Raw genomic sequence first — 72,089 nt, forward strand, 5'->3', positions numbered from 1 at the left:
TTTAAAAGCTAATGAGGAATATTGAGTACTATGGCCCCATGCTGAGAATGGTTAGCATCTCCACAAGTTCTTGAGATTGGCACCCTTGGTAATGTTGTTGGAATTGAGGGCAATGATGATGTGAAGCAGGGCATTATCTCTCCACAATACCCTCCCCTCTAATCTTCACCATCAGATTCCTCTCCCACCTTAATCTCTCACAGGGAGCTCCACTTCAATCAATCCCTCTCCAACTCAATTTCTGACCCGTCTTCCTCCAAGTGACATGCATTGTCTCTGGGTTCTCCTCAAATTGTTGGCAGACCAGTTCTCTACTGAACGATTTTTACCACCCTTTTCAAAAGGACGAACATAGGTATTGGCCAAGGTCTGAGGAAAAGAGTAACATTTGAGACAGTTTCTGTCCCTCATTAAGAATCAGTTCTGTGTATCTCACCGGTTTCAATAAGCCCCAATCTTTCTCAGAATAAATCTCTAGAGCATTATTCCCCAATAGGGTTTTTACAAATACATTAAGGACAAAAGGGTTACTTGGGAGAGAATAGGGCCCCTGAAATAACTGCAAGGCGGCCTTTGTGTGGAACCACAGGAAATGGGGGAGATACTAAATTAATATTTTGCATCAGTATGTACTGTGGAAAAGGATATGGAAGATATAGACGATAGGGAAATAGATGATGACATTTTGCAAAATGTCCAGATTACAGAGGAGGAAGTGCTCGATTCTTGAAATGGTTAAAAGGTGGATAAATCCCCAGGACCTGATCAGGTGTACCCGAGAACTTTGTGGGAAGCTTGAGAAGTGATTGCTGGTCTCTTGCTGAGATATTTGTATCATCAATAGTCACAGGTGAGGTGCCGGAAAGAAGGGCGGTAAGGACAAGCCAGGGAACTATAGACCAGTGGACCTGACCTCAGTGGTGGGCAAGTTGTTGGAGGGAATCTTGAGGGACAGGATGGACATGTATTTGGAAAGGCAAGGACTGATTAGGGATAGTCAACATGTCTTTGTGCTTGGGAAATCATGCCTCACAAACTTGATTGAGATTTTTGAAGAAGTAACAAAGAAGATTGATGAGGGCAGAGCAGTAGATGTGATCTATATGGACTTCAGTAAGGCGTTTGACAAGGTTCCCCATGGGAGACTGATTAGCAAGGTTAGATCTCATGGAATAAAGGGAGAACTAGCCATTTGGATACAGAACTGGCTCAAAGGTAGAAGACAGAGGGTGATGGTGGAGGGTTGTTTTTCAGACTGGAGGCCTGCGACCAGTGGAGTGCCACAAGGATCGGTGCTGGGCCCGCTACTTTTTGTCATTTACATAAATGATTTGGATGCGAGCATAACAGGTACAGTTAGTAAGTTTGCAGATGACACCAAAATTGGAGGTGTAGTGGACAGCGAAGAGGGTTACCTCAGATTACAGCAGGATCTGGACCAGATGGGCCAATGGGCTGAGAAGTGACAGATGGAGTTTAATTTAGATAAATGTGAGGTGCTGCATTTTGGGAAAGCAAATGCTGGTAAGACTTATACACTTAATGGCAAGGTCCTAGGGAGTGTTGCTGAACAAAGACGTTGAAGTGCAGGTTCATAGCTCCTTGAAAGTGGAGTCGCAGGTAGATAGGAAAGTGAAGAAGGCGTTTGGTATGCTTTCCTTTGTTGGTCAGAGTATTGAGTACAGGAGTTGGGAGGTCATGTTACGGCTGTACAGGACATTGGTTAGGCCACTGTTGGAATATTGTGAGCAATTCTGATCTCCTTCCTATCGGAAAGATGTTGTGAAACTTGAAAGGGTTCAGAAAAGATTTACAAAGATGTTGCCAAGGTTGGAGGATCTGAGCTATAGGGAGAGACTGAACTGGCTGGGGTTGTTTTCCCTGGAGCGTCGGAGGCTGAGGGGTGACCTTAGAGGTTTCCAAAATTATGAGGGGCATGGATAGGATAAATAGACAAAGTCTTTTCCCCGGGATCGGGGAGTCCAGAACTAGAGGGCATAGGTTTAGGGTGAGAGGGGAAAGATATAAAAGAGACTTAAGGGGCAACTTTTTGACGCAGAGTGTGGTACGTGTATGGAATGAGCTGCCAGAGGATGTGGTGGTGGCTGGTACAAATGCAACATTTAAGAGGCATGTGGATGGGTATATGAATAGGAAGGGTTTGGAGGGATATGGGCCGGGTGCTGACATGGGGGAAACTAGATTGGGTTGGGATATCTGGTCGGTGTGGACAGGTTGGACTGAAGGGTCTGTTTCCATGCTGTACATCTCTTTTACTCTATGACTCTATAATTACCCCCAAATCCTCAGTCAGTGCAAGAGGAAGAATTTTACACTAACCTTTCAAACCTCCCCATCTTCTGCCTGATCCAAATGCTGATGGTGTTTTCAGAGCTTTGTTTTCTCTTTGTAAAGTCCAGCTGTTTTGATGATCTCTCTGATCACATTCACTCGCAGACAGATCAGCCAGAGACATGGTCAGTGCAGTGACCTAGCCTTCCCTGTGTTTCATGACACAGCCGTGTGTCTCAGTTGAAGCCTGTTTACAAACCAGTTGTGATGTCAGAACTCTCTCTGTGATGTACACAGTGAGGTCACACTTGTTCTGTGAGGTCACACTTTGACCTGTCCAGTTCAAGTGGCCTCACTGCGATCAAACAGGGAGTAAGCCGGGGAGGACCGAAACCCTCACTTTTCTCAGGTTACAATGTGTTCATATTCCAGAATATACAAAGCAGTTCTAGACATAGACATTAGGGTGTACGGGTGATGCTCAATGACACGGAGTCAGAGACACACAGATACAGATTGAGACTGCCCAGGAGATGTCTCAGAGCTGACTCTGAGACACACACGACATGTACGGCAGCAAATGGGGGTGAATCACATTCTTTGTTCCCTGCAGTGTACTGGGCATGCTCAGTGTAGAAACAGCTGACTGATGATGGAGCAGTTTGAAGGGGGATGGAGGGGTGAGGCCAGGGAGGGTATGGGTCTGAGCCCACTATACAGAGAGGTGTGGGTTTCACTCCTTGTCTGTCATATCCTCTTGCTTCACTGTCTACATCAGTCTGCAGCCTTGTCCACTGTGGCATTTCAAAATATCATCCATATAATTCCAAATGGTCTTCAGGGTTCACACCTCTACCACTCATTTTGGCTGTGCTTTCCAGCTCTTTCTCTTATCCTCCAGCCATTTAGTTGTTGACACGCTACTCCTCTTCAACTAAAGGGTTCCGTTTCCTTCACTTAAATCTATGCCCCGATCCTTAATCATCCATGGGAAATGTTCTCTTCCTGTATACCCTCCACCCATCATAGTTTTATACATCTCAGTCGTCTCCGCTTTAATGAAAACAATCCCAGTCTGTCCAAACTCTCTTCAGAACTAAAACTCCCCAAGCCCAGGGAACGTCCTGGTCAATCTCCTCTGCACCCTCTCCAACGCACTCACATCCCTTCTAGAATGTACAGAACTCTGTTGGCCAATATTTCAAGTGAGTTTGAGAACGGTCATGTCGAACTTTAGACATCGCTGGTAGTATCATGGACAGTTCTAGAGTGTTCTGTTCTGGATGGAATTCGATGGGTCAGAATGTTGAGCTTTACACAAAACACACTTAATTCTTATATCACAATTAAAATGCAAACAATGAAAAAAAACACAACTTGAACCTGTTGGAATACAGAACAAAATAATATATTATTTATTTCTACCAATCAACTGTTCCAATACAGCCACATCCTATAAACAGACCCATAGTAAAGGCAAATTCAGCAAAACAGATTTCCCTCACTTACTATCTCCTCCAATCCAAAAGATAGGAACACCAAAACAAACAATCTCACAGCAGAGAAAGAGAGTTCAAGCTTTTTTTCCTACAGCAGATAGAGGTGACAGCTGTGACTAACAGCTTCAACACCAAATAGTGCTGCTTTCAGTTACTGAAAGCAGCACTGAGCCCCTGGATCGGTGAGAGCCGGACTCCACTTCCTCATGCTGCTTTGGTCGTAATTTAAGAAAACCCAAAGTTATTTACTCTGCTTTCCATGGAACATACACCTTGGTACCAGGTTGATAACATCCCTCATCAAGGGAAACAGAACACATCCTCCTTAAAGGGACAAGGTATCAGTCTGCTCTCCTTGGAGTCAGTGATACCGACACAGTGGGGTCAGTGACACAGTAACTATTAGATGAGAAATGCACAGCCCCATCCCAGCAGTTTCAGCAGAATGAACCCTGTCTTAGATTAGATTCCCCTACAGTGCGGAAACAGGCCCTTTTGCCCAACCAGTCCACACCGACCCTCCGAAAAGTAACCCACCCAGACCCATTTCTCTCTGACTAATGCACCTAATATTATGGGCACTTTAGCATGCCCAATCCACCTGACCCGCTCATCTTTGGACTGTGGGAGGAAACTGGAGCACCCGGAGGAAACCCACGCAGATACAGGGAGAATGTGCAAACTTCACACAGTCACCCGAGGCTGGAATCGAACCTGGGGCCCTGATGCTGTGAGGCAGCAGTGCTAACCACTGAGCCACTGTGCTGCCCCAAGGCACGAGATTGTCCATCCTTATTCATTTACCACCTTCCAATTTTACTGAAGAGCTCTGGTAAATTTGTAATCAAGTTTCACAGGAAAAGGAGGAGGCCATTCAGCCCCCAGATCCTGTTCCAATCCCTCAATAAGATCGGGGTTGATCTGTGGCCACACTCCATTTGTCTGCCTTGACCCCATAATAAAAATCATTGCTTATGTCAAATATAAAATTTAACAATTGAATTGGTATTGACTGCAGTTTGAGGTACAGAGTGCCAAACCCTACCAACTCTTCCCATCTCCAAGTTCTCTTTCTTTCCTCAGTCCCCAGCCATCCTCCTGCATCTGGAGCGTGTCCCAGCGGCAAAATAAAACGGTGTGGTCCTCGCTGTCGCGATGGTCAGCCATCCCTCTTCCGTCACCAGCATCAGCTCCCCACCATTAGATAATATCCTCCAGTGTAAATAAAAACCCTTGGAGCTAAGTGAGAGGGGGAGGGGGTGGAATATAAAATAAAATTGGTAACGGTCACCCGGCCCCGCTTACCGGCAAGATGTCTCACTGTGGGGAGGGGACCAGGCTCAATCCTCTCCCCCTCAGCCCCCAATGTCCACCATCATTACCTTCAGGAACAGGACTTTACTGACACACTCCACTCTCCCTCCATCCCCCAATAACCACCATCGTTACCTTGGGAAGAGGGAGTTTATTGACACAGTCCGCTCTCCCTCTGACCCTTTTCCTTTCTGGGTGGGACCGCCGCCATTTTAGCTCCAGGCCCCGCCCCCTCCCCCGCCGCGCGCGAGCTGGCGGTTAACGGCCGCCTCGTGCCCCGAGTGACCGTTAGCAGCTGCTTCAGAAGATAAACTCTTTAAAGAGAAACAACCCTTTCAGGAGAGAAAACAGAAACACAAAAGGGCCGACTTTGGTGTCGCCAAACAAAATAATACGTTTTAGAATGAAAAATACTCCTTCCCACAGGCAGGGAGGTGAAATCAAGTCCCGCATCAAGTCCCAAAGCGCGATCTTCCGAATGACGGCCGCCCCCGGACCACAAACGTTGTCTCAGCTTTAGCTCTCTCTGGGCAGATACTGCCAGACCTGAAGCACAAAGGGACTTGTTAGTCCGTGGTCAGGATTCTCTTCATGTTAAAATGTAGCTTCAGTTAGCAGTTAGGAAAGTAAATGCAATGTTAGGGCTTGTTTGAGAAGGTTAGAATAGGGACGTGTTGCTCAGGTAGTGTAAGGTATTTGGAATATTGTGAGCAGTTTTTGGTCCCGTATCTAAGAAAGGATTCTTTTTATTTCAAAAATACAATTTATTCATGAAAAATATATACATATCCATAGTTACTAAAGAAGTTTGATTCTTTACAATAGCAAGTAAAGAAAACAAGACAAACATTGAAGTTGGACTCTATCCAATAAACAAACAAAAGGCATCTCTTACTTGTATAAGATTATTTCTATTTTTGAGGTACCCAAAGGGTCTGATAACTTAATGGACCTGCACTTGCCTTCAGCAGAAAGACCTCAAACAGTGGTCCTTCCCCAAAGTGTCTTGATAGCAGCAGCCCCAAGCTTTCGTGCATCCCTCAGCACGTAGTCCTGGACCTTGGAACGTGCTAGTCTGCAACACTCGATGGGGGTCACCTCCTTGTTTTGGAAGACCAACAAGTTTTGGGCAGAACAAAGAGCATCTTTGGCCATGTTGATGGTCCTCCAGGCACAGCCAATGTTTGTCTCAGTGTGTATCACAGAATCCTAGAACGTAGAGTTCTGCTTCACGGAGCTGCTTGAGATGAACCTCAACAAAAACCACTGTATCTTTCTGCAGAATTCCTTTGCAAAGGTACATTCCAGAAGAGGATGTGACACAGTCTCTACTCAGTCTGCAGCAGCTTCAAGGGCAGAGTGTGGTGGCACACACAGTCTAGGAAGACAAGAGGATCTTGCAGGTAGTGCCCTTCCCACCACCAGCCAAGCAATGCCTTGGTGTTTGTTGGAAAGTTCTGCTGATGAGGCATTTTGCCAAGTTACTTTTGACAGTCTGCTCAGGGAACCATGTTACAGGATCTACCCTCTCCTTTTGAGAAAGTCTGTAGCCTTAAAACATGTCCATAAACATTTCGACTAAAATGTAATGTTGAATTATAGAACACATTTGCTGCACACTAGAAAATAGACAGGCAGGGAAGGTAAGGCAATTAAGAATATTTATCTTGGCATCAGTGAATCTGTGTAAACAGGACACAGAGTGATAACATTCATGGCTGTTCCCTTGTGAAATTAGGAACACTGTTTGATTCTGACCTCTAAATGAAACTCGGTATCAATTAACTTCTCTCCTGAATTATTGTCCTTCACTGTTATCTTTCTAGTTAAGAACATGCAGTGTTTTTGTAAACTTGATTTGAATAAAGGAAGCCTGTTTGTGACAGTACAGCAGCGTAGCCTGCTGGGCTGTAGGGGAGCTGATATCCTACTCTCCTTAGTTATTAAGAACCTAGTTAGCCTGGCTTAAAGATATCAGTGTTACGTTGTAACAGTGATGCTATTGGTCATTAAAGGGGATGACTAAAATTAAACTAAACTGTCTGAAAGAGGTTTTTTTAATTCCAGACTTCCAAAAAGTACGATCTCTGGGACGAAACAAGAGAGGCTTACAGGTTGAGTCCACAAGGGGTTCCCTGGGCCATCTCAAATCTGTACTTTATCAATTTGGCGCTGCAAGCAGGGTTCCAACAAGGGACACGTTTCAGTGAAACTGGAAAAGAGGAGCTTTACCTAAGGGTCGGGCTCACAAGGTAAGATTATGTCTTGATTGCTCTTTGTGTGCTGTTTCCCCATTTCACTCTCACGGTACCCTGACTGAATTCTAAATGAGATAGTTTAACTAGAAGCAGAAAATTATGGGGTTAGAGGCCGCTGTGTTTTGTGGGGTTAGAGACCCCTGTAGTGATTGGGGTTCGAGTCCCCTGTAGATCAGTAGTTTTGTGAAGGTCTAAAGTAAATAAGATAAATATGGTGCAACCCTAGATAAGATGGAAGACAGATGTCCCCTAACAAAAATAATAAGTTTGTATCCTAACTATGAGAAACAATTAAGGAGAATATCGACCACAGCTGCTCAACAGAATAGACTTGGGGAAAAAAGAAAGGAAACTAAGCAGAAAGAAGCCATATCAGTGTGGAAAAAGGTAGCTCAGGAAAAATGGGAAAAATCCATGCAATCATCATGGAGACCAAACTTTATTAAAAAGGGAATAAGTCCATTAACTGAGGAAGGATCTGAACTAAATTGGATAGAACTAAAATGTACATATGAAGCACATGATTTAGAAGCAGAATTGGAATTGGCGAGGGAGAAAATAAAAAAAAATAAAAAGGTTAAGCAAAGAATCACAGTCGAAGCTGAAATGTCAGGGGCCCAAAGAAAAGGGAAACGGCTGAATAAACGACAGATTGCAGCTGCAGCCGCGCAGGACTAGACGGACGATAAAGACTGTTCCTTATATCCCATCTCTCCCAAAGACCCATTACAAAAAAATTCTGATGCATCCACGAATGAGTGATGGGACTCAGATTCAGAGGAGGAAATATTGTACGCCTCCCGTCCAGTCAGCTGATCTCCTCTGATTGCCCACCGGGGACCTCCTCAAACCTCACCCACAGTACGGCCAAGGTGAACATTCTTCATAAAAAAATGTTGCCTGAACCCCACACCCCACTCACACTCTGAGGACCAATGTACCAAGGCCCATGCCCTTCCCCCAATGAATCATTGTCCCTGTGTGTTTTAGGAGTGTTACAACTGCACTGATAAGTGAACTTAAGGCCACTGATTCTGATCAAATCTAACTGCTGCTTTTAAAACCAGTTCATACTCTTTAACCAGAAAGAAAACAATGTACTGCTGAAAGAACCAAAATTTTGCTAGTTTTTCAAAAAAAAAGTATTTTAGTTTGACTTTAAAACAACCAGAAGTGCAAATTAGATACAAACTAATGCAATTTAAAATTCTGATTAGAAGGATTAGGCCATCGTACAGGTTGGCAATTACAACTCTGCCTCCTAATTAGTATTTACAGACAGCCTATGGCATTCTACTGGGACCACATTTAATTCATTCAAGATGAAAGTACATGTGGCTGCTACACGATTATTTTAAAACTGCACCCAAATTCTCCCCGCCATTCATACAATGGTAGCGGCTGCCCCTAATATAACTTCACATCAAAATGTAGAAGTCTGTACATCCCATTCTGTGGTATCCTTGCTTACCTCTAAACGTACTCAACACCTCACTGTGGCTCGACTCTGTCGCTATGAGATTTCAATACTTCAGAATCCACTTCTCTCCTTTAGAGACTGCTTCAAAATTTACCCCGGTACATTCCTGCAGGAAGAGCCTCTTGAACTGCCTGATCCTCCCCATGATTGTGTTCTCATAAATGAACTTGTTATTAAACCATGTCCTGACGTTATGGATCAGGCTCTTGTTAACCTTGACCTTACACTTTATGTCGATGGTTCTTCTTCTACTTCTCCAAAGGACAAACGCATGTCAGGATATGCGATCGTCACTTTGTCCTAAACAATCAAAGCTTATTCTGTCGACCCACCCTGTTCCGCCTAACAAGCTGAACTCTTTGCTTTCACCCATGCCTGTACACTTACTAAAGGAAAGTCAGCTAATATCTAGACTGATTCCCACTACGCTTTGGATGTGCCCATGATTTTGGTCAACTCTAGCAGCAGCGCAGCTTCCTTGCCTCATCAGGAACTCCTATCCTCAATGCTGTCTGTTTTGCTAATCCCCTCAGTGCTATTCAACTTCCCTCTCAGCAATTATCAAATGTTTTGTTCACTCAAAAAGTAATAGAGATGTACAGCAGGGAAACAGACCCTTTGGTCCAACTCGTCCATGCCAAACAGACATCCCAACCCAATCCAGTCTCACTTGTTGCACCCGGTCCATATCCCTCTAAACCCTTCGTATTCATATACTCATCCAAATGCCTTTTAAGTGTTGCAATTGTACCAGCCTCCACCACATCCTCTGGCAGCTCATTCCACACACGTACCACCCTCTGCATGAATAGGTTGCCCCTTAGGTCTCTTTTATATCTTTCCCCTCTCACTCTAAACCTCTGTCCTCTAGTTCTGGACTCCCCAACCCCAGGGAAAGACCTTTGTCTATTTATCCTATCCATACCCTTCATAATTTTATACACCTCTATAAGGTCACCCCTCAGCCTCCGATGCTCCAGGGAAAATAGCCCCAGCCTATTCAGCCTCTCCCTAAAGCTCAAACTTTCCAGCCCTGGCAACATCCTTGTAAATCTTTTCTGAACCCTTTCTACATCCTTCCAGTAGGAAGGAGACCAGAATTGCACGCAATATTCCAAAAATGGCCTAACCAATGTCCTGTACAGCCACAACATGACCTCCCAACTCCTGTACTCAATACTCTGACCAATAAAGGAAAGCATACCAAACGCCTTCTTCACCACTCCTCTGGTCCTTCCGATGTCACCCAAAGCAACAACTCTGCTAAGCAGCTAAGAAAGCAGCTTTTGAGCAAAAAGACATGCTTACTCAAATGGCAAATACTCTTCTGACACCCTGACCATGCCTGACCTAGAGCAAATATGGACCCATCAGGGGGACACCTCTGATGAGGAGAAACAAAGATGGATAGACCATGGTTGTTATGTTACAATAAGCTTTGGGTTATGCCGGTAGGACAGACATGTCTGCCCAACACGATTTTGCCTATTCTAGTTGATTATGTTCATACACGCACGCATATAGGTAAGGAAGGAATGGTGGACAGAATTCTCCAAATTTGGTGGAATCCCCACCTGCAAGAAAAAGCAAAACAAGCAGCTGCAAATTGCTTAATTTGTTAAAAGCATAATCCCGGGAAAGGAGTAAAGTGTCCACCAGATGAAACTCCCTTGCCAAGTGCACCTTTTGATACTATCCAGTTAGATTTTGTAGAGTTACCAAGATGTCATTGTTATAAATATTGCTCAGTGATAATCAATGTATTTAGTAAATGGATTGAAGCTTATCCCTGTACTGACTGCACAGCAACAACTACTTGTAAAATTCTACTAAGGGAAATCATACTCTGATTTGGAATACCAGAAACAGTCTCTTCCAACAATGGTCCCCACTTCTGTGCGGAGCTAGCCAAGGCACAGTGTAAGAGTTTGAATATGAATAAAAAGATCCATTTTGCCAACCACCCCCAAGCAGCGGGAATTGTAGAAAGAGCCAATGGTACCTTAAAAGGCCAGGTACGAAAATTGGTAGAAGAAAGCTGATTGGAGGCAGATGTTCGCATGTAAAGGGACGGCTGGAAATGGGAAGCCTTCAGAAATGAGATAACAAGAATCCAGAGAAAGTATATTCCTATCAGGGTGGAAGGGAAGGCTGGTAAGTATAGGGAATGCTGGATGACTAAAGAAATTGAGGGTTTGGTTAAGAAAAAAGAAGGAGGCATATGTCAGGTATAGACAGAATAGATTGAGTGAATCCTTAGAAGAGTACAAAGAAAGTAGGAGTATACTTAAGAGGCAAATCAAGAGAACAAAATGGGGACATTAGATGGCTTTGACAAATAGAAGTAAGGAGAATTCAAAGGGTTTTTACAAATATATTAAGGACAAAAGGGTAACTAGGGAGAGAATAGGGCCCCTCAAAGATCAGCAAGGCGGCCTCTGTGTGGAGCCACAGAAAATGGGGGAGATACTAAATGAATATTTTGCATCAGTATTTACTGTGGAAGAGGATATGGAAGATATCGACTGTAGGGAAATAGATGGTGACATCTTGCAAAATGACCAGATTACAGAGGAGGAAGTGCTGGATGTCTTAAACGGTTAAAAGTGGATAAATCCCCAGGACCTGATCAGGTGTATCCGAGAACTCTGGGAAGCTCGAGAAGTGATTGCTGGGCCTCTTGCTGAGATATTTGTATCATCGATAGTCACAGGTTAGGTGCCGGAAGACTGGAGGTTGGCAAACGTAGTGCCACTGTTTAAGAAGGGTGGTAAAGACAAGCCAGGGAACTATAAACCGGTGAGCCTGACCTCGGTGGTGGGCAACTTGTTGGAGGGAATCTTGAAGGACAGGATTTACATGTATTTGGAAAGGCAAGGACTGATTCGGGATAGTCAACATGGCTTTGTGCGTGGGAAATCATGTCTCACAAACTTGATTGAGATTTTTGAAGAAGTAACAAAGAAGATTGATGAGGGCAGAGCAGTAGATGTGATCTATATGGTCTTCAGTAAGACGTTCAACAAGGTTCCCCATGGGAGACTGATTGGCAAGGTTAGATCTCATGGAATACAGGGAGAACTAGCCACTTGGATACAGAACTCGTTCAAAGGTAGAAGACAGAGGCTGGTGGTGGGGGGTTGTTTTTCAGACTGGAGGCCTGCAACCAGTGGAGTGCCACAAGGATCAGTGCTGGGCCCTCTACTTTTTGTCATTTACATAAATGATTTGGATGCGAGCATAACAGGTACAGTTAGTAAGTTTGCAGATGACACCAAAATTGGAGGTGTAGTGGACAGCGAAGAGGGTTAGCTCAGATTACAACAGGATCTGGACCAGATGGGCCAATGGGCTGAGAAGTGGTAGATGGAGTTTAATTCAGATAAATGCGAGGTGCTGCATTTTGGGAAAGCAAATCTTAGCAGGACTTATACACTTAATGGTAAGATCCTAGGGAGTGTTGCTGAACAAAGAGACCTTGGAGTGCAGGTTCATAGCTCCTTGAAAGTGGAGTCGCAGGTAGATAGGATAGTGAAGAAGGCATTTGGTATGCTTTCCTTTATTGGTCAGAGTATTGAGTACAGGGGTTGGGAGGTCATGTTGTGGCTGTACAGGACATTGGATAGGCCACTGTTGGAATATTGCGTGCAATTCTGGTCTCCTTCCTATTGGAAAGATGTTGTGAAACTTGAAAGGGTTCAGAAAAGATTTACAAGGATGTTGCCAGGGTTGGAGGATCTGAGCTACAGGGAGAGGCTGAACAGGCTGGGGCTGTTTTCCCTGGAGTGTCGGAAGCTGAGGGGTGACCTTATAGAGGTTTACAAAATTATGAGGGGCATGGATAGGATAAATAGACAAAGCCTTTCCCTGAGGCCGAGGAGTCCAGAACTAGAGGGCATAGGTTTAGGGTGAGAGGGGAAAGATACAAAAGAGACCTAAGGGGCAACGTTTTCATGCAGAGGGTGGTACGTGTATGGAATGAGCTGCCAGAGCATGTGGTGGAGGCTGGTGCAATTGCAACATTTACGAGGCATTTGGATGGGTATATGAATAGGAAGTGTTTGAAGGGATATGGGCTGGGTGCTGGCAGGTGGGACTAGATTGGGTTGGCATATCTGTTCGGTATGGATGGGTTGGACCAAATGGTCTGTTTCCATGCTTGACATCTCTATGACTCTAAACCGGTCTTAATTAGCTGCAAGTATTCCCATTTACCCTTTTAAATATGCTAACCATTATACAGAAAAAGATGGGATTCTTAGCGGCTGAACTGATATGTGGAAAACCTTTGAGGACTTGCTGGTCTGCACCATTAACTGCCCAACACCCTATTGATGTGCATGCCATGACAGAAGAGATGCACAGGTACCTGATTAAGCTAACCAAAGCATTGTAGTCTTATCATCAACAAGTCAAAGAAGCCTATCAGACACCAGGGAAGAAAGAAGAAAAAGCCCCAACGTTTAAAGACATTAACCCTTGTTACTACCTACTACTGAAAGACTTCAATCATGAAAAATTGGGCCTCTACTGGAAAGATCCTTACGAAATTCTTCTGACAACTGAAACTACAGTAAAGGTAGAAGGACGTTCAACATGGGCGACGAAGGACATTGCAAGCTTGTATCTTCTTCACAGTCCTAGTATTAGTACTGATATAGGCATCTGATGAAAACCCAACCCAAGTACATGCGCCCAGCTGTAACCAATCCATCTGTGATATCTCAGACCGGCTAAACTCCAGTGTAACTGTATAAGTGAAACCTGTACTAAAACCATGGGAAGTTATGAATGCAGCCACCCAGCTGAAACTCATTTAAACTACTCACATTGTGTAAGTAAATATCACTCTTGACCTTATTGTCACCCTCACAACACTTCTATGCCAATCATCATGAGATGGCATAATTCCATAACCTCATCCGCTCTGTCAACCAAAAACTGTTACTTGAAATGTTTGTCTATTCCACTCAAACTGAACTGTACAGATTGCAATATTGAGCACACAGTACCAAAATGAGACTGACCATCTACATCTTCTTAATGGAATCCTCTCCTATCCAACCTAACGCCACCGACAGCAATACCTTTACACGTTTCCTGTATTCAGTAGCTACAGTAATTGACAAGACAAGCTGGAAAGATGAACCAAGACCAAAAATACTATGCACTCCAAATCCTCCTCCTGTTACTAATGGTTTCTTTATTTAAGCTAAGCCTCCTGATCCATGTGTTATCTACTCACTCTTCTATCATTCTGATGTACAGTGTGTAAATAGGACTCATCCACTTATGCAGTCCCTCATTTGTGATGGAAACACCCATTCGGTAGAAGAAGCATATCACTGTATAAAGTGTACAAACCTAAAGGATTCAATATTAACGTTGGTCTGCTGTTAAAATGGTGCACTGAAAGACCTTCTGGTACCCTCAATATGGGGTAAGTGAAACAAAAACTATGTAAAAATATTATCAAAGACACTGATCATACCCCTGTTCTCCATCCGTTAATACCCTTGGACAACTGAACATAACATTTGGTAGCACTCACTGTTTATAAGATTCAGCTCTCGCTCTGAGTGGACTCCTCATTCACTCACAGAAGCGCACCCTTGGAACTCCTTTTAGCCTTCATTGACTATGTGAAAACAAAGCCTACTCATATTTACCCAATGACTGGTACGGAAGTTGTGCCGTAGTACACACGTTACCACATTTTACTCTCCACCATGAAATGTCTGAAATAGATGATGAATGGAACACCCACCAACATGTGAATCAGTACGGAATAAAAAGTAAAGGACAAACAAAACTTACACAAATTCTTCCATCAACAAGCCTGGTGGTCCAGGTTGCTGGGAGGTCTTATTCCTGGCTGGTGTGTTGAGGTGGCCCTAGATCAGGTAAATGACCTGGCATATGACATAGAAAAACTTGCCAACTCGACTGCCCATGCTCTGAAGCTGGTGAACAAAGAGTTACAGGAGATCCGGATGATGATGCTTCAGAATCAGCTCGTGCTAGATTTCCTCCTTGCTAAAGGAGGTGCTTGTTCAGTCATTGGCCCGCAACATGGCACCGACTTCGATGATTTCTCAAAAAACATTTGGACAACACAGATATTATCAATAAATCGGGTCAAGACACAGGGAAGGTATCTGCCCCACCGTTATCTGTTTCATGTGGATGGAGTGTTAGTTGCTGGCTATGGTCGCTATATGGGTGGATCATATGGGAAATATTGATAGTCCTTTATCTCATCTTAGGAATATACATTGTCTGAAGCGGACCTTATATTGTTTTTTGCCTAAGCCAAAGAGGAATCTGGTTAATCGACCCTTGCCTACCCCAGTACCTCCATGCCCAAACTTCCATGCTGAAATCTAGTATCTATCAGGTGCTGCTCCTCTGGATGATGACTCGCCAGATGAAGCACTTGACTTACTAAGACTACAAATTGACTGAATGGACTAATTATACTTGTATAAGCTATGCAGTTGTCATGAAATAACCAAAGGAGGAAAGGTAACTTTAATCAGCATGTTTAATGAGTTTGAGATTATACAAATTATGCTAAATACATTCTACAATTTAACATAAAGCAATTATACAAATGGACAAAATGTTTTTAAAAATTAACAGAAATGTATGATGAATTGAACATACATGCATTAAACAAAGGTACTTCATTCCTAGGAATTTGTAACTGAATGTTACAAGGCTGTTCCATTTTTCGTCAATAGTTCATCTACAGTCAATGTTGGGAAATAGTTGCTTGACACAAATTGTGTTAAAGATGTTGATACTCAGGACAGTGTCAATTACAGAACATACACCACCAACAGCAATCTCCCTCTGCTAGATTCTGAATATCCAGCCCTCTCACACAGACAAACACATGATTCCCCCTCTACTGGTGACTGTACATGTTTTCCATAAGAGACAGGTGATATAGATTTAGTTGTGACTTCTATAGACAAAATATAGTTACATGCATGATTTTGAGCAGAAAACATACCAATCAATAGCCTTGTTCTAATTTAGTGTTTGGGACTGACTGCTAGAGGAGAAAGTGAGGACTGCAGATGCTGGAGATCAGAGCTGAAAATGTGTTGCTGGAAAAGCACAGCAGGTCAGGCAGCATCCAAGGAACAGGAGAATCGATGTTTCGGGCATAAGGGCTTATGCCCGAAACGTCAATTCTCCTGTTCCTTGGATGCTGCCTGACCTGCTGTGCTTTTCCAGCAACACATTTTCAGCACTAATTGCTAGAGTTCAGACATCCTTGAGGAAGACACAACTTTATTACAGTTAAGCAGGATAAACCGTCCGAGTTGAATAAATGCTTCCTGAAGATAATAAAAGGTTAACATATTTAACTGAATCAAATTATATTGTACTGCTAACTGCATAATTAACTAATTTCTAATTAACTGTTAATAGGTGACATGTGATGTTCTAATTGGTCAGATGGTGCAAACCCAAGCCCTGACATCAGGACTTTGAACCGAGGATTAAAGTCTTCTGAGGATCTGTCAGCTGATTTAAACGGGTTTCAAGTTATTTCTTCGAACCTCTGTCCAAGCTCTCCCACGTTATCCATTGAATTAAAAATCACACAACATCAGGTTATAGTCTAACAGGTTCATTTAAAAGTACTAGCTTTCAGAGAGCTGCTCCTTCATCAGGTAGCTTGTGGGGTAGGATTTTTAACTGTGTCCACCCCAGTCCATCACCGACACCTCCATATTATGTTATCCATTAGGAGTCATAAATACCATGTTGTATTGTGGCCTTTGTCTATTTGTTCTCTCCGAGACACCAACTTAAACCTTGCAGTCTCCTACCTTTACATCAAATATCGATTCATTTTCAACTGAAAACAAGCCCCAGCTGTTTCTCAATGGAGGAGACACACATGGGTTTTCATTGTGACTTTTCCTCCCTGCTCCTGTTGACCTATATTTGTGGGCGGCACGGTGGCATAGTGGTTAGCACGGCTGCCTCACAGCACCAGAGACCCGGGTTCAATTCCCGCCTCAGGCGACTGACTGTGTGGAGTTTGCACGTTCTCCCCGTGTCTGCGTGGGTTTCCTCCGGGTGCTCCGGTTTCCTCCCACAGTCCAAAAGATGTGCAGGGTCAGGTGAATTGGCCATGCTAAATTTCCCGTAGTGTTAGGTAAGGGGTAAATGTAGGGGTATGGGTGGGTTTCGCTTCGGCGGGTCGGTGTGGACTTGTTGGGCCGAAGGGCCAACAATCTAAAAAAATCTAAAAAAAAAATCTAATAACCATGTGTCGTGTAGTTTTAATCCTGCACTCTCTCTATTCTAACCCCTTATATCATTGCCACCCCAACAACGTGAAAGTTGTTCTCTTTTTTGTTCTAGCCCTGAAGAGTCTGAAACATTCACCCACGGATACAGTCAGTGCAGCTGGAGGTTCCTGTGCTGACTCCAATTGTCTCTGTCCCTTTGGCCTGAACTGATTCCCAAACAGCCGGAAACAGATTGAAGAGAAAACAGGAAATAAACAGATTGAGCACAACCATAAATAAAACGGAGGTAATATTTTAATAATCCTTGACATATGTTACCGATAAAAGAGACTGGATCACATTATATTTTATATTAGCAAAAAGACAGACACTAACCCAATCTTTTCCAACCCTGCAGACATGTATGACATTGATAAATCTCCTGGCCCCGATGGGCTACATCCTAGAGTTCTGAGGGAGGTGGCTGAGGAAATAGCGGAGGCGTTGGTTGAGATCTTTCAAAAGTCACTGGAGTCAGGGAAAGTCCCAGATGATTGGAAGATCGCTGTTGTAACCCCCTTGTTCAAGAAAGGATCAAGACAAAAGATGGAAAATTATAGGCCAATTAGCCTAACCTCGGTTGTTGGTAAAATTCTAGAATCCATCATTCAGGATGAGGTTTCTAAATTCTTGGAAGAGTAGGGTCGGATTAGAACAAGTCAACATGGATTTAGTAAGGGGAGGTCATGCCTGACAAACCTGTTGGAATTCTTTGAAGAGGTGACAAGTAGGTTAGGCCAGGGAAACCCAGTGGATGTGGTCCATCTAGACTTCCAAAAGGCCTTTGATAAGGTGCCACACGGGAGGCTGCTGAGGAAGGTGAGGGCCCATGGTGTTCGAGGTGAGCTACTGGTATGGATTGAGGATTGACTGTCTGACAGAAGGCAGAGAGTTGGGATAAAAGGTTCTTTTTGGGAATGGCAGCCGGTGACAAGCAGTGTCCCGCAGGGTTCAGTGTTGGGGCCACAGCTGTTCACGTTATATATTAATGATCTGGATGAAGGGACTGGGGGCATTCTAGCGAAGTTTGCCGATGATACAAAGTTAGGTGACAGGCAGGTAGTACTGAGGAAGTGAGGAGGCTGCAGAAGGACCTAGACAGTTTGGGAGAGTGGTCCAGGAAATAGTTGATGGAATTCAATGTGAGCAAATGCGAGGTCTTGCACTTTAGAAAAAAGAACTCAGCATGGACTACTTTCTAAACAGTGAGAAAATTCGTAAAGCCAAAGTACAAAGGGATCTGGGAAGTGCTAGTCGAGGATTCTCTAAAGGTAAACATGCAGGTTGAGTCCGTGATTAAGAAAGCGAATGCAATGTTGTCATTTATCTCAGGAGGGTTGGAATATAAAAGCAGCGATGTGCTACTGAGACTTTATAAAGCTCTGGTTAGGCCCCATTTGGAGTACTGTGTCCAGCTTTGGTCCCCACACCTCAGGAGGGACATACTGGCATTGAAGCGTGTCCAGCGGAGATTCACACGGATGATCCCTGGAATGGTAGGTCTAACATACGAGGGACGGCTGAGGATCCTGGGATTGTATTCATTGGAGTTTAGAAGATTAAGGGGAGATCTAATAGAAACATACAAGATAATACATGGCTTGGAAAGGGTGGACGCTAGGAAATTGTTTCCGTTAGGCGAGGAGACTAGGACCCGTGGACACAGCCTTAGAATTAGAGGGGGTAAATTCAGAACATAAATGCGGAGGCATTTCTTCAGCCAGAGAGTGGTGGGCCTGTGGAATTCATTGCCACAGAGTGCAGTGGAGGCCGGGACGCTAAATGTCTTCAAGGCAGAGATTGATAAATTCTTGATGTCACAAGGAATTAAGGGCTATGGGGAGAATGCGGGTAAGTGGAGTTGAAATGCCCATCAGCCATGATTGAATGGTGGAGTGGACTTGATGGGCCGAATGGCCTTACTTCCACTCCTATGTCTTATGGTCTTATGTATGGGCAGGAGACAGTGGGGACAAATTTGTCTGTGAATGAATTTGATCTCAAATCCAGAACTTTCAGTGACTGGTTTGTACCAGCAAAGAACAAAGAGCAATACAGCACAGGAACAGGCCATTCAGTCCTCAATGCCTGTGCTGATACATTTTACCCTTCTATCCTAAAACTGTCTTCACTTACAGGATCAAATATCCCTCTATTCTCTTCCTATTCATGTGTTGATACAGGTGCTTCTAAAATGTTGCTATTGTGTCTGCTTCCACTACCACCTCTGGCAGCGTGTTCCTGTCACTCACTACACTTCACGTGAAAAACGTGCCTCACATACCTCTTTTAAACACACCCCCACTGACACCTGGGACCTGTCTCTCTGAATAATTGGCACCTCCACCCTGGAAAAAAGGCTCATACTTTCCATTCTACCCATGCCATTCACAATCTTATAAACTTCTATCAGGTCACTTCCTGCATTCCACTGAAAACAAACTCAGTCTATCTAACCTTTCTTCACACTAAAATCCCCCAGGCCAGCCAACATTCTGGTAAATCTTTTCTGTACCCTCTCCAAAGCATCCACATCCTTCTGGTATTGTGGTGACTGAACTGTACACAACAACAGCAGTGGAGAAATCTTTAGACCAAAAATCTGTGAGATCAACATTGTACAACCTGGATAGAATAGAAAGAAATATGAATAGAATCAAAGTCAACCCCCAATGTTTATTTTCACTGATAATAATAATAATGTGCAGTGTTTATGAGTAATACGGATACTGATATTGTAAAGTGTCTACTAATAAAAATTCTTGATTGCAATAATCGTATACAGTACAGGTATCGACTGATAAAACACAATCTCACAGATTTTTGTCCTTAGATCAAAATTTGTGTTTTACAATGCAAATTCAACAAAGCGTCTGACAGTAGTTTCACTCCTAAATATTTCAGCATGAAATTGAAAAGCATATTTGTAAGGAGATTACAGTTATCTGTAACAATAATGGGGTGGTAAGAGTAGAGGATTTTAACTTTCAAAAGTAGACTACGACTGCCATAGACAATAGATAATAGACAATAGGTGCAGAAATAGACCATTCTGCCCTTCAAGCCAGCACTACCATTCACTATAATCGTGGCTGATCATCCTCAATCGGTATCCTGTTCCTGCCTTATCCCCATAACCCTTGATTTCACTATCCTTAAGAGCTCTATCCAACTTTTTCTTGAAAGTATCCAGAGACTTGGCCTCCACAGCCTTCTGGGGCAGGGCATTCCACACACCCACCACTCTCTGAAGTAGTTTCTCCTTAACTCTGTTCTAAATGGCCTACCCCTTATTTTTAAACTGTGTCCTCTGGTTACGGGACTCACCCATCAGCAGAAACATGCTTCCTGCCTCCAGAGTGTCCAATTCTTTAATAATCTTATACTTCTCAATCAGATCTCCTCTCAGCCAACTAAATTCAAGCGTATACAAGCCCAGTTGCTCCAATCTTTCAGCATAAGATAGTCCTGCCATTCCGGGAATTGACCTCATGAACCTATGCTGCACTCCCTCAATAGCCAGAATGTCTTTCCTCAAATTTGGAGAACAAAACTGCGCACAATATTCCAGGTGCGGTCTCACCAGGGCCCTGTACAGCTGCAGAAGGACCTCTTTGCTTCTATACTCAATTCCTCTTGTTTTGAAGGCCAGCATGCTATTAGCTTTCTTCACTGCCTGCTGTACCTGCATGCTTGCTTTCATTGACTGATGTACAAGAACACCTAGATCTCGTTGTACTCCCACTTTACCAAACTTGACTCCATTTAGGTAGTAATCTGCCTTCTTGTTCTTACCACCAAAGTGGATAACCACACATTTATCCACATTAAACTGCATTTGCCATGCATCCGTCCACTCACAAGCCTGTCCAGGTCACCCTGTATTCTCCTAACATCCTCCTCACATTTCACCCTGCCACCCAGAACATTTGCTAATATTACTTTTAATAGTATCAAGGGCTTGGGTGAAGATTCTGTGCAAGAAAATTCTCATAATCAGTCTGTGGATGTAGCAACTAGAGAAGGAGCAAAACTTGGTCTACTCTTGGGAAATAATGATATGGAGGTGCCAGTGTTGGACTGGAGTGGACAAAGTTAAAAGTCCAGATTATAGTCCAACAGGTATTTGGAAGTACGTGTTATCAGAGCGCTGCTCCTTCACCAGGTAGCCTTTTTGACCTTGAGAAATAAAGCAGGGCGAGTGACTGAGGAGTCAATGGGACAGCACTTTGGGGCCAGTGATTATAATTCTCTTTGCTATGTGGGAGGCTTTTAAAGAGAGGTTGATTAGACAGCCGGACAGATATGTCTATGTGAAAATGAAGGATAGAAATGGAATGGCAAGATGAGGCAATCATGGATGATAGGTGAAATTGTGGGACTAGCAAAGAGGAAAAAGGAAGCATACATAAGATCGACATAAGCGTACATAAGCTTTGGAAGAATATCTGGAGGGTAGGACCAATCTGAAATGAGGAATTAAGAGGGCTAAAAGGGCTCATGAGATATCTTTAGCAAACAAGTTTAAGGAAAATCCTGAAGCCTTTTATTCATATATAAGGAGCAAGAGGGTAACTAGAGAAAGGGTTGGCCCACTCAAGGACAAAGGAGGGAAGTTATACATGGTGTCAGTGAAAATGGGTGAGATTCTTAATGGGTACTTTGCGTCAGTATTCACCGAGTAGAGGGACATGACAGATGTTGAGGTTAGGAATAGATGCTTGATTACTCTCGGTCAAGTTGGCAAAAGGAGGGAGCACGTGTTGGGTATTCTAAAAGGAATTAAAGTGGACATGTCCCCAGGTCTGGATGGGATCTAACCCAGGTTACTGAGGGACGTGAGAGAGGAAATAACTGGAGCCTTAACAAATATCTTTGCAGCATCCTTGAACATTGGTGAGGTCCCAGAGAACTGGAGAATTGCAAATACTGTCCCCTTGTTTAAGAAAGGTAGCAGGGATTACCCACGCAATTATAGACCAAAGAGCTTGCCATACTGAGGGAAAAGATATATACCCATTTGGAAGAAAATGGGCTTATCAGTGATAGGCAACATGTCTTTTTGCAGGGGAAGTCATGCCTTACCAACTTAATAGCATTCCTTGAGGAAGTCACAAAGTTGATTGATGAGGAAAGGGCTGTAGATGTCATATACATGGACTTCAATCAGACATTTGGTAAGGTTCCCAATGGTAGGTCGCATTTGGTCCAGGGTGTATAAGCTAGATGGATAGAGAATTGGCTGGGCAGCAGGAGATAGAGTAGTAGTGGAAGGAAGTTTCTCAAAATGGAGAACCGTGGTCAGTGTGTTCCACATATATGATCTGGAGAAAGGTATGGATTGTCTGATTAGCAAGTTTGCAGATGACATTAAGATTGGTGGAGTAGCAGGTAGTGAAGGGGACTGTCAGAGAATGCAACAGAATATGGATAGGTTGGAGAGTTGGGCAGAGAAATGGCAGATGGAGTTCATTCTGGGAAAATGCGAGGTGATGCATTTTAGAAAATCCAATTACAGAGCGAACTATACATTGAATGGAAAAGCCCTGGGGAAAATTCATGTGCAGAGAGATCAGGGTGTTCATTAGATTACTTATAGTGTGGAAACAGGCCGTTTGGCCCAATAAGTCCACACCGACCCTCCGAAGAGCAACCCACCCAGACCCATTCCCCTACATTTACTCCTTCACCTAACACTACTGGCAATTTAGCATGGTCAATTGACCTAACCTGCACATTTTTGGATTGTGAAAGGAAACCAGAGCACCCAGAGGAAACCCACGCAGACACAGGGAAAATGTGCAAACTCCACACAGACAGTTGCCTGAGGCGGGAATTGAACCCGAGTCTCCGGCACTGTGAGGCAGCAGTGCTAACTACCGTGCCACCCACATTGTATCCTGAAGGTGGCAATGCAGGTCTATACAGTGGTCAAGAAGGCATATGGCGTGCTTTCCTACATTGGATGAGGACAAGAGTTGGCAAGTCATGTTACAGTTATGTAAGACTTTGGTTCAGCCACATTTGGAATGCTGCATACCGTTCTGGTTGCCACATTACCAAAAGCATGTGGATGGTTTGGAGAGTGTGCAAAGGAAGTTCACCAGGATGTTGCCTGGTATGGAGGGTACTTGCGATGAAGGAAGGTTGAGTAGATCAGGATTATTTTCATTAGAAAGATGCAGGTTGAAGGGGGGGATCAGATTGAGGTCTACAAAATCATGAGAGGTATAGATAGGGTGGATAGCAAGAAGCTTTTTCCCAGAGTGGGGGTCTCAATTACTAGGGATAATGAGTTAAAGGTGAGAGGGGAAATGTTTAAGGGAGATATGCGTGGAAAGTTATTTATGCAGAGGATGGTTGATACCTGGAAAGAGTTGCCAGCGAAGGTGTAGAGGTGGGCACAGTAGCATCATTTAAGATGTATCTAGACAGATACATGAATGGGCAGGGAGCAGAGGGATACAGATCCTTAGAAAATAGGCAACAGGTTTAGACAGAGGACCTGGATCGGCGCAGGCTTGGAGGGCCGAAGGGCCTGTTCCTGTGCTGTAATTTACTTTGTCTTTGTTCTTTGTAGTTTTAAAGTAGTGGTGGAAAAGGATCAAGCTGATCTCAAAGTTAAGGAAGGCAAATTTTGACAGTATTAGGCAAGTTAGAATTTCCCAAATGAGTTTGAATGAACAAGGAAAGCTGGGGGATAACAGCATGCAGTAGAACAGCTCTCAAGGAGTTCTCCAACATGAGGTATTGAATGTCTGAATAGCCTCAGCAGAATGAAGGTCATCACTGAAAAGGATATCAAAAGGTATTGAGATGTTGATGTGGCTAATAGTGCTTGAAATAATTTAAGTATTGTTGTTTGAAGACAAGTTGGAATTAACGGTTGAGACCAGGATCAGATTAATGCAGTCTTTGGGGTATTCAATTACAGATTAAATCTCAATGACATCACATCATTAAAATAAAGCTATTGTTCAAAATTATAAGAAGCCTGAAGGTGCAATCACAGTTTCCCAGTGGAGATGCAACACAATATAAAATAAAGTCTCTGGAACTGTCTCATCTCCAATTCTGAGAGGATTCTCCAATTTGGACAGATTGCCAGCAGCAGGAAGGGGGAGGTTGTTTCACAAAGAACAAAATGTATTTTCTAAGGCTAAGAATCACTACAGTATGCTACACCACCCTTGCTGTCGTTGGTGTTCCTGGGAGGTTTTGTTATAACTTAAATTGCATAAATCACTGCATTGAAATATAGTTATTTCCATTTACAACTGATAATTATTATATTTCCATTTAGCAAGGGAAATTCTGATGTTAGACAATAGTGTCCTCACTGACTGAGTTTAAAGTGAATAGATTGTCAGTTCGGAGGCTCCTCAGTAATGTGCAGCATTGTGTGTTTCCCTATACAGTGCAGAATGGGTTTACACTGAAGCCACATTGATGGGGTTTGGCTGAGCACCGGCCCTGGCTGGTCTAGAAAGGGTTTCGGAAGACCACCCTCTCTCTGTGGTAGTTCACAGCCTGCTATCGGTCAGATGGGTTTTGTAACAACCCACCTCTCAGTGACACCTGGTGATTCCCATTCCTTGATGGAAAGGGATTGTGTTGGTGTATCTTGTTCAGGCAGCTTGCTCCAAATGGGAGCCCAGATAAAACAGGGTAATCAATGGGTACAGCAGGTTATTATGGAGTAAAAGGTGAGGGTCAGCAGAGATGGCTTTGACTATCTTGTGGGTTTTTATCAGTCAGTAGATGTGTGGGGTCATGACATTGGTGAGGACAGATCACTGGGTTAATGCGAGTTTCCACTGTATGAGATCAATGTCTGCAGTTAACATTTCCAAACTTACTCTGTGGTGTAATTCCTCAGCTGAGGAAAGAAACTCTATCTGTAGCTCACAGACACTCTGCATTATCCAGAGATTGATTGGAATGTTTTTTTTAGATTAGATTACATTACATTACAGTGTGGAAACAGGCCCTTCGGCCCAACAAGTCCACACCGACCCACCGAAGCGCAACCCACCCATACCCCTACATTTACCCCTTACCTAACACTACGGGCAATTTAGCATGGCCAATTCACCTGACCTGCACATCTTTGGATTGTGGGAGGAAACCAGAGCACCCGGAGGAAACCCACGCAGACACGGGGAGAACGTGCAAACTCCACACAGTCAGTCGCCTGAGGCGGGAATTGAACCCAGGTCTCTGTTGTGTACTGTTGATCCAGATCTCCAGGAATCACTCTGAGTGAAGGTATTCCTGATCATGGAATTATACTGAATGGGGATCACAAACCTCAGGCTGGACCCTCATGTTGCTGGGAGGATGTGTCATTGTAGAATTGTACAGAATGTGGGTAACTGCTCAGATATGAACTTCTGAGCCAGTATTCTTGCTTTTCTGTGGGTATCTGTAAATATAGCATTAGAGTAAATGTGGAGCACTAACAACAGAATACCCGTGACCTCAGGAGGAGTAACTCAGACTATAAACTTTAATTGGTTGTGGGGAACTGAATGCAATGGAATATCTGACTGCAGTGGGAAATAGAATGATAGCTTATTTGAAACCATGTGATACTTTATTTGTATTGTATTTCTCATTTCTGATCTGTTCACAAATGGAGCTATGAATGTAGCTTGGAAATGTGATGGATTGTATGTGGGAAAATCTTCTCAGTTGGGTGGATATGTTTGGTCCAAAGTTTCCAAAGTTAAATGATCCGTTGGAGATAAACAAATATAAGTCAACAGATGTGGAGCTGGAGAAGCACAGCAGGTCAGTCTGCATTGGAGGAGCAGGGAAGTCGATGATGTTTTGGGCTGGGATCCTTCATCAGGACTGGGGAGGGAAGGGGAGGGGAGGGGAGCTTAGAAATAAATGGGGGGTATGGCTGGGGGAAGAGCAGGCGAGATGGTGATAGGTGGATGCAGGTGGGGGTAATTGTGATTGGTTCATGGAAGGAGGTGGAGTGGACAGGTGATTAGGAAGATGGACATACAGGAATAAAAAAAATATTAATAGGAATAAAAATACCTGTTTCAACAAATAACTGACTTTAGTATCTGCAATATTGTGACTATGATTAATAATTGAGTTTGAGTCTATTTCAGAGAATTAACAGTACAAAATGCAGAATGTGGGCCATTAAATAGAGAAAATCTTGAATGAGACATTTGACTTAAGACATTATGACTCGATTTTGCCCAGCATATTTAATGTCACTAACAGAGCTCACAAATCCAATTTCTCGAGTTGCGGGCATTTCTCTTCTTTTCGTATGATAATGACAAATATTCTGACTTTGTCGGTTGTCCAGACTCTGTCACACATTTCCCATTTTTCATTCACAGCCGCTTCCAAAGAAGCAAGTGTTAACTCCAAAGTGTGACAAACTCAGGACTATTTGTATTGCATTTACAGAATATCTGTTCCTTAATCAGATCTTAATCAGATCATACGACACCAAGTTATAGTTCAACAGCCAAAAGAGAAAATGCTGGAAAATCTCAGCAGGTCTGGCAGCATCTGTAAGGAGAGAAAAGAGCTGACGTTTCGAGTCTAACTGACCTTTGTCAAAGCTTTGATGCTGCCAGACCTGCTGAGATTTTCCAGCATTTTCTCTTTTGGTTTCAGATTCCAGCATCCGCAGTAATTTGCTTTTATAGTTCAACAGGTTTATTTAGAAGTACAGGTAGTCAATCCTTTATTCAAAATCCTGAAATCCGAAAAGCTCCCAAATCCAAAATTCCTTTTGTGAAGTTTTTTCTCATTCACAAAGTTGTTTGGCATGCAAACAGTTAACCCAATTCCACATCCACTCAACCCACATCGCTCAGATGTGACATGGGGGCATGACCCAGCACTGGCAGGCGTCAATTCTGTCTCAGGGCCTGTAATACCCACCAATGAGACTGCTGTTCAGTACAATTTTTAAAAATTTCATGATTAAACAGTACTTATTTTGAAATGCAAAAACTTCCGAATTCCAAAAACCAACTGGTCCTGAGGGTTCAGATAAAGGATTGTGTACCTGTAGTAGCTTTCGTAACACCTCTCCTTCATTAGGTAGCTCATGGGGCAGGTTCATAAGACACAGAATTGAGAGCACAAGATCATAGTGTCATGCAACTGATACAATATATTGAAGAAATCTAGATTGCTGTTAAGTCTTTCTTTTAGAATGGGTTGCGGGTTTTAATTCATTAATATGTAAATCCCAGAATTTCTTTCAAGTCATATTCCCAAGATAACTTAAGGTTTTACAAAAAAAAGTGACATTGCTGCTCAGACAACGCATTAAGTGTGTGAGGTTAGAGACTGTATCTATTCCATCCTTGAGTCAGACTGGTTCTAGTTCCAACGTAGGAACTTATAAAATGTTACATGGATTAACTGCCTGCATTCACTGCCTGCAGGTTGTGTGCTTTTTGAGCAAAATAGATTGTATCGACAAATACAATTCTGCAAATGCAAATTCAGCCCATTGACTTAAATGTTTGTGTGTGTGCATGTGAGGGAGAGAGGAGCGTGTGTGTATGTGCATGCATGTGTATGCATGTGTGTGTGTAAGGGAGAGAGTGTGTGTGTGTGCGAGCGTGTGTGCATGCTTGATAGACTGTGAGTGTGACGGAGTATAAGCCTGTGAGGGGGATTGTATGTGTGTGTGGCTGAGAGAGAGAATATGTATGTGAAAGGGTCAATGTGAGTGTATGTGTGAGTATATGTGTGTATATAGTGCAGTGGAGTCAACTGTAGTGTAACATGAACCCCAGATCCCGTTGAGGCCATCCTCATGGGTATCAAATGTGGCTATCGACCACTCCATCTCCACACACTCCACTCAGCATGCACACACTCACACTCTGTCCCTCTCCCCCAACACACACACACACACTCTCTCTCACACACACACATAAGTCAATGAGGTGAATTTGCATTTGCAGAATTGTATTTGCAGATGCATTCTATTTTATATTATTGACCAGAGACAAAGTAATTTGTATTTTAACTCATCCATAAACACACTCTTGGCGAAAGCAAATTCAGCAAAACAGTGTGATTCTCATTGCGGTCTTCTCATTCTAACGTGGCAGAATGAAATACTGAAAGAGCCCTTTCAACAACTGAGAGAGCCCTCAAGATTTTTTTGTAGCAGCAGAGAGAGAGCTGTATTGACCAGTTTCAACTCCAAAACACCAAGTTCAACAACAGAAAGCAGAAACTAAAACCCTGGGAGTTTGTGACCTAACTCCATCCACTCAGGATGTTGTTGTGTAAATTTAAAAAATATCAAAGCTATTTACTCTGCTTTCCAAGGAGCAGACACCATTAGTTGACAATAGCTCTCTTCAAGAGAAACAGGACAAAATAAATCCCTCTTAATGGCATATTTCCAACACACTGTCATCCCATGTAGCCCAGTCCATGTTAGAATGAAAGCTTTCCTTCTCTGAAAGACATTTGTGAAGGAGATGAGATTCTTTTTTTCCTGACAACTGACAACAGTTTAGTGGTCACCATTAGACTGTTAAGTCTAGATTTGCATTGAATTCACCGTCTGCCGTTGTGAATATCGAACCCAGCTCCCCTTAATCTCTGAAATCATTGTCTCACAAGACCAAAACGCCATCATCTCCCCTAATCTTTGACATTGGACTGGATCCACAGCAGCAGTCCCTGATACCAAGCTCCAAGAAGGCAGCGGAATAGGATGTTCCAGCCAGAACTCATCCGCTCCACGTGTTCTTCTTTCTCTTTTCCTGCTCCTTTCCTTCCTGGCCGCTGGTGAGCAATGATTCCTTGCCTGCAGAGACGATTCCCGGCCTCTGGCAACCACTCCCGTCCTCTAGGGAGCACGATTCCTTGCCTGCAGAGATGATTTGCGCCCTTTGGTGAAAGTCCTGGACTGGCACAGCAGCCTCCTCTCACGGTCTCCTGGCCTGGCACAACAGCTTCCTGGCATGTTGTGGGCAGCCTTAATGTTCCCATAGCAGCGTTCCGGTGAGGCGTGGCATCCTCCTGGCCTGTTGCAAGGGCCTCCCAGCCTAGTGCAGCAGCCTTCCAGCGTGGCGTGTCATCCTCCCATCCTAGCGCAGTAGCCTCTCAGTGTGGCATCCTCCTGACCTGGTACAGTGGCCTTACAGCACAGTGACCTCCCCGCCTGGTGCAGCAGCCTCCCGGGGTGACATGGCAACATCCCAGTCTGGCGTAGCAGCCTCCGTGCATAGCGGCTTCCCGGCATTGTGTGTCACTGATGCGGACTGAAAACTAGCTGCCAGCGTGGTCTTCTGTCCTAAACTTTTACTTTTGTATCTCAGTCGGTACTGTAATTGGTGAGGTATAAACTCCTCACTGTACACATTGAGTATATGTGACAATAAAGGCTAGTCTATGTTTGCTCCCCTAGAACAAAATTGTGGTGCAATTCTGGTGATCTCCACAGAGAGTGCTGGTTAAACCGTGAAGACTCTTAGCCCTAGTGTGTGCTCCAAATCTGGGAGGGGGGATTCCATTCACAGGGAGAGGGACTAGGAGAGGAATTTGGGTGCATGAATCTGGACATCAGGCAAGAAGCTTTGCTTAATTCCAGATAAAGTGTCTGATTTCTAAACTGGAAAGATGCAATGAACTATGTTGCATGGAGTCAGATTTTATTTGTGTGAAGACTATGGTTTACAGGCTTGAACACGTGGCGGAATTCCATCACAAATATTGGAAGTTGGGCGACATGGTGGCTCAGTGATTAGCACTGCTGTCTTGCAGCACCAGGAAGACAGGTTCAATCCCAGCTTCTGGTGACTATGTGTTGATTACACATTCTCCCTGGGTCTGTATCAGTTTCATTTGGGTGCTCTGGTCTCGTTACACAGTCCAAAAATGTGCAGGGTCGGTGGATTGGCCATGGGAAACACAGTGTTACTGGGATTGGGAGGCAGGTGTTTGAGTGGGACGCTCTTCAGAGAGTTGGTGTGGACTTGTTGGGCTGAAGGATTTGTTTCCACACTGTACAGATTTTTTTTAAAAAGCACTTCTTTTAATTTTGGTGCAATCTAACCTGGGACATGGTGATTGGATTCACTGCTGAATACCTTCAAAGTTCTGATTGTCAGTATGTTCAGTCCTGTACATGAGGGAGTGACTCAATGTCCAATCATTCACCTGTCCATAATGTGAAGGGCATCCATTTCTGGTTACTGTGCCTTGATTCCATATCTTGTACTGTCCTTCATAAAGTGTGGATATAAAATTCTGGAGGCAATCTGAGCTGTGGATACTCCAAAACTGAATGCAAACATTTTGCAGTTAATGTCCATGTCAGGTGTCTCCCATTCTCTACTTTATTGATCCCAGGTGTCTTCATATGGATGTTGTGGTCTTATGAGAAACTCCTGCCAGTCAGAGTAACCTATGAAAGAGAAGAAACAACTTCTGATTCCACCAAAAAATATTGAGTATATTAACTTGTTTCTGGGGGTGATTTGCTGCTGATGCATTTCCCTATGTGTCTCTAGAAGGGCAATTGTTTGATTTGAGATGTGTTACTATAATGGTTCAGATGATAAGACACAGAGCAACAATTATCTTTGTGCTAAAATCCATCATGCATAGAGAATATTTGATCAGTAACTTTGTCTCTTTTTTTCCTTTCTCTCTTTTACAGTTAGTCGAGCAGCAATTCTAATCTTATCTGAGGGCAAGTGTGGTCTTTCGACATGCACCGCTCGCTATCTGGTAACCATGGCAGTGTCTGATCTACTGTACGTTACTTTTGATATCGTGCTTTCTAAGTTTACTTACTATTATTATCCATGGTGCCTTCTGGACATGACTCTTGTTTGTAGCGCTATCTATGCCCTGAGCCGCTTGACCGTTGATTGTTCTGTCTGGTTCACTGTCGTTTTTTCTTTTGATTGATTTGTTGCCATTTATATTCATCAGATGACATCTCAGTATTGCACAGAGAAAACTGTAATGAGGGTTCTAGCAATAATCTGAATTTTCCTTTCTTTAAAGAATATTCCCAACTATTTTCGATTTGAAGCCGAAATGATCATTAACAATGTTCCATGGTACTGTTACACCACCTACAGATATTATAATGATGCTCATTGGCTGAGTTATCGATATATTGAAACATTTTTAACACCACTTCTCCCAGTCACTTTTATTCTCTTTCTGAACATCCTGAATACATGAGTGAGAATTTCAAATTGAGAATTTGGAGGATAGTATGTCTGTGTTGGTTCTTGCAATCACAGGTTGATCAGGGAATATTGGAATTTGCTGGGATACGCAAAGCAGGAAGGAGGAAGACATTTGGACAAAGTAAAGGTATGGAGTTTATAATCTGGTCTCCAGCCGATATGATGCTTGTTACAAAGGTCCAGATATAACAACCGAAAAAATGACTGTTTCACCAAATATGAACTGAGGCAGGGGTTTAGGAGCTATTTTGCAGATGGAAACAATTCTTCATGATGATGTAAATATCATTTTGATTTATCACACCCCTCAATACGAAGCCACAAGCAAACAGGGTTCATCCAGAGTCAGTTCACAGTGAGCTCCATGGAGACAGTGAGAGCCACAAAACATTTTTATGGAAGTACGAGACACATTTTTCAGGCACTTAAGGCATGTAAGGGACTGAGGAGTCAAAGAAAAATAGAGAATGACCCCTAGATAGAGAGCAGAAAGAAATCTGTGACTTTACTCTTTGCTGTAGCTGTCAGCTTCATACTTCTCTGGTTGGTGTATATTTTATATTTCTTCAATGTTGGTTATTATTTGGATGATTTTTATCTCTTTGAACTAATCACATTTCTTCTGCGAGACTTAAGTTGCTGCCTAAATGCATTTATTTATGTGGTGATGCAGAATAGTCTCAGAGACCAGTTAAAGTATGCAGTGAAATATCCACTTATAAAAATAATTTAATTGATGAATAAATGCATGTAGCTGGGAGTCAACATTAGGAGCAGCAGAGAACAGAATGAGGAGTCCACGTGAGGAATGGACCCAAAGGAGAAGGAGGAGCAGCAATATGATAACACTCCTTTCCTAATGGGCAAGGAATGACTCCATCTGAGGGGCAAAGTGAATGAGATTGGAGGTGTAAAGCCAGTGTAAAGTGCTGTCAGCAATGAGCAACAATTAGTAGAAAGTGGAACAACAAAAGCAAAACTGAAAAAGGAATTAAATATGCACAAAAGAAAATTCATCCGAAGCAACCAAAAGAGGGCAGTCATCTGAAGCAATCCATTCTCAGTGAGTGAACCAGACACAGATAAAAAACATGACCTGAGGGAATTATCACTGTTCACTGCAGGCCAGAGTGGCAAAACCAATGACTGGCTCCTGTCCATTCTTCCGTACTGAAGTCTCTGATATATACATCTGGAAAAAGTGAAAAACAAAAGTTCCTGTTATAAAGACTAAATAATGTGATGTGTAAACAGCAAAAAAAACTGCCTTTTCATTACAAACATATTTTCATCGATAATTTATTTTGCCTATTCACACTGTCTGCCCTGCCCTGAGACTGATATCACTCCATTTCATTATTCATTTCTTTACACAATCTTTGGGAAAGTCGTTGGGAAACTCCAAGGCCCAATTAGAGGGCTTGGTGGCAGATGTGATCCGAAGCTTAGGAATGGGATCGGATATGGAAAATGAGGCGACATCTCGTACTTCCATGAAAATGTTTTGTGGCTCTCACTGTCTCCAGGGAGCTCACTGTGAACTGACTTTGGATGAACCCTGTTCGCTTGTGGCTTCATATTGAAGGGTGTGATAAATTCAAAATGATATTTACATCACCATGAAGAATTGTTTCCATCTGCGGAACAGCTCCTATATCCCTGCCTCAGTTCATATTTGGTGAAACAGTCATTTTTTCAGTTGTCATATCTGGACCTTTGTAACAAGCACCATATCGGCTGGAGACCAGATTATAAACTCCATACCTTTACTTTGTCCAAGTGTCTTCCGCTATCCTGCTTTGCGTATCCCAGCAAATCCCAATATTCCCTGATCATCCTGTGATTGCAAGAACCAACACAGGCATATTGTCCTCCAAATTCTCGATTTTAAATTCTCACTCGTATTCAAAATGTTCCATGTTCCATGGCCAATAGAAGACAGCGAGTGGTAGTAGAAGGAAAATATTCTGCCTGGAAGTCTGTGGTGAGTGGTGTTCCACAGGACTCTGTCCTTGGGCCTCTATTGTTTATAATTTTTATTAACGACTTGGATGAGGGGATTAAAGGATGGGTCAGCAAGTTTTCAGATGACACAAAGGTTGGAGGTGTCGTTGACAGTATAGAGGGCTGTTGTAGGCTGCAGCAGGACATTGACAGGATGCAGAGATGGGCTGAGAGGTGGCAGATGGAGTTCAACCTGGATAAATGCGAGGTGATGCATTTTGGAAGGTCGAATTTGAAAGCTGAATACAGGATTAAGGATAGGATTCTTGGCAGTGTGGAGGAACAGAGGGATCTTGGTGTGCAGGTACATAGATCCCCTAAAATGGCCACCCAAGTGGGCAGGGTTGTTAAGAAAGCGTATGGTGTCTTGGCTTTCATTAACAGGGGGATTGAGTTTAAGAGTCATGAGATCTTGTTGCAGCTCTATGAAACTTTGGTTAGTCCGCACTTGGAATACTGCATCCAGTTTTGGTCGCCCTATTATAAGAAAGATGTGGATGCTTTTGAGCGGGTTCAGAGGAGGTTTACCAGGATGCTGCCTGGACTGGAGGGCTTATCTTATGAAGATAGGTTGACTGAGCTCGGACTTTTTTCATTGGAGAAAAGGAGGAGGAGATGGGACCGAATTGAGGTATACAAGATAATGAGAGGCATAGATAGAGTCGATAGCCAGAGACTATTTCTCAGGGCAGAAATGTATAACATGAGGGGTCATAGTTTTAAGCTGGTTGGAGGAAAGTATAGAGGGGATGTCAGAGGCGGGTTCTTTACACAGAGAGTTGTGAGAGCATGGAATGCGTTGCCAGCAGCAGTTGTGGAAGTAAGGTCATTGGGGACATTTAAGAGACTCCTGGACATGCATATGGTCACAGAAATTTGAGGGTGCGTACATGAGGATCTGTGGTCGGCACAACATCATGGGCTGAAGGGCCTGTTGTGTGCTGAACTGTTCTATGTTCTATAAATATTCCCACTAGAGACGGATCAAAACTTGAACTTCTCTTGAGAAATAAGGCAGGTTAAGTGACTGATGTGTTAGGGAAGATTAGAGTGGTGCTGGAAAAGCACAGCAGATCAGGCAGCATCCGAGGAGCAGGAAAATTAATGCTTCGGGCAAAAGCCCTTCATCAGGAATTTCGGGCAAAAGCCCTTCTGATGAAGAGCTTTTGCCCAAAATTTCTAATGAAGGATTTTTGCCCGAAGCATTGAATTTCCTGCTCCTCGGATGCTGCTTGACCTGCTGTGCTTTTCCAGCACCACTTTAATCTTAACTCTAATCTCCAGCATCGATAGTACCCACTTTCACGTGTTAGTCAGGGAATACTTTTGGACCTGAGATCATAATACAAATAATTTTAAAATAGTTATGTAAAAGGATAAGTCTTCCATAAAAGTTAAAGTTCTGAATTGGAATAGGCATATTTTCAGGATATGAAACAAGATCTTTCAAAAGTTGATTGGAGTAGACTAATCGCAGGTAAAAGGAGGACTGACAAGTGGGAGGCCTTCCAAAATGTGACAACAAGAGTTCAGAAACATTCTGTTCCTGTTAGAGTGAAAGGCAAGGCTGGTAAGGTTAGCGAACAATGGATGAATAAAGATGTTGAAATTCAAGTCAAGAATAAAAAATGATCATCTATTAGAGAGACAATTAGGATCAACTGAATGTCTTGAAGAGTATAAAGAGTATAGGGACATCCTTCAGAAGGAAATGAGGGAGGCAACGAGGTTACAGGAGATAGTCTTGGCAGGTAAGGTTAAAGATAATCCAAAGATTCTATGAATATATTAAGAGTGAGAGAGCAACTGGAGAGAGAATAAGATCCCTTAAAGACCAACGAGGTTGTCTTTGTGTTGAATCTCAAGAGATGGGAGTGATATAAATGAATATTTCGAATCAATTTTTACTGTTGAAAAAGAAATGGAGGCTGGAGAAATCAGGGATATAAATATTGATGTTTTGAGAACAGTTCACAGAAAACAGAAGAGGAAGTGCTGGAGATCCTAAAAAACATAAAGATAAATAAACCACCAGGACCTGATCAAGTGTGTCCCAGGACGTTGTGGGAAGTTAGAAAGAGGATTGCAGGGGCCTGACCAGAAATATTTGTATCATCTAAAAACACATATGAAGAAGTGGAGGACTGGGGTGTGGTTAATATGTTTAAGAAGGGATGTGAGGAGAAGGCTGGGAACTATTGACCTGCGAGCCTGACTTCGGTGGTGGGTACGGTTTTAGAGATGATCCTGAAAGGTAGGATTTACACAGGGTGGAGAGGAAAGGATTGATTAGAGATAGTCAGTATAGTTTAGTGTGAGGAAAGTCATGTCTCACACACTTGATTGGGTTTGTTTTTAGAAGTAACCAAAATGATTAATGAGGACAGTGTGGTAGATGTTGTTTGCTTGCCCTTTAATAACGCCTTTGACAAGGCTCTGCATGGGAGACAGATTAGTAAAGTTAGATCACATGGGATTCAAGGTGGACTTGCCAATTGGATATGTAATTGGCTTGATGGTAGTCGACAGCAGGTGATGGTGGATCATTGTTTTTCAGACTGGAGGCCTGTGACCAGCGGTGTCCCACAGGGAGCGGTACTGGCTCCACTTCTGTTAGTCATTTATACAAAGGATTTGGATGGGAATGTAGGAGGCAATGGTTAGTAAGTTTGTGGATGACACCAAAATGGTAAAATAGACAGTGAAGAATGTGACACAAGATCACAAAGAGATCTTGATCAATTGGGTCAATGGGCTGAGAAGTAGCAGATGGAGTTTAATTTGGATAAACGTGAGGTATTGCATTGTGGTAATACAAACAAGGTCAGGACTTAATAGTCGGGCCCTGGGTATTGTGGGAGAGCAGAGAGACCTCAGGGTCAGGGACATACTTCTTTGAAATTTGCATAACAGTTAGACAGGGTAGTTAAGAAGGTGTTTAGCATGCTTGCCTTCATCGCTCAGACCTTTGAGTATAGGAGTTCTGACATCATATTGAACTTGTTCAGGACAGTGATGAGGCCTCTTCTGGATTAATGTGTGCAACTCTCATCGCCCTGTTATAGGAAGGATATTATTAAACTGGAGAGGGTTCAGTAAAGATTTACCAAGATGTTGCCAGGAATGGAGGGTTAGATTCCCTCTATTAGACTTCCTACAGTATGGAAACAGGCCCTTCGGCCCAGCAAGTCCGTACTGACCCTCTGAAGAGTAACACACCCAGACCCATTTCTGACTAATGTACCTAACACTATGGGCAATTTAGCATGGCCAATTCCCCAGACCTGCACATCAGTTTGAGATATAACAATGGGCTGTTGCATTGGAGGGTGAGGGGTAAACTTATTGATGTTTATAAAATTATGAGGGGCATAGATAAGGTGAATGACAAGGGTCTTTTTCCTCGGATGGGGAGTTCAAACCTGAGGGGTATATTTTTAAGGTGAGAGGAGAAAGATTGAAAAAGGACATGCGGGGCAACATTTTTAGTAGTTCATGTGTGGAATGCACTACCAGAGGAAGTGGTGGATGCAGGTACAGTTACAGTGTTTAAAATACATTTGGATATGATCATGAATAGGAAAGGTTTAGAGGTATATGGGCCAAGTGCAAGCAGTTGGGAATAGTTTAGTTTTGGAACATGGTCAGTGTGGCCGGGTTGGTCCAAAGGGTCTGTCTCCATGCTGATGACTCTATGACTCCATGACATTATGGTACGCAGTCAAAAGACACGTCAGTCTCTTCACACGCTCACTTTGTCCTCCAGACGAGGACCTGGGACACAGCAGGGAGAAGGGTATTGTTGATGGATGGAGATACCAAGGGGCTTTTATATGCAGTGGGTGTGAAACAGAGAAACTACAGAGGGGCAGTTCAGTGAAGATGAAGCAGCATAGGGAAAGGCAAATGGACAGGGGTCATGGAGGGGGACAGGGGCTAAATGTGCTGTTGGAGGGGGAGGGTGTCCAAAATTGAAGGGAAGGGTGCTGTTTCAGGATGGAAAGACAGAAATAGGGAAGAAAAGGAAGAGAAGGAAGGATAGAGGGAAAATGAGAGAAGAAGAAAGAGCAAAAGACTGAGAAAGAACATAGATAAAAGTAGAAAGAAGAGGCAGGAGAGAAAAATACAAAAGCAGAGTCTGTCAGTAAGAGAGAGAGAGAAAGAAAGATAGTGTGTGAAAGGTTGAGAGGGAGAGGGAGATGTAGAGTGATACAGACAGAGAGTGAGAGATAGAGACAAAGCGAAAGACTGAGAGAGAAGAAAGAGGAAAAATCAGAGAGATAAAACAGGTGATAAGGAAAGATATGGCCACATTAAAGAGGTGATATTCACCATATCAGTTGGCCCGAGCTCTCTCCCTCTCTCCATTTGGAACAGACTCTGCTCCAGGGGTTTGCTTTAGGAGGGATTGGTTCAGGGAGGGAGTGAAGTTAAAGGATCAAAACTGGGACTGAGGTTCAACACTCCCCACACTCACAGTCACTCAAAAACAGACAGAAACACACCGGTACTCACCCCCTGCTCAGTGCACACAGTGAAAGAGACAATGGCTGCCAGAACCTGTTTGAAACATCCCCAAGTCTCTCACTCAAAGCCCCCTCTCTGCCCAATTCCCAGCTCAATCAGTCAGCTCCCAGCTCCCTCCACCTAGGGCATACCCCCCCCCCCCCCCCCCCCCAGGGATGGAGCACAGCCAGAGTCATCTCAGTGGGATCACAGTGGGGAGGAAGGGAGGGAGGAGGTGTGAGAGAATGCAGCAGGTAAACAGTTTCATCCAGTCTGCCTTTGTCTACTCCTGCTTTGCACTGTATTGTCTTGGAATGAAAGCCAAATGTATTTTCAAACTGATCAAATTCCCTTTGTTTTTATGGTTTCCTACTGATCAATGTGAAAATCTTAGTTTGCGATTGCCAGTAATCGAAGCAAGGAACTGAATGGAAACAAAGTCAATTATTGTTGAAAATAAATGTGCAATCAAAAGACACAGAATCCTTACAGTATGTTCTTTCCTCTTTCTGACAGGAAACTTCTCGTGTGTTTTCATTTGCCCAGATGTGTAGCTCAGAGAATTCAGTGAGGTAGAGTGGACAGGAGCCTGTCGTTGCATTTCCCTCTCTGGCCTGCAGTGAACGATTACACCTTGCTCCACATCATTTATTTTTCTAACCTCTTCACTCACTGAGAATGGATTACTTGGGATAAATGTAGCTTTTGTGTATATTTGGTTTTGCTTCCGTTGTCCCACTTCCTACTAATTGTTGCTGATTACTAACAGCACTTTACACTGGCTTTACATCTCCAGTCTCTTTCATTTTGCTCCTCAGATGGAGTCAGTCGTTGCCCATTAGGAAAGGAGTGTTATCATGTTGCTGCTCCTCCTTCTCCTTTTGGTCCATTCCTCACATGGACTCCTCGTTCCATTATCTGCTGCACCTAATGTTTGCTCTCAGTTACTTGGATTGATTCACCAATTGAATTATTGTTCTAACTGGATATGTCATGGCATACTTTAACTGGTCTCTGAAATGTTTCTGTGTCACCACATAAATAAGGGCATTTGTGCAGCAACTTAAGTTCCTCAGCATATATCCAATCTGAACAAAGAGACCAAAAGAAACATAATCCAAGGAATAACCAGCATTAAAGAAATATAAAATATGCAACAACCAGAGAAGTATGAAGCTGGCAGATATGGCAAAGAGTAAAATCACAGAATTCTTCCTGCTCTCTACCTCTGGATCGTTCTCTGTTTTTCTCTGACCTCTCAGTTCCTTCCGCACCTTAATGGCCTCGAAGATATGTCTGACAGTCAGAATGTTGATAAAGACAATAAAAGTGAATGGGAACATTGGTGTTAAAAAAGTCTCAAAATATCTAAAATCTATCCACCGAGGGTCATTATAATAACTAGACCTGGTATAACAGTACCATGGAACATTCTTGATAATCTTTCCAGGGTAATACACAAAGGAGTTGGGAATATTCTTTAAACAAAAGAAGATGCAGATTGTTGCTAGAACCCTGGTTGCAGTTTTCCCTGTGCAATACTTAGTTTTCATCTCATGTAAACAAATGGCGATAAATCGATCAAAGGAAAAAGCAATGGTGAACCACGCAGAACAGTCAATGTTCAAGCGGTTGAGGGCATAGATAACACCACAAACAGGAGTGATTTGTAGGAAACACAGTGGATAATAATACTGTCGAAATCGGTGAAGGATGATATAAAAAACAATGAACAGTAGATCTGACATTGTCATGGCCACAAGATAGCGAGTACTGCATGTAGAAAGACCACATTTGCCCCGAGCTAAGATTACAATCACCACGAGACTAACTGTAAGAGAAAGGAAAAAATAGATTTGAAGTTATTAATGAAACATTCTCTGTACCTGAGCCCAGACTGTAAGTGATGACACAAAGATAATTATTGTTCCATGTTATATGATTTAAAGAATCTCTCTCAATGAATCATTGAACTTTTAAAGGACATAGGGAAGAACATGAGCAGCAGATTACTCATAGAAACATGGTCATATACCCAAGGTGTCGTATATGGCTCGACGGCAGTTGATTCCTACTGCTGCCTGTCCTGCTGTGCCTTTTCTAGCACAGCACTCTATCTGCAGACACCATTGTCTCCTAATCCCTAATGATCTGCTGTATCTGGGCTCCCATTTGAAGTGAGCTGCCTGAGCAAGATCCACCAACACAATCCCTTTCCATCAAGGAATGGGAAACACCAGGTGTCACTGAGAGGTGGGTTGTTACAAAACCCATATCAGGCTGTGAACTACCAGAGAGAGAGGTAGTCTTGTTAAACAGTCTTGGTAAACACTGTGGCCTCAATGTAAACCCACTCTGCACAGTATAGGGAAACAAACATGACTGAGGAGCCTCTGAACTACAAACTTTAACTCAGTAAGTGAGGACACTATCAACTGGCTTCAGTATTTGCTTTGCTAAATGGGAATATAATAGCTATCAGCTGTCGGGAGAAATGGGGATGATTCAATGCCGAGGTTTATATAAGTTAAGTTGTTACAAAACTTACCAGGAACGCCAACGACAGCCAGAATGGTCTCATATACTCTCTCAATCCTTTCCCTGAGAAGATGCATTTCGTTGTTTGTGACACAACCTTTCCCTTCCTGCTGCTGGCAATCTGTTGAAATTGGAGAATTCTCTCGGAGATGGAGCTGACACAGTTCCAGAGACTTTGTTTTATATTGTGTGGTGTCTCCACTGGGAAACAGTGATTATATCTTCAAAATTTTAATATCATTTTGAACAAACAAGTTACGACAGCAGGTTCATTTTAATGATGTGATAGCATTGAGATTTGCGTCGAGATTTGAATACCCCAAAGACTGGATTAATAGGATCCTGTTAGTTATCAAACATTCATTTCCATTTGATTTCAAGCAACAATACTTGCAATATTTCACTCGCTATCAATCCCATAAATTTGATTTTCTTTTCAGTGATGACCTTCATTCTGCTGAGGTTATTCAGCCATTCAATACCTCATGTTATACAGCTTTTTGAGAGCTGTTGTACTGATCACTGTTATCCCACTGCTTTCCTTGTTAATTCAGTTATCCAACTGATTTCAGAAAATTCTCTGTGAATGAGCACTCTAATACAGAACCTGAAGCTGATACACCAACAGCTGGAATATCCACTCGGTCACATTTTATCAAAATAAAGACAAAAATACTCAGACCCTTCAGTTCAAAACCATAGAATGATGGCATCATCCAAGACAGAGATGGCCCTTCACTCCATCGAGTCTGTATCGCTAAACTCACACTCAAAGCTACACGGGGCTGGACAATGTGAAGCCTTCAAAAATGAGATATTGAGAGTCCAGAGAGAATGTATTCCTGTTAGGGTGAAAGGCACGGCTGGTAGGTGTAGGGAATGCTGGATGACGGGAGAAATTGAGGTTTTGGTTAAGGAAAAGAAGGAAGCATATGCCAGTTACAGACAGCAGAGAGCAAGTGAACCATGAGAAGAGCATAAATGCAGTATGAGTATACTTAAAAGGGAAATCAGGAGGGCTGAAAGGGGACATGAGGTAACACTGGCAAATAAGATGAGGGAGAATCCAAAGGGATTTTATAAATACATTAAGGACAAAAGGGTAATTGGGGAGAGAATAGGGCCCCTCAAAGATCAACAAGTCAGCCTATGTTTAAAACCACAGGAGATTGGGGAGATACTAAATGAATATTTCGCATCAATGTTTACTGTGGAGAAGGACATAAAGATAATACAATGTGGGGAAAGAAATAGTGACATCTTAAAAATATTCATATTACAGAGGAAGAGGAGGAGCTGGACTTAAAATGCATAAAAGTGGATAAATGCCCAGGTCGTGATCAGATGTACCCTCAAACTCTGTGGGAAAGTCGGGAAGTGATTGCTGGGCTCCTTGCTGAGACATTTGTGTCATTGATAGTCAAAGGTGAAGTGCTGGAAGACTGAGGGTTGGCTAATGTCGTGGCACTATTTAAGAAAGATGGTAAGGAAAAGCCAGGGAACTATAGACCGGTGAGCCTGACATCGATGGTGGGCAGGTTGTTGGAGGGAATATATTTGGAAAGACAAGGATTGTTTAGGGATAGTCAGCATGACTTTGTGCTTATGAAGAAGATTGATGAGGGCAGAGTAGTGGGTGTGATCTACATGAACTTCAGTAAGGCGTTCAACAAGGTTCCTCATGGTTGGCTGGTTAGCAAGGTTAGATCTCATGGAATTTTCCTCATGGTTGGCTGGTTAGCAAGGTTAGATCTCATGGAATTCAGGGAAAACCAGCCACTTGGATACAGTATTGGCTCAAATGGTAGAAGACAGAGGGTAGTGGTGGAGAGTTGCTTTTCAGCCTTTGATCAGTGATGTGCCACAAGAATTGGTGCTGGGTCCATTTCTTTTCGTCATTTATACAAATGGTTTACATGTGAACATAGGAGGTATAGTTCGGAGGTTTTCAGATGACATCAAAATGGAGGTTACCTCAGAATACACAGGATCATGTTCAGATGGGCCAATGGGCCAAGGAGTGGCAGATTGTGTGTAATTTAGATAAATGTGAGGTGCTGCATTTTGGAAAGGCAAATCAGAGCAGGACTTATACACTAATGGCAAATCTTGGGGAGTGTTGCTGAACAAAGTGACCTTGGAGTGCAGGTTCATAGTTCCTTGAAAGTCGAGTCGCAGGTCGATAGGATAGTGAAGAAGGCATTTGGTATACTTTCCTTTTTTGGTCAGTGAATTGAGTAAAGTAATTGGGAGGTCCTGTTACAGGACATTGTTTAGGGGCCACTTTTGGAATACCGTGTGCAAATCTGGTCTCCCTCCTACCGGAAGGATGTTGTGAAACTTGAAAGGGTTCCGAAAAGATTTACAAGTGTTGGAGGATTTGAGCTGTAGGGAGAGGCTGAAAAGGCTGAGGTTGTTTTTCCTGGACCGTTGGAGGCTGAGGGGTGACCTTATAGAGGTTTATATGGAGGGGCATGGATAGGATAAATAGACAAGGACTTTTCCCTGAGTAGGAGAGAAATTTAAAAGGGACCTAAGGGGCAATTTTGCCATGCAGAGGGTGGTGCGTGTATGGAATAAACAGAGGAAGTGGTGGAGGCTGGTACAATTGCATTTAAAAGACATCTGGATGGGTATGTGAACAATGAGGGTTTAGAGGGATATTGGCCAACTGCTGGCAAATGGGACGAGATTAATTTAGGATACCTGGCTGAAATGGACCAAAGGGGCTGTTCCTGTGTTGTACATCTCTATGATTCTCTCTCTCTCACGCACACATACACACGCGTGCGCACTCACACACCAAACACCACACACAATCATGTAACGCCTTCCTTTCCATGGAAAACCAACTCACTCTGCTCATCTATAGTTCATTTAAACTTTCTACTGAGCCAATTCATTATTCAATCTCAAATGGGGTGATGTCACAACTGTTCAGATAGGATTCAAGTTCATGTTGTTGACAGCCCATACTCAGTCGGTCTGACTTCTGATTTTCAAGCGACCAAATAGAGACAAAATAATATTACACTCAATGAGACATAATAAACGTCAACTTTTATTTTGTAATTGGGACAGAAATAACAAGTTGGATTCTAAATCAGTCAGGAGGCCAGCCATTGATTTGACTGATATTCAGATACTTACCAACTATTATCGTGGACTCGCATCAAATCCTATCAATGACAGATGGCAGAATATTGATGTGGAACGGTTGATGTGTTGTCTCCCAGGTGACAGGGTTCATGACGTTTCTGAATTACGACTGTGGAATTATGACTCTAATGCTGGCCATGAAATCCTTGTCAATTGTTGTTAAAACCCATCTGGTTCTCTAATGCCCTTTAGGGATTAGGGCTGTCCTTGTCTTGTCTGGGCTACATGTGACTCCAGACCCACAACAATTGGTGCGGTTGGTGGAGGTCAGCCATCTAAGCTCCAGGGCCTCACAGCAGGAGGTCCTCAAGATTGTGTCCTGGCCCTAACTATCTTTAGTGACTGTATAACTAACCTTCCCTCAGTCAGAATGTCATGAGTGAGAGGGTTCGCTAATACTTGCACAATGTTCAGCAGCATTCTTCCCTCCTCAGATACTGAAGCACTCCATGTGGCTCTGCAGCAAGATCCTGGCAACTTCAGCTCCTCGGAAATGGCATTAGGGAACTGGGCACAGAGCTGGATGAACTTCGGATCATTCGGGAGGCTGAGGGAGTAATTGAGAGGAGTTACAGGGAGGTAGTCACACCTCAGGTACAGGGGAAAGGTAGATGGATTACAGTCAGGGGATGGAAAGGGAACGGCAGACAGTGCAGGGACCCCCTGTGGCCTTTCCCCTCAATAACTGTTATGGATACTGTTGCGGGGTAGCGACTTACCAGGGGTAAGCCATGGGGTACAGATCTCAGGCACAGAGTATGTCCCTGGTGCTCAGACAGGAAGGGGGAAGAGGAGTAGAACATTAGTCATTAGGGACTCCATAGTTAGGGGGACAGATAGAAGGTTCTGTGGGAAATAGAGAGACTCACGGTTGTTGTGTTGCCTCCCAGGTGCCAGGGTTCATGACGTTTCTGATCGTGTTTGTGGTATCCTTAAGGGGGAGGGGTGTAGCCCCAAGTCATGTTCCACATAGGCACCAACTACATAGGTAGGAAAAGGGCTAGGGATTTAAGGCAGAAATTTAGGATTGCTACCCATGTCACTTGCTAGCGAGATGAGGAATAGGGAGAGAGAGCAGTTGAACACATGGATACAGAAATGGTGCAGGAGGGACAGTTTCAGATACCTGGATAATTGGGGCTCATTCTGGGGGAGATGGGTCCTCTACAAACAGGATGGTTGACACCTGAACCAGAGAGGTACCAATATCCTTGGGGGACAATATGTTTATGCTCTTCAGGAATGGTGAAGCTAATTCAGCAAAAGATGGGAACCTGAATTGTAGCTCCAGTGTACAGAAGGTTGAGAGTAGTGAGGTCAAAAATAAGGTTTCAAGGTCACAGGAGTGCAGCGGCAGGCAAGAAGGTGGTTTGAAGTGTGTCTACTTCAATGCCAGGAGCATCCGGGATAAGGTGGGTGAACTTGCAGCATGGGTTGGTACCTAAGACTTCGATGTTCTGGCCATTTCAGAGACATGCAGAGAGCAGGGACAGGAATGATGTTGCAGGTTCTGGGGTTTAGATGTTTCAGTATGAACAGAGAAGTTAGTAAAAGAGGGGGAGGTGTGGCATTGTTAGTCAAGGACAGTATTACAGGTGGCAGAAAGGATGTTTGATGAGGACCCATCTCCTGAGATAGAACAGGCAATGTTTAGAAACAGGAAAGGAGAGGTTTCCCCTGTTGGGAGTTTTGTAAAGGCTTCCAAAAAGTTCCAGAGATGTAGAGTAAAGGATTGCAAGAATTATTCGAGATAGGAGAGAAAGTAACAGGGTAATTGTTATGAGGTCTTTCACTTTCCAAATATTGACTGGAAATGCTATAGCTTGTGGCTTGTGGTACTGGCTAATGAACTGGGCAAGGTGATAGATTTAGAGGTAGGTGAGCACTTTGATGATAGTAGGTAAAAACAATGACTGTAGATGCAGGAAACCAGATTCTGGATTAGTGGTGCTGGAAGAGCACAGCAGTTCAGGCAGCATCCGAGGAGCAGTAAAATCGACATTTCGGGGAAAAGCCCTTCATCAGGAATACAGGCAGAGAGCCTGAAGCGTGGAGAGATAAGTGAGAGGAGGGTGGGGGTGGGGAGAAAGTAGCATAGAGTACAACAGGTGAGTGGAGGAGGGGGTGAAGGTGATAGGTCGGGGGGAGGGTGGAGTGGATAGGTGGAAAAGAAGATAGGCAGGTAGGGCAAGTCATGGGGACAGTGCTGAAGTTTAGAACTGGGGTGAGGTAAGGGAAGGGGAAATGAGGAAACTGTTGAAGTCCACATTGATGCCCTGGGTTTGAAGTGTTCCGAGGTGGAAGATGAGGCGTAGTTCCTCCAGGCATCTGGTGGTGAGAGAGCGGCGGTGAAGGAGGTCCAGGACCTCCATGTCCTCGACAAAGTGGGAGGGAGAGTTGAAATATTGGGCCACAGGACAATGTGGTTGATTGGTGCGTGTGTCCCAGAGATGTTCCGTAAAGCGCTCTGCTAGGAGGCGTCCAGTCTCCCCAGTGTAAAGGAGACCGCATCGGGAGCAACAGATACAATAAATGATATTGGTGGATGTGCAAGTAAAACTTTGATGGATGTGGAAGGCTCCTTTAGGGTCTTGGATGGAGGTGAGGGAGGAGGTGTGGGCACAGGTTTTGCAATTCCTGCGGTGGCAGGGGAAGGTGCCAGGATGGGACGGTGGGTTGAAGCGGGGTGTGGACCTGACCAGGTAGTCATGGAGGGAATGGTCTTTTCAGAAGGCGGAAAGGGGTGGGGAGGGAAATATATCCCTGGTGGTGGGGTCTGTTTGGAGGTGGCGGAAATGTCGGCGGATGATTTGGTTTATGCAGAGGTTGGTAGGGTGGAAGGTGAGCACCAGGGGCATTCTGTCCTTGTTACGGTTGGAGGGGTGGGGTCTGAGGGCGGAGGTGCGGGATACGGACGAGATGCATTGGAAGGCATCTTTAACCACGTGGGAAGGAAATTGCGGTCTCTGAAGAAGAAGGCCATCTGGTGTGTTCTGTGGTGGAACTGGTCCTCTTGGGAGCAGATACGGCGGAGGCGGAGGAATTGGGAATACGGGGATGGCATTTTTGCAGGAGGTAGGGCGGGAAGAGGTGTAATCCAGGTAGCTGTGGGAGTTGGTGGGTTTGTAAAAAATGTCGGTATCAAGTCGGTCGTCATTAATGGAGATGGAGAGGTCCAGGAAGGGGAGGGAGGTGTCAGAGATGGTCCAGGTAAATTTAAGGTCAGGGTGGAATGTGTTGGTGAAGTTGATGAATTGCTCAACCTCCTCGCGGGAGCACGAGGTGGTGCCATGCAATTATCAATGTAGCGGAGGAAGAGGTGGGGAGTGGTGCCAGTGTAATTACGGAAGATCGACTGTTCTACGTAGCCAACAAAGAGACAGGCATAGCTGGGGCCCATAAGGGTGCCCATGGCTACCCCTTTGGTCTGTAGGAAGTGGGAGGATTCAAAGGAGAAATTGTTATGGGTGAGGACCAGTTCAGCTAAATGAATGAGAGTGTCAGTGGAATGGTACAGTTGGGGACGTCGGGAGAGGAAGAAACGGAGGGCTTGGAGGCCCTGTTCCTGGCGGATGGAGGTGTAGCAGGATTGGCTATCCATGGTGAAGATGAGGCTTTGGGGCCGGGGAAATGGAAGTCTTGGAGGAGGTGGAAGGCACGCGTGGTTTCTCGAATGTATGTGGGGAGTTCCTGGAAAAGGGGGGATAGGATAGTGTCAAGGTAAGTAGAAATGAGTTCTGTGTGGCAGGAGCATGCTGAGACAATGGGTTGGCCAGGGTGGTCAGGCTTGTGGATCTTGGGAAGGAGGTAGAACCGGGCAGTGCAGGGTTCCCGGACTATGAGGTTGGAAGCTGTGGGTGGGAGATCTCCTGAGGTGATGAGGTTCTGTATGGTCTGGGAGATGATGGTTTGGTGATGGGGCGGTGGAGTCATGGTCGAGGGGGGGTAGGAAGAGGTGTCCTCGTGGGCACCTTTGTGGGTGGCACGGTGACACAGTGGTTAGCACTGCTGCCTCACAGCGCCAGAGACCCAGGTTCAATTCCCGCCCCAGGCGACCAACTGTGTGGAGTTTGCACGTTCTCCCCGTGTCTGCGTGGGTTTCCTCCGGGTGCTCCGGTTTCCTCCCACAGTCCAAAGGTGTGCAGGTCAGGTGAATTGGCCATGCTAAATTGCCCGTAGTGTTAGGTAAGGGGTACATGTAGGGGTATGGGTGGGTTGCGCTTCGGCGGGGCGGTGTGGACTTGTTGGGCCGAAGGGCCTGTTTCCACACTGTCAGTAATCTAATCTAAAGATCCCACTGTCACCATCCCCACCCCCCAGAACCCTGAGGGGAACACTACCCCTGCTCATGACTCTACCCCCATTCCCCTCAACACCACACCCACTCCCAGCTCCACACCCACACCGGGTCCCAGCTCCTAGTCCTGCCAAGTTTTCACCATCCCTCCAGACCTCCCCTCACTGAGGACAAACGATCAGTCCTCAACAAAGGACTCACCTTTATCCCCCTCCACCCACGCATCAATGAATTTAATACACGCCGTGACATTGAACACTTCTTCCGTCGCCTCTGCCTCCGAGCTTACCTTTACAATCAGGACTCCCGCCCACCTTCCGAGGACCCCTTCACCCACCTCCAACACACTGCATCCACCTGGACACCCCGTGCTGGCCTATTACCCGCCCTCGACCTCTTCATTTCCAACTGGCACCGAGACATTAACCGCCTCAACCTGTCTACCCCCCTATCCCACTCCAACCTCTCACCCTTACAATGCGCAGCCTTCCACTCCCTCTGCTCCAATCCTGACCTCACCATTAAGCCAGTGGATAAAGGGGGTGCAGTGGTAGTCTGGCTCACTGACCTCTACACGGCTGAAGCCAACTTGAAGACACCTCCTCCTCCCACCCCCTCGACCATGAGCCCACCCCCCATCACCAAACCATCATCACCCAGACCATACAGAACCTCATCACCTCAGTAGGTCTCACACCCACAGCTTCCAACCTCAGTCCGGGAATCCCGCACTGCCCAGTTCTACCTCCTTCCCAAGATCCACAAGCCTGACCACCCTGGCCGACCCATTGTCTCAGCATGCTCCTGCCCCACTGAACTCATTTCTACCTACCTCGACACTGTCCTATCCCCCCTAGTCCAGGAACTCCCTACATACGTTCAAGACACCACCCACACCCTCCACCTCCTCCAAGACTTCCATTTCCCCGGCCCCCAACGCCTCATCTTCACCATGGATATTCAATCCCTGTACACCTCCATCCGCCAGGACCAGGGCCTCCAAGCCCTCTGTCTCTTCCTCTCCTGACGTCCCCAACAGTACCCTTCCACCGACACTCTCATTCGTTTGGCTGAACTGGTCCTCACCCTTAACAATTTCTCCTTCGAATCCTCCCACTTCCTACAGACCAAAGGGGTAGCCATGGGCACCCTTATGGGCCCCAGCTATGCCTGTCTCTTTGTTGGCTACGTAGAACAGTCGATCTTCCGTAATTACACTGGCACCACTCCCCACCTCTTCCTCCGCTACATTGATAATTGCATGGCACCACCTCGTGCTCCCGCGAGGAGGTTGAGCAATTCATCAACTTCACCAACACATTCCACCCTGACCTTAAATTTACCTGGACCATCTCTGACACCTCCCTCCCCTTCCTGGACCTCTCCATCTCCATTAATGACAACCGACTTGATACCGACATTTTTTACAAACCCACCAACTCCCACAGCTACCTGGATTACACCTCTTCCCACCCTACCACTTGCAAAATGCCATCCCATATTCCCAATTCCTCTGCCTCCGCCGTATCTGCTCCCAGGAGGACCAGTTCCACCATAGAACACACCAGATGGCCTCCTTCCTTAGAGATGTAATTTCCCTTCCCACATGGTTAAAGATGCCTTCCAGTGCATCTCGTCCACATCCCGCACCTCCGCCCTCAGACCCCACCCCTCCAACCGTAACAAGGATAGAACGCTCCTGGTGCTCACCTTCCACCCTTCCAACCTCCGCATAAACCAAATCATTTCCGCCACCTCCAAACAGACTCCACCACCAGGGATATATTTTCCTCCCCACCTTCTACAAAGACCGTTCCCTCTGTGACTATCTGGTCAAGTCCACGCCCCGCTTCAACCCACCCTCCCATCCTGGCACCTTCCCCTGCCACAGCAGGAATTGCAAAAACCTGCGCCCACACCTCCTCCCTCACCTTCATCCAAATCCCCTTCCACATCCATTAAAGTTTTACCTGCACATCCATCAATATCATTTATTGTATCCGTTGCTCCCGATGCGGTCTCCTCTACATTTGGGAGACTGGACGCCTCCTGGCAGAGCTCTTTACGGAACATCTCAGGGTCACCCGCACCAATCAACCGCCCTGTGGCCCAACATTTCAACTCTCCCTCCCACCCTGCCTCCTTCACCGCCGTTCCCTCACCACCAGACGCCTGGAGGAAGAACGCCTCATCTTCCACCTCGGAACACTTCAATCCCAGGGCATCAATGTGGACTTCAACAGTTTCCTAATTTCCCCTTCCCCCACCTTACCCCAGTTCCAAACTTGCAGCTCAGCACTTTCCCCAAGACTTGTCCTTCCTGCCTATCTTCTTTTCCACCTTCATCCCCTCCCCCAATCACCTATTGTACTCTATGCTACTTTCTCCCCACCCCCACCCTCCTCTCACTTATCTCTCCACCCTTAAGGCTCTCTGCCTGTATTCCTGATGAAGGGCTTTTGCCCGAAACGTTGATTTTACTGCTCCTCGGATGCTGCCTGAACTGCTGTGCTCTTCCAGCACCACTAATCCAGACTTTGGTGATGGTGACCATAATTCGGTTACATTCACTTCAGTGATAGAAATGGAAAAGTATATTCTGCAGGGCAAGAGATATAGTTGCGGGAAAGGCAATTATGATGCGATTCGGCAATAGTTAAGATGCATAGGATGGGAAGGAAACTGCAGGGAATGGGCACAATTGAAATGTGGAGCTTGTTCAAGGAACAGCTACTGTATGTCTTTGATAAATATGTACGTGTCAGACAGGGAGGGAAGGGAACCGTGGTTTACTAAAGAAGTTGTATCTCTTGTCCAGAACAAGAAGAACGCTTAAGATGAGATGTGAAAGCTCAGTTGGGGTGCTTGAGATTTACAAATTAGCCAGGAAAGATCTAAAGAGAAAGCTAAGAAGAGCCAGGAGGGCACACGAGAAGGCTTTGGCAGGTGGGAACGAGCCAACGGGAAAGCTTTCCAGAGGGATGTCAGGAACAAAAAAATACTGGAGTAAGATTAGGACCAGTCAAGGACAGTAACAGGAAGTTGTGCATGGAGTCTGAGGAGGTGGGAGAGGCAGTAAATGAATATTTTTCATCAGTATTCACAATGTTGTTAAGGAGAATACTGAGGTACAAACTATTAGACTAGAAGGGATTGAGGTTCATAAGGAGAAACTGTTAGCAATTCTGGAAAATGTGAAAATAGATATTTCCCCTGGGCCAGATGGGATTTATCCGAGGACTCTCTGGAAAGCCAGGGAGGAGATTGCAGTGCATTTGGCTTTGATCTTTATTTTGTCATTGTCTACAGGAATAATGCCAGAGGCTGGAGGATAGTAAATGTTGTCCCCTTGTTCGAGAAGGAGAGTAGAGACAACCCTGTAATTATAGATTGTTGGTAAAGTGTTCGCTGAGAGGTGGCAAATGGAATTTAATACGGAAAAATGTGAGCTGATTCACTTTGGAAGAAACAACAGGAACACAGAGTACTGGATTAATGGGAAGATTCTTGGTAGAATGGATGAGCAGAGAGATCTCTGTGTCCATGTGCATGGATCCCTGAGAGTTGCCACCCAGGCTCACAGGGTTGTTAAGAAGGTGTACAGTGCCTTAACTTTTATTGGGAGAGGGATTGAGATTAGGAGCCATGTAGCCATGTTGCAGCTGTACAAAACTCTGGTGAGGCCGCACTTGAAGTGTTGCGTACAGTTCCAGTCGCCGTATTATGGGAAGGATATGGAAGCATTGGAAAGGATGCAGACAAGATTTCCCAGGATGTTGCCTGGTATGGAGCTGGTCTTATGAGGAAAGGTTCAGGGACTTGAGGCTGTTTTTGTTGGAGAGAGGGTTAAGAGGTGACTTAAAAGAGACACACAAGATGATCAGAGGATTATATCAGAGGACAGTGAGAACTTATTTCCCTGGATGGAGATGGCTAGCACGAGGGGACAGAGCTTTAAATTGAGGGGTGATAGATAAAGGACCAATGTCAGAGGTAGTTTCCTTGCTCAGAGAATAGTAAGGACATGGAACGCCTTGCCTGCAACAGTAGTAGACTTGCCAACATTAAGGTCATTGGATAAACACATGGATGATAATGGAATAGTGCAGGTTCAATGGGCTTCAGATTGGATTCACAGCTCGGCACAACATCGAGAGCTGAAGGGCCTGTACTGCGCTGTCATGTTCTATGTTTTATGTTCCAGGCCTGGACTGACAAATGACAATTAACATTGTGCCACACAAATGTGAAACAGCTACTACCTCCAAGAAGAAATCACAGAAATAATGCCTTTGACATTCAAGGATTTGTGTTGCTGAATCCCGTACAATCAACAAGCTGGGAGTTCCCATTGAGCTGAAAATGAAATGGGTTTACAATGTAAGTACTGTGGCTATAAGAGCAGCTCAGGGGGCAGGAACACTGCAGTGAGGGATGTACCTCATGGCTCCAAAAACCTCTCCACTATCTCCAAGGCACACATCAGGAGTGTGATGGAATACTCCCCACTTGCCTGGATGGAAATATCTCCAAGATCCCTCAAGAAATGGGATCCCAGCATGACCAAGCAACCATATAAAAGCACAATGTTGCAGACACTCAAAACCTGAAATGAAATCAGAAAGTGCTGGAGAAATTCAGCAAATCTGGCAACACCTGTGGAGAGAAATATAGAGTTAACCTTTTGAGTCCAATATAACACTTCTTCAGAACAGTGCTGATCAGGAGTCATGTCAGACTAGAAACATTAATTGTCTTTCTCTTTTTAAGGTTCCACCAACCCTGCTGAGTTTCTCTAACATTTTCTCTTTTACAATGAAGTAACCAGTTTTTTTGGCACCACATCTACAAACATTCATTCCATCCACCACCAGTGCTCTGTCGACAGCATCTTCAACATCTATGACCACTCCCTTCCTAAAGAAACAGGTAATAGATGCATGAGAACACCACAACTTCCATGTTCCCTTCAAGCCACTCACCATCCTGATTTTGATATATATTCCTTCAGTAAAGTCACTATAGTCCCATTAGACCATAGGGCTGATCTCTCAGAGACATGACTGGTTGTGTGTTTAACCTGAGTGTCACCATGCCTCAGGGGAGGGTGGGGGGTGGGGGGGGGGGGGGGGTGGTGTTGAGAAGGTAGGATTTTCATGGTGATCTCAACCAGAGTGATTTGGAGGAGCTGGTGTTGGTCTGAGGTGGACAAAATTAAAAATCACACAATAGGTTATAGTCCAACAGTCCAAATTCTCCTCTGTCCCAGCTCTGAAGTTTCCACATCCTTCCTATAATGAGGCGACCAGAACTGAACACAAAATTTCAACTGTGGTCGAACTAGGACTCTATGGCGCTGCTGCATAACCTCATGGCTCTGAAACTCAATTGTCCTGCTCATGAAAGCCAACACACCCTACACCTTCTTAACAGCCCTATCAACTTGGGTGGCAACTTTGAGGGATCTATGGACAAGATCCCTCTGTTCCTCCACACTGCCAAGAATCTTGCCTTTAACGCTGTTTTCTGCATTTAAATTCAACCTTCCAAAAATTATTCATTCCACACTTTTCCAGGCTGAACTACATCTGACACTTATTAGCCCAGTTCTGCATCCTGTCAATGTCCTGTTGCAACCTACAGCAGTCCTCCACACTATTTACCACTCCACCAACATTCATGCAATCAGCAAACTTAGTATCCCACCCTTCCCATTCCTTATCCAGGTCATTTGTAAAAATCACAAAGAGCAGAGGTCCCAGAACCGATCCCCGAGGAACACCACTGGTCACTGAGCTGAATACTTTACATCTACTACCACCCTCTGTCTGCTATGGGTCAGTCAATTCTGTATTCAGACAGCCATGTTTCCCTGTATCCCATACCTGCTTACTTTCTGAATGAGCCTACCATGGGGAACCTTATGAAAATGCCTTGCAAAAATCTAATGACACCACATTCATTGCTCTTACTTCAGCAATGTGTTTTGTCACATCCTCAAATAATTCATTAAAGTTTGTGAGGCATGACCTGCCCCCCACAAAGCCATGCTGACTATCTCAAATCAAGGTTCAGTTTTCCAAGTAATCAAAAATCCTGTCCCTCAGAATCCTCTCCATTGACTTTCTCACCACAAACTTAAGACTGATTGGTTTGTAATTCCCAGGATTATCCCTATTCCCTTTCTTGAACAAGGGAATAACATTTGCCATGCTTTAATCAATTGACACTACTCCAGTGAACAGTGAGAACACAAAGATAATCATCAAGGTGCAGCAATCTCTTCCCTCATTTCCTTTGTATCCCAGTGTATATTCCATCTGACCCTAGGGATTTATCTATCTAATGTTTTTCAAAATTTTCAGCATATCCTCCTTCTTAACATCAGCCTGTTTGAGTAGATCAGCCGATTTCACGCTGTCCTCACAAATGCCAAGGTCCCTCACCCTCATGAGTAATGATTGATCAAGGACTTCCCCTACCTCCTCCGATTCCAGGCACAAGTTCCCTCTGCTTTCCTTGATTAGCTCTACCCATCTCTTTCTTGAAAGTATCTGGAGACTTGGCCTCCACTGCCTTCTGGGGCAGAGCATTCCATATATCCACCACTCTCTGGGTGAAGAAGTTTCTCCTCAACTCTGTTCTCAATGGCCTACTCCTTATTTTTAAACTATGTCCTCTGGATCTGGACACACCCATCAGCAGAAACTTGCTTCCTGCCTCCAGAGTGTCCAATCCTTTAATAATCGTATACTTCTCAATCAGATCCCTTCTCAACCGTCTCAACTCATGTATAAAAGCCCAGTCTCTCCAATTTTTCAACATATGATAGTCCCACCATTCCAGGAATTGACCTCGTGAACCTACACTGCACTCCCTCAATAGCCAGAATGTCCTTCCTCAAACTTGGAGACCAAAACTGCACACAATATTCCAGGTGTGGTCTCACCAGGGCCCTGTACAGCTGCAGAAGGACTTCTTTGCTCCAATACTCAATTCCTCTTGTTATGAAGGCCAGTATGCTATTCGCTTTCTTCACTGCCTGCTGTACTTGCATGTTTGCTTTCATTGACTGATGTACAAGAACTTAAAAATGTGTTGCTGGAAAAGCAGGTCAGGCAGCATCAAAGGAGCAGGAGAATCGACGTTTCGGGCAAAAGCCCTTCATGCTGCCTGACCTGCTGCACTTTTCTAGCAAAACATTTTTAAGCTCTGATCTTCAGCATCTCCGGTCCTCATTTTCTCCTGATGCACAAGAACACCTAGATCTCGTTTTACATCTTCTTTACCTAACTTGACTCCATTTAGATAGTAATCTGCCTTCCTGTTCTTGCCACCAAAGTGAATAACCACACATTTATCCACGTTAAACTACATCTGCCAAGCATCCATCCACCTGTCCAAGTCACCCTGTATTCTCATAACATCCTCCTCACAACTCACCTTGCCACCCAGTTTTGTGTCATCAGCAAATTTGCTAATATTACATTTAATACCTTCATCTATATCATTAATGTTTATTGTAAACAGCTGTCGTCCCAGCACTGAACCTTGTGGTACCCCACTGGTCACCTCACCGCCTGCCATTCGAAAAGGGACCTGTTTATCACTACTCTTTGCTTCCTGTTAGCCAGCCAGTTTTCAGTCCAAATCAGTATTTTGCCCCCAATACCGTGTAGCCTAATTTTGCTCACTAATCTCCTATGTGGGACTTTATCAAAGGTTTCTGAAAGCCCAGGTACATGACATCCACTGGCTCTCCCTTGTCCATTTAAGAACATAGAACATCGGAAAGTACAGCATAGAACAGGCCCTTTCGCCCACGATGTTGTGCCAAGATTTAATCCTAATGTCAAAGATAGTACCTTAACCTATGCACCCCTCAACTCATTGCTATCCATGTGCATGACCAGCAGTCATTTAAATGTCCCCAATGACTCTGCTTCCACCACCACAGCTGGCAACTGCCTTCTCCCTGGTAGGCTCCACTACAAGCTGTTTTAAGAATCTATCTTGGGGGATCCAAGATGGCGGCGACCCAGTAAAACTGAGTCTATAGTGCTCCTCCCAAGACTTGGGCACAGTGGGTCACCTACTCCCTACCAAGCTCACCAAATCATTTATAAATCATTTATAATAGTTTAGTAACTCAATTAGTTGTGTAATATTACATTTAAGCAACTTTATCCTAAGTTAAAATGACTAAAGGGAAGGGAGCCCGCAGCTCTCAGCAAGCAGGAACCCCTCCCCCACACTCTCCAGCTGCAGCAGAGGCGTCCACAGCCGCCCCGGGGGACTTACCAACAGTAGCAAGTCTTGCAGAAATGCTTTCCAAGCTTGACTCGAAGATCGATGCCTTTATCGTCGAATCCAGGAATCGTTGGGAGTCGCTCTCGGCCGCGCTGCAGAAGCACGACCGTGAAATTGAAGAAATTCAACGCCGAGTCGGAGGGGCGGAGCTAAAGGCCGCGACCTCGGAGACAACCGCTCAATCGGCCGTGGATCAGGTCCGGACTCTCGAGCAGCGAGTCCGGACCTTGGAAAATCATATTGACGACCTCGATAATCGAGGTCGTCGAAAAAATATTCGTTTGCTGGGCCTTCCCGAACAGGAAGAGGAAGGCCAGCTTACAGCATTCCTGGAGCAGTGGCTGCCACAAGTTTTAAATCTGCAAGCTGGATCAGGCCAGGTAAGGGTGGAATGGGCCTACCGGGTAGCAATACGGGGGCCCGGCTCGAACCAGCGCCCACACCCGGTCCTGTTCCGGCTGCAGAGCTACAGGGAGAGGCAGATACTCCTAGAAGCCTCTAGAAATCTCGGAAAAGACCCCCAAGCTATGATCTACAAAGCATCCAAGATCATGCTATTTCAGGACTTTTCCCCGGCTCTGGTTCGAAGGAGGAAGGCATTTGACGAGGCGAAGAAGCGTTTAAGGGACTTAAATGTACAGTACTCCTTACGCTACCCAGCGATGTTATGCTTTAACCATGAAGGATCTGTATATAACTTTGGATCACCAGAAAAGGCTAAGGAATTCTTGGACTCTCTTAGGTAAACTGTAGGACATAATGGATGTTGGTCTGCCTTCCCCCCCCCCGTTTTGGTTTATATCCCCTCCCTTTTTTTTTCTTACCTTATTGCTTAATATTATTATGGGGGGTGGGGAGAGGGATTTGATTTTCTCCCCCCCCCCCCCTTGGAGTTATTTTCTGTTATTATTTTATGTATATATGAGGGGTGTATGTATATGTGTGTGTGTGTGTATGTACGTATATATATATATATGTATGTGTATGTATATATATGTATATATAAGCTGGGGGATTTGGTTAATGTTGGTGGGGGGAGGTGGTTACCTTATTCGATTTTACCTCTGTCTTTAGGAGCGGGGTTGTTTTTCCCTTCGTTATTTTGTATTATCATATTTAATTATTATTTGTTGAACTGGTAATTTTATAGTTATATGTTTATATATGGTATTAACATTACCAAATATACCCAGGTGTTGGTAGGGGTGGGGGTGGGGTGCTCACTGTTAACTCTAGCTTTGTATTATATTTGAATTTTCCTCATTTTCCTGGGTCAAGGGTGGGGCATTGGTTGGGAGAGGATATGAGGGATTTTTGGAGAGGAAGTGATGCCCCCTGGGAACAAGGGGGAAAGTCTCCACTTAGATACGTTTTATATTTTTTTTTATTTAGAAATAGTTTTTTACTGTATTGTTGTGGGTGTATTAAAGAGGGTTTATTTTTGTAAATTTTACATGTTCCATGCTCGGGATGTTCTGGATAGGGTTCCCCCTCCCGAGGGGTCTCGGATTGGCCCAGAGGATTATGGTTGATCAATCGGTTAAGTGGTGCACCTGGAATGTCAAGGGGAGTAATTCGCCACTTAAAAGGAAGAAAATATTATCAAATCTTAAGAAGGAAAGAGTTGATATAGCTCTCCTACAGGAGACACACCTGTCAGATAAAGAACACTTGAAATTACGACAGGGCGGATTTGATCAGGCCTTTTTTCTTCTTTTAGCTCAAAAAGCAGGGGAGTTGTTATTCTTGTTCGGAAGAATTTCCCTTTCAAAATCCTAAAGCAGATAAAAGACGAATCTGGACGATATATCTTGATTAAAGCTCTCATAAATGGAGAGGAATATGGGATTTTAAATTTGTACTGCCCCCCGGCACACCCCTTTAAATTTATAACGGAAGCCTTTTCAAAATTGATGGCTTTTGATGCCCGCCATATAATTATAGGGGGAGACTTTAATTGTATTATGGATCCGGAAATAGACAGGATTCCCAAGAGTACTGCAGGAGTATCTCCCAGATCTAGACAATTGATGGATCTGAACAAAGAATTAGGATTAGTAGATGTATGGAGATGTCTTCATCCACAGGGTAGAGATTTTTCTTTCTACTCTAATCCACATAAATGTCATACTAGAATTGATATGTTTTTTGCCCCCTCAATTTTTTTAAATTCCATATCATCCTGTAAAATAGGTAATATAGCAATTTCTGACCACGCTGCTGTATATATGGAAACTAAGGCGAGGAACAGTGGGACATCCCCTCGGCATTGGCGTATGGACCCCTTCTTAATGAAAGATAGTAAATTTGTAAAGTACTTCTCTCAAGAATTTAAAACTTTTTTAGAAATTAATTCAGGTACAGCTAGCAACCCGTCAATGATGTGGGAGACCATCAAAGCTTACATGCGAGGCTTGATCATCTCCTACTCAGCGACCCAGAAGAAATTAAAGGGAGAACAACAGCGTCTGCTTGAAGCCCGCTTAAAAGCGGCTGAAACAGCATACACTGATAGACCCTCTATTATTAAATTGCGAAGGATTACAGCTCTTAGGACAGCTCTAAATACTACACTTACTCAAACGGCTAAGAGGGAAATATTATTTGCAAAGCAAAGGTTATATGAATATGGCGACAAACCGGGTAGATACTTAGCATTTCTTGCAAAGAAAAAAAAGGCCCCTCAGACTATTATGTCTATCAAGGAAAGTACGGGTATTTTGACTCATGATCATAAAAAGATTAATGCGACCTTTAGAAAATTCTATTCTGAGTTATATAAATCACAGGATTGTGAAGATAGGACGAAGAGGATGCAGTCATTTTTTTAAAAATTTGACTTTTCCAGACCTAACTCCGGAACAAGTATCGGTCCTAAATGCTCCTCTTACACCCCAAGAAATAGTTGATGCAATTAGGCACCTTCAAAATGGTAAGGCGCCGGGCCCAGATGGCTTTCAAGCTGAATTCTATAAAGAATTTACAGAAATACTGGTTGGTCCACTTATGGACATGTATAACTATGCATATAGTCAGGGCTGTCTCCCGCCTTCGCTGAAAGAGGCAAATATCTCTCTTATCCTTAAAAAAGGAAAGGACCCAGAAGATTGTACACCATACAGACCAATATCCTTGCTAAATGTAGATTTTAAAATCCTCTCTAAAACGTTAGCACTGAGATTAGAAAGGATACTGCCACATATTATAAAGGAGGATCAGACGGGGTTTATTAAGGGCTGTAGATCATCCAATAATGTTAGAAGGGCTCTGAATATGATTCAAGCTTGTCATCAGGGAAAGATACCAGGAGTAGTGGTTTCATTAGACGCGGAAAAGGCATTTGATAGGGTCGAATGGTCATATTTGTTTTACACATTGGAGAGGTTTGGTGTTGGACAGGTGTTTACCAAATGGATCTCAACATTGTATAGTGATCCCAAAGCAGTTGTGGTTACCAATGGATTAGGCTCGGATAGCTTCAGTGTGGGTAGGGGCTGCCGTCAGGGATGTCCCCTCTCGCCATTGTTATTCACGCTAATAATTGAACCACTAGCAGAAGCTATACGAGCTGATCCTAATATAGTGGCCCCAAGGATTGGTACAGGTAAACATAAAATTACCCTTTATGCAGATGATGTTCTTCTATTCCTCAGTAACCCTTTGATGTCCATACCTCGCTTAATCCAAGTTATTAATACATTTAGTGCATTCTCAGGCTATAAAATTAATTTTTCAAAATCGGAAGCTATGCCAATGGGTGGCCTTGCTGTGATACCCTGCTTAGCGGACGGTTCCCTTTTTCCCTTTCGCTGGTCCCTGGAGGGTTTCTTATATTTAGGCATTTTTATTACTCCAGTATTTGGTCAGTTGTATAAGGCTAATTTTGTGTATTTATTGGAAAGGATAAGGCAGGACCTCCAGCGATGGGGAGACCTGCCAATTTCCTGGTTGGGTAGAATAGCATTTATCAAAATGAATATCCTGCCCCGTCTCCTATATCCTATGAGAATGCTTCCGGTGATGCTGCCGAGGACAGCTTTATGTAAATTATATGGCTGGCTGAGTTCCTTTATCTGGAACCATAGGCGGCCCCTCATTAAGCTGAAGAAGCTACAGCTTCCACAGGCAAGGGGTGGATTGGACTTCCCAGATTTTAGGAAATATCAATTAAGTTCCCTATTAAGTTATATAGCTGATTGGGTCTTGTCTGATCCACAATCAATCTGGTTGGACATCGAGGCTTCTCAAGTAAAATACCCACTTATTAACCTTTTATTCTCAGACAAGAGGAAAATCATTACAGATCACTGTAAAAACCCTATAATACTGAATACAATCAAGGCTTGGAATATAATGCGGCAAAATGAGGGTAATTCACATAAAACATCCCCCTATGCACCGATAGTGGGAGCATGGGGATTCCAACCGGGGTTAACAGCTGCCACTTTTAAACTCTGGAGATCCAGGGGTATCTCATGTCTCTGGGATTTATTTAAAGATGGGGTCCTGATGTCTTTCGGACAGCTGCGTCAGAAATTCGGATTACCCAATGGAGACCTCTTTCGATACTTCCAAATTCGAGATTTTATACAGAAGAAGACTACGTTATTAGATAGTCTTTATAAATCCGATAGAGAATGTAGTGTCCTACGACCAGTGGGGGTATCTTCCGTCAGTAATATTTATCATTTGCTACATGATGAAGTATCGGGAGATATGGATAATCTGCTTAAAACATGGGATCAGGATCTGGGACTAGAAATCTCCACAGAAACGTGGAATGATATCTGGGAAAATGCTAGAAGAATTACTAGTTGTAACAGAACCCAGGCTATCCAGCTGAAGATACTTCATAGGGCCCATATAGCACCGGTTCGATTGGCAAAATTTAAGGCAGGAACATCTCCAATGTGTCCTAAATGCAAAATAGAGGTGGGCACTCTTGTACATTGCTTATGGACCTGTCATAAGATCCGTAGATATTGGACTAAAGTAGCAAGTACCCTGACAGAAATTTTAGGAACGGAAATAAAAGTGGACCCCGTATCTCTCCTCTTGGGCTTTTCGAACTTTCCCTCCCTGGACACGTACGGGAAGAGACTATTTTCTATTCTTTCTTTCTGTGCAAGGAAAAATATTTTGATGAACTGGGTGGCGGAGGGCCCCCCTGGACTTTCAAATTGGCACAGACTAATTATGGAATGTATTCCCCTTGACTTCCTTACAAATATGGTGCACCGAAAGACCGAATTATTTTATAAAATATGGCAGCCCTTTTTGAATTACATAAATACAGATATTTTGGCTATCCTAACAAGGGCTTTTATTTAATTGAGACTACAAACCTGGCTGGTCCGCGGCCCCTCGGGGGAGGAATCCCGCACGAATACGGGTTTTATCATATCTGATGTTAACACATCCCGAGCATGTAAGAGACTTAAATATACACCCTGGTTAGTTGTAGGTTAGATTAGTAGATAGTTGAGTTTTGTTTGTTTGTTTTTTTTTCTTTTCGATTTTTTTTGTTGTTTTGTTTTTTTTTGTTTTGTCAAATTTTGGCTATTGTATATTTGAGCTAATTGTATATCAATGTTTATATCTGAGAGTTTTGTTTATTTTTGTAAACTTGTAAAAATGTTAAATTTCTAATAAAAATATCTATTAAAAAAAAAGAATCTATCTTGGAGGCACTCCACCAGCTCCCTTTCTTGGTGTCCAGTACTATCCCGATTCTCCCAGATTACCTGCATGTCGAAATCCCCCACATAACTTTGCAACAGGTCAATTTCAACTCCTTATTCAACTTGCACCCTACATCCAGACTACTGTTTGGGGGCCTGCAGCTAACTCCCATTAGGGTCTTTCTACCCTGACAATTTCTCAGCTCTATCCAGACTGACTCTACAACTCCTTATTCTATACCCCCCCTCGCAAGGGGCTGAATATCATTCCTCACTAATGGGGCCACCCCACCCCCTCTGCCCATTAGTCTGACCTCTCGATAGCACATATAGCCTTGAATATTCATTTCCCAGGCCCTGGCCTCTTGAAGCCACATCTCAGCTATCCCCACAACATCGTACCTGCCAATTTCCAACTGAGCCTCAAACTCTTCCACCTTATTTCTTATGCTTCGTGCATTCATATATAATAGTTTTAATTTGTTACGCTCCTCACCCTTCCTATTTCACTTGACCATACTGTATGATCCCTTCTTGAGTTTTCTGCTCCGTTGATTCTGTCGTCTTTCTGAACTTCTGTTATTCTCACTTTCCCTTTAACTTCCTTCTTGAATTTCCAGTTTGTCCCCCCCCCACTACTGAGTTTAAACACATCTGAGTTGTAGTGGCAAACCTGCCTGCCAGAATGCTGGTCCCCCACCTATTAAAGTGCAACCCGTCCCTCTTGTATCATGTATCCTTACTGCAAAACATACCCCAGTGATCCACATATCCAATAGTGTTGGGGCTTGAAGCAACACTTACATATCCGATAGTGTTGGGGCTTGAAGCAGCACTTACATATCCGATAGTGCTGGGGCTTGAAGCAGCACTTACATATCCGATAGTGCTGGGGCTTGAAGTGAGTTTGCCAATTGCTGGGTTTGTTTCCCTTTGGCCCGAGCTGCCTCCTGTTCACCATGGGGGTGGGGGGTGGGAGAGCGGTGTATGATCCCTCTGTCCATCCATCTCCCATCAGGATGGTCTGAAGGTTCTCTGCTTCTGCCTCAGAAAGAGTCCCCATCCCCCACCGTCCCCATCCACCTGGCTCAGCTCATTTGGAACCGTTTCCCTTTCACTGGCCTCACTTTCTCCAAGTCAAAGGGCTACTTCTGGCTACCAGCACGGGTCGCAGTGTATCTGTGTCTTTGTGGGGAAGGTGTAATAGTTCTTGACGCAGTCCTATTTAGCTCTCTCTCCAACCTGTTGGTGATGCAATTGCTGCTATTCCTGCTCTCGCCAGAATTAGAGGAAAAATATATTAATTTGTTTTCAATTTCTGTCTTTCCCTCGAAGCCACATTTCTGACTTTTCCCTTCCTTGGCCTCTCTGTTTCCATTTCTGGGGAAAGGCTGTACGTCAATATCCATTCCAAACACACGGACTCCCACAGTAACCTGGAATACACTTCCTCACATCCTGACTCCTGTAAGGATTCCATTCCATTCTCCCTGTGACTCCATCTTCAGCTGTTCTGGTGATGTCACCTTCCACCCCCTCATTTCCTCTCAGGGACATGGCCGGATCTATAAAGGAGGTGAAATTAAGGATCTCAGATGTTTTCACTTGGAACCAGAAAACTTGAGGGAATTTGCTCATTCTTCATAAAAGAACAGGGGGAACACTTCTCCAGATAAAGAACATTCACTCCCCTGTTATTGCAACCTTTGGCATTTCCAGTAAGGCAATGCATTTTCTTCATGGACAGTGAACGTCACAGTGTTCATGGAACAGATTTCGGGAATAGTCCTCATTTACTGAGCAGCTCCCCTAGGATGAGGATCAGCAAAGAAAATCAAGTCTGAAGACTTTAATGTAATGTTTGTGATGAAACTGAACATTTTACTGGAATCTACACATATTCAGCAATTATCAAGAAGTTATATCTAATATATAGGAAGTAAAGTTTGTTGAAAGAACAAACTTTCAACAAGTGTATTAAATCTTCAAAGATTTATTTTCCTCAGACAAATTGTCAGGAGCATTGATCTGTCGTGTGAAAACAAATCTGTGGTGAACTCTATGGAATATCACAACCCAATATACCCCAAACATTTCAGTGATTTTATTTTATATGAAGGTCCTCCTTGCTATCTCTTCTCTCTCCCTCTTACATCAAACCTACTGACCATCATCATTCTCTCCAATGAAAAGTGTAGACATTCCAAATGTATCTCGGTGTACATTTTCTCCATGGCAACTGCAGATTTCCTGGTCCTGTTTTTTGGTGTTGTATCACGTTTTGAGATATTATGTTCCAGATTCATTTCTGTCCTACGCTGCAGTTTGTAAAGTCATCCTGTGTTTTATTCCTGCCACATTGGATATGTCAGTCTTGTTGACTGTCTTCTTTACAAAGACCGTTTTGTAACTATCTGTTGTCAGATATTTAAAGCAGACTATTGCACAGTGCGAACTGCTGCTCTGATGATGACAGCATTCCCTGTCCTGATTGCTTTACAGAACACATCCTGCTGGTTTCCATATGACCCTGGCTGAATAATTTCCAACGTTGCCTGAGGCTGTCGCTCCAATGTGACCTTTTACACATTAACTGCAGGTGAGGTAGCCTCCTGGGTGAAAAGGATTTCAGTTGCATGACTGCCTTTTTGTTTGAGATTACTGTTTAACTCTTTAACAATCCGGTGTATTTTAGTGGACAGCAGAGTCTGCAGGGGATTATGGGATCTCAGCAATGAGAACAGCACTGACACAGAGATGAAACTCAGAAGGAAATCCATAGTTTTACTGTTCAGTCTAACAGGCAGTTTTGTCCTTTTGTGGCTTACAGCCATCATTAACTTTTTAACGAGTAAAAAGGCAGTGACATTACATTACCGAGGTGCTTATACAGCTCCAACATACATCGCTATTGATACTGGGACATTCTAATGTATTTGAGTTTCTGCACAAACACATGTAATTATGCAGCTACCCAAAACCAAATTCAGGGAAGAGATGAAGAAGGTGATTAAATCTCCCTTCATTTTGATATTGACTTTGGTTAAAAAACACATTAAACTGAAACTTTCTTCCCAGACTGAGTAAATGCCAACCTGTGGTCTCACTCAGAATGGCCTGTTCTATTACAGATAAGAAGGATTCCACTTGTGAAAATGAAACATTCTTGGAATACATTTTTCAAACTGTCAGCTATGTTTGATACCTGCTCATTTCTCAGGGGGTAACAGTCCTGATGGTGGTTACCCTCCGACCAGTCAAATTGTTCTCGCGGTTTTACCTGCCAGGGGCTAACACCACATCAGCCTCTTTTTGTTCACCAGCATCTCCACTTTAATCTTTGAGCAGTAGTCCAGCCTCACTTCCATTTCCCAGTTGGATGGGAATGCCAATTTCTGATTCCATTCTCACTGTGAGAGTGTGTTGGTTAGCAGACAGCTGCTATGAAATGCACAGTGATGTCAACAGCATGGGTTCAATCCCTGTCACTGACTGAGGGTCAATCCCTGTCACTGACTGAGGGTCAATCCCTGTCACTGACTGAGGTTCAATCCCTGTCACTGACTGAGGGTCAATCCCTGTCACTGACTGAGGTTCAATCCCTGTCACTGACTGAGATTCAATCCCTGTCACTGACTAAGGTTCAATCCCTGTCACTGACTGAGATTCAATCCCTGTCACTGACTGAGGTTCAATCCCTGTCACTGACTGAGGTTCAATCCCTGTCACTGACTGAGGTTCAATCCCTGTCACTGACTGAGATTCAATCCCTGTCACTGACTGAGGATCAATCCCTGTCACTGACTGAAGGTCAATCCCTGTCACTGACAGAAGCTCAATCCCTGTCACTGACTGAGGGTCAATCCCTGTCACTGACTGAGATTACAGTGGACGACTCTCCTCAACCCAACGATGGAAAACAGAAATCAACAAATAATCCACGTGTTAGTCTAACATTTATCATGGGGAAAACATTGCTGAAATGCCCTTTGAGGAGGTTGGGGCAGAATATGTTGAAATGAAGCAAAGTGATCAGTGTTTGATGAAAAATACAGCATGATGACCATTAGCCCGTATCCTATGGGGATAAATCAAGCAGGATGGATAAAGGGCAGTCAGCAGATGCAGCAGGTTTACATTTCTAAAGGAGTGTATAATATTCCAGAAATAATGTTACAACCCAATATGAGAACACATGGTGATGGGGTTATTACTTTAAGTTTAGAGTGAGAATTAAATCATGACGAGAAACAGATTCAGGAAAGAATGGGTCAGTTTCAGGTCATCAAACTATAACAAGGAGAGTGTCAGAGATCAGTGCTGGGCCCTTCATATTTACAAACTGTACTCACACTAATACAAAGTCAAAAAGGAAATGAATGAGTTGGACAGTAAGAGTCTGCAAAGGGAACACGGTGTTAAGGTGAGTGAACAACATAAATGGCAGATGGTATGAGTATACGACTGTATATCGTCCATCTGGTATACTGCATGGAAAAGTGAAATATTCATTAACTGAAGATAGTTGGTGAATGTTGTGATACAGGGCAGTCTGGGTGATCTATACAAATAAAAAATAGTTCTCACACAGGCACAGCAAACGGTTAGGAAGGAGAAAGAAAAGCCTTTGCTTGATGAGGTTGGAGATTAGCTGGAGTTGAGAGTTCCTACAACTGGACAGTGCTTTGGTGAGATGGCACAGAGGAAACACTGTAGAATTTTGGATCTTTACTTCAGGAAGAATGGATTTAAAGGGAAATAGTTTAGCACGGAGCGACTCGGTTGGTTTCCATGATGACGGGTTAATCTCTGTTAACAGGGGGCTCAATAACAATGGGCCTTCACTATGTTTAAATAAAATCTTGGATACGAGCCTAAGGGTCATAACTTTACAGGCTCCATCCCAACAGCTGGGAAGTGGGTGAGACATGGAGCCCTGCTTTCTGTTAGTACCAAGGCATTGGGCTGAAAGGCCTCCTCCTGCACTGTACATTTCCCCTGTTCCTGTGAGCTGTTTATTACCTTCTCCTCTCTGGACAGACTGAGTCTGAGATTGTTACTTCGTACTGGCATGTTGGCTTCTCCTGACCTAAGGAGAAATTGGGGACTGCAGATGCTGGAGATCAGAGCTGAAAATGTGTTGCTGGAAAAGCGCAGCAGGTCAGGCAGCATCCAAGGAGCAGGAGAATTGACGTTTTGGGCATAAGCCCTTCTTCAGGAATCATTCCTGAAGAAGGGCTTATGGCCGAAACGTCGATTCTCCTGTTCCTTGGATGCTACCTGGCCTGCTGCGCTTTTCCAGCAACACATTTTCAGCTTCTCCTGACCTAAACCAGATACAAACACTGGTTCATGTCCAAGGGATACAACGGGATTCTTGCCCGAGGGGAGATCTTCAGCAACATTATTTTTAAATTCCTGTGTAATCTTTGACATCTGAAACAAAGCTCATTCATAAAGATGGGCTGATATTTCTTTCTGTCCCAGTGTTTGCTGTGGTTCAGCAGGAACACAATAACTTCTGATCGTTTCACTCAGGTAACGGTGAACTGAAGGTATCCAGATACAAATCCAAGGCTCAGTCTGTCCAGAAAGGACAAAGTTAAAAATCACACAACACCAGGTTATAGTCCAACAGGCCGATTTGGAAACACTAGCTTTCGGAGCGTTGCTCCTTCATCAGGCTGTTGTGGATTTTAATATCAGAATTTATAGACAAAGGAGTCCAGTGTCATGGGGATGTGATACATTCAACAATTTTAAATTAAATCTTTCAACTTTTAGAATGGGATTTGCTGGTTTCTGTTCTTTGAAATCTAAACCCCAGAAGTTCTTTTAAATTTCATTCTCAAAATAGCTCAGCTTTTCTAACAATAGGTGTAAAGTCTAGCCGTATTTACTGTGTTCCTGAACTTCACTCTGAACCGAGACAAAGTTGCTGCATAATTAAATGTTTGGTGGGTGGGGTCTGATGATGTCATGTGATCACCTGCTACAATTTCTCACATTGAGACAGCTCATAGGTGGCTGTTTGTGGCAGGAGTATGGGGTCTGTTAAATTGTTGCTGAGAAGGGAGACCATGTGTTTAATAGTCAAACATTTTCTGATGAACTATTCTATCTAATTACAGCGGAACACTCCAAAGGATTTGATTTTGATGGAGATTTACACAGGGTTTCAAGCTGACAGGAATTCCCCAGTGGGAAAGGCCATTGTCCCTGACAATTCCACTGGGTTGTGCTCCGATGGTGAATCAGCAGGATCCCGTACTGGGACAGGGACTCTCTGTCAGGAATGTGATGGAATAGCCCCCCATTTGCCTGGATGGGGGTAGCTCCAACAACACTCAAGAGCTCAACACCAGCCAGGACAAAGTGGCCTCGGTTTGATTGGCACCACATCCACAAGCATCCACTCCCTCCACCACTGATGCTCCATGACAACAGTGTGTACCATCCACAGGATTTCTCCAGAAATTCACCTATGATCCTCAGCCAGCACCTTCCAAACCCCCAACCACTTCCATCGAGAAGGACAAGGGCAGCAGATACATGGGAACACCACCCCCTGCAAGTTCCCCTCCAAACCACTCACAATCCTGACTTGGAAACATATTGCCGTTCCTTCAGTGACAATGGGTCAAAGTCCTGGAATTCCCTCCCTAAGGGGCACATTGTGGGTCTACCTACATCACATGGAATGCAGTGAATTCGAGAAGACAGCTCACCATCACCTTCTCAAGGGGCAACTAGGGACGGGCAAAAAACACTGGCCCAGCCAGTGCTGCCCATATCCCACGGGTCAATGAAAAATATCATTCCACAGTCTGGGAACAATAGGACCGTCCCTTTGGCTTCAATGAGGAGTTTTATTTATTCAGAACATAATGAATTTGTGTAGCCAGAGGTTTTACTGTGTTACTGATCTTCCCTCTGAACGTAGACAGCGTTGCTGCATAAATAAATCTGTTTGTACAACAACGTAACCTCTGCAGCATGTAACCAACAACACTGAACACTAACAGAAACGGTGGGTAATCTTCAGGATTGATGCCTCGAATGACATAATCTCAGAAATCTACAACATTGATGAACCACGGGAGGGTGAAGCTCCCAGAGATGGTGAAGAGCAGAATCACAGCCTTCCTTCTGCTCTCCATCTCGGGGTCTCTGCGGTCTCTCTTTTGTTCTCATCCTTCAGCCTTTTAGTGATCAACTGGTCACTAAAATAGAGGATAGAACATTAGAGCGCAGAACAGGCCCTTCGGCCCTTGACGTTGCGCTGACCTGTGGAACCAATCTGAAACCCATCGATCCGACACTATTCCATTTTCATCCATATGTTTATCCAATCACCATTCAAATGCCCTTAAGGCTGGTGAGTCTCGAACTGTTGCAGGCAGGATGTGGGCCTTGGTGAAGAATGGACTTATAAGAGTCAGGATTGGGCATAAAAAGGCTTAAGGAGGTGGGATGTAGGAAAATCCCAAGGTGTTGCACACTTATTTGAGGAACAAGAGGATGACCAGAGTGAGGGTAGGGCCGATCAGGGAGAGTGCAGGGAATTTGTGCCTGGAGTCGGAGGAGGTAGTGTTGGTCCTCAATTAATAATTTCCTCCAATATTCACTACCCAGAGGGAACTTCACGTTTGTGAGGACAGCATGAAATCTTGGGAATTACAGACCAGTCGGTTTTATGTCTGTGTTGGGCAAATTATTGGAGAGGATTCTGAGAGACAGGATTTATGATTAATTGGAAAACCATAGCTTGGTTTGAGATGGTCAGCATGGCTTTATGAGGGCAGGTCATGCCTCACAAACCTTATTGAATCCTTTGAAGATATGACAAAACACATTGAGGAAGGTAGAGCAGGGGATGTGGTGCACATGGATTTTAGCAAGGCATTTGATAAGGTTCCCCATGGTAGGCTCATTTAGAAAGTAAGGAAGCATAGGATACAGGGAAATTTGGCTGCCTGAATACAGAAAAGGCTGGTCCATAGAAGACAGAGGCTGGTATAGATGGAAAGTATTCAGCCTGGAGCTTGGTGATCAGTGATGTTGCACAGAGATCGGTTCTGGGACCTCTGCTCTTTGTGATCTTTATGAATGACCTGGATGAGGAAGTGAAAGGTTGTTTAGTAAGTTTGTCGATGACATGAAGTTTGGTGGGGTGGTGGATAGTGTTGAGGACTGCTGTAGGTTGCAACGGGACATTGACAGGATGCAGAACTGGGAGAAAGTGAGGACTGCAGATGCCTGAGATCAGAGCTGAGAAATGTGTTGCTGGAAAAGCGAAGCAGGTCAGGCAGAATCCAAGGAGGAGAAGAATTGACGTTTCGGGCATAAGCCAATTCCTGATGAAGGGCTTATGCCCGAAACGCCGACTCTCCTGCTCGTTGGATGCTGCCTGACCTGCTGCGCTTTTCCAGCAAAACATTTTTCAGGATGCAGAACTGGGCTGATAAATGTCAAATGGAGTTGAAGCTGGAAAAGTGTGAAGTGATTCATTTTGGAAGGTCAAATTGGAATGCAGTATGCAGGGTTAAAGGCAGGATTCTTGGCTGTTTGGAGGGACAGGGGGATCTTGGGTATCCATGTCTATAGATCCCTCAAAGTCATCCCTCCCCCCCCCCACCCCTCCCACAATTGCTAAGACGACGTATGGTGTGTTTGTTTTCATTAGCAGAGGGATGGAGTTTAAGAGCCGTGAGGTTATGCTGCAGCTCTACAGAGCCCTGGTTAAACCATACTTGGAATATTGTGTTCAGTTCTGGTTGCCTCATTATAAGAAGGATGTGGGAGCTTTCAAGAGGGTGCAGATGAAATTTACCAGGATACTGCCTGGACAGGAGGGCATGTTTATGAAGAAAGTTGAGGGAGCTAAGGCTTTTCTCACTGGAGTGAAGAACGATGAGAGCTGACTTGGTAGAGGTGTACAGGATGATGAGAGGCACAGATAGAGGGAATAGACGGAGACTTTTTCCTTGGGCGGAAATGGTCATCATGGGGGGACCTTAATTTTAAGGTGATTAGAGGGAGATTTAGGTGAGATGTCAGAGGCAGCTTCTTAACACAGACAGTGGTGAGTGTGTGGAATGCACTGCCAGCAGTGGGAGTAGAGTCAGATACATTCGGGACATTTAGATCATAGAACATAGAACATTACAGCGCAGTACAGGCCCTTCGGCCGCTGATGTTATGCTGACCTGTGGAACCAATCTGAAGCCTATCTATCCTGCACTATTCCATGTTTATCCACATGTTTATCTAATGACCATTTAAATGCCCTTAAAGTTGGCGAGTCTATTACTGTTGCAGGCAGAGTGTTCCATGCCCTTACTACTGCCTGAGTAAAGAAACTACCCATGACATCTGTCCTATACATATCACCCCTCAATTTAAAGCTATGTCCCCTTTTACCAGCCAACAGCATTTGAGGAAAAACGCTCTCACTGTCCACCCTATCTAACCCTCTGATTATCTTTTATGTCTCAATTAAGTCATCTCTCAGCCTTCTCTCTAACAGAAACAGCCTCAACTTCAACAGCCTGGGTGGCAACTTTCAGGATCTATGTACATGGACATCAAGATCTCTCTGCTCATCTACTCTAACAAGAATCTTATCATTAACCCAGTACTCTGTATTCCTGTTCCTCCTTCCAAAGTGAATCACCTCACACTTTTCCACATTAAAATTCATTTTCCACTTTGCAGCTTAGCTCTGCAGCTTATCTTTGTCCCTCTGTTAGCTGCAATATCCTTCAGCACTATTCACAACTCCACCGACCTTAGTGTCATCTGCAAGTTTACTAACCCTCTTTCTATCCCTCATCCAGGTCATTTATAAAAATGATAAACAGCAGTGGACGCAAAACAGATCCTTGTGATACACCACTAGTAACGAACTCCAGAGTGAACATTTCCCATTAACCACCACCCTCTGTCTTCTTTCAACTAGCCACCTTCTGATCCAAACTGCTGAAACACCCTCAATCCCATGCCTCCGTATTTTGTGCAATTTAAGCGACTCTTGGATAGGCACATAGAGGAGAGAACAATAGAGTGAGATAAATGGTCGGCACAACATCGAGGGCTGAAGGGCCTGTACTGTGCTGTATTATAGTATGTTCTATGTTAACATCACAGGTTCAATCCCCACACTGGCTGAGATCATCACGAAGGTCCTACCTTCCCAACCTCACCGTTCTCCT

Source organism: Chiloscyllium plagiosum, unplaced genomic scaffold, assembly GCF_037043375.1.
Source record: "Chiloscyllium plagiosum isolate Xiang-an unplaced genomic scaffold, Cpla_swu_hap1 HiC_scaffold_21, whole genome shotgun sequence".
In the NCBI taxonomy this organism is placed as follows: domain Eukaryota; kingdom Metazoa; phylum Chordata; class Chondrichthyes; order Orectolobiformes; family Hemiscylliidae; genus Chiloscyllium; species Chiloscyllium plagiosum.